The following is a 72,089-nucleotide window of genomic DNA, read 5'->3' on the forward strand; positions in this document are numbered from 1 at the left end:
TAATTTAAATAAAAAACTTTATCCATAGATGCCATTTCTTCTATAAAAAAAAAAAAAAAAAAAAAATTTGTGTCCATATCTTTAATTTTCAAAATGTAAAAAAAGAAAAAAAAGAGAGGTATTTGTGGAGCCCGAAATCTGAGGTCCCAGCCCACTTTGTATTAAGGGCCCAAAGCCCAGGCCGAGGAGCCCTACTGTCAAGGGCTCATAATGAAAGCTCCTTGAAGGCCCACGGATGTGGCCGAGGACGACTTCACGTCCAACATCTCATAAAAACGCATGAAGAAAAGGACAAACTCAGTACAAGAGCAGTACAAGTGAGAAAGCTGCCAACGCCATAACGTGGAGCCCGGCACCTGACAAGCCCATACCCCATACCCCATATCATGCTATCCAGCTTCTCCCAACCACTCTGACGTGAGGATTGATAGGACGAGTAATTGCCCCAAACAAGGAAAGACTGACGCGTGGGAGAAGAACAAGAAGCGAATGCTAGTATAAAAGGGAAAGAGAGCTAAAAAGCGAGGGGGGGAGAAAAATAGAAGGGAAAAGGAGGAATAGTGGTGAGAATGTAATGCTCCTCGGACTAACTCCGAGGAGCCAAATCTCTCAAGCCATATCGATGTAAGGCTCAGTCATACTGTCCAAACCCGCCTTTGTATTAACTCTCGTGAAACTAGGACCAGACCGTTACCTAGTGTTCAAGGGCAGGCCTTTCCAAACCTACTCTCTACAAATCATATTATTCGGGCCATTTACACACGAGCCCAACGTCATCCTTGGGTCGTTAAAAATCGTGTCCCTACAATTGGCACCGTCTGTGGGAAGGCTTGCGCGTTGGCGCAGGTGGCGGTGGAGTCAACTCTCTAGCAAGCAGAGGTTCGCGAAGTTTCCTCCATCTCCAGCGACATGCAGTTGTTGCTCCGACATAAACTTCAGCTAGGGGCTATGCCTCACAGTGCCAATGGCACGGGCAGCCCTAGGGGCTTTCGGCCTCAAGCTAACTCTCCCCGCCCCGGTCTAAGGGCTAACCTTCAAAAAATAAATAAATACAGAGAAAAAACTACTTAAAACTACAAGTTTTGGACAGAACCAAAACTTTGCGTGGTCCTCGGACTCAAGCCTATGGGGAAACCAAGTATTCAAAAGAAAAAAACTACAAGTTTTGGACAGAACCAAGGTCTTGCATGGTTTTGGACAGAACCAAGGCCTTGCATGGTCCTCGGACTCAAGCCTATGGGGAAACCAAGTACTTAAAAGAAAAAACTACAAGTTTTGGACAGAACCAAGGCCTTGCATGGTCCTCGGACTCAAGCCTATGGGGAAACCAAGTACTTAAAAGAAAAAACTACAAGTTTTGGACAGAACCAAGGCCTTGCATGGTCCTCGGACTCAAGCCTATGGGGAAACCAAGTACTTAAAAAAAAAACTACAAGTTTTGGACAGAACCAAGGCCTTGTATGGTCCTTGGACTCAAGCCTATGGGGAAACCAAGTACTTAGAAAAAAAATTACAAGTTTTGGACAGAACCAAGGCCTTGCATGGTCCTCGGACTCAAGCCTATGGGGAAACCAAGTACTCAAAAGAAAAAACTACAAGTTTTGGACAGAACCAAGGCCTTGCATGGTCCTCGGACTCAAGCCTATGGGGAAACGAAGTACTCAAAAGAAAAAAAACTACAAGTTTTGGACAGAACCAAGACCTTGCATGGTCCTCGGACTCAAGCCTATGGGGAAACCAAGTACTCAAAAGAAAAAATTACAAGTTTTGGACAGAACCAAGGCCTTGCATGGTCCTCGGACTCAAGCCTATGGGGAAACCAAGTACTCAAAAGAAAAAACTACAAGTTTTGGACAGAACCAAGGCCTTGCATGGTCCTTGGACTCAAGCCTATGGGGAAACCAAGTACTCAAAAGAAAAAACTACAAGTTTTGGACAGAACCAAGGCCTTGCATGGTCCTCGGACTCAAGCTTATGGGGAAACCAAGTACTTAGAAAAAAAAAATTACAAGTTTTGGACAGAACCAAGGCCTTGCATGGTCCTCGGACTCAAGTCTATGGGGAAACTAAGTACTTAGAAATAAAACTTACAAGTTTTGGACAGAACCAAGGCCTTGCATGGTCCTCGGACTCAAGCCTATGGGGAAACCAAGTACTTAGAAGAAAAATTACGTTACATGGACCTTAGAATCTATCCGAGGAGAACTTCCCATTAACAATTGGGTTAATCCCTAAACTACATGGATTCCCCAGTCCACTCTCGGATCCTCAGTACCAAAGGGATTGATGCAATATAGAGTAATATGTTACCAAAAACACAATCGAAGTCCCTCACTGCTCGGCTATCGTCTCGGATGAATTATTCAGAGTTTATAGTTCTCGGACGATCGCTGCGCCTGTGTTATGGGGCATTAAGCTGTTATCTCGATTGGTAAGGTTCTGTTTCAAAATTTCCTGCTCTACTCATCACTAAAGGAGAATACATACATAGCACGCCCGTTCATAAAGTAATTGCTGCCGAAAGGAAAAGTATTTAGAAAGAAATAAACTCATCTTTTATTAAGACAAAGAAATAGTACAGTGTACAATGAAAAGCTGGACTAAGCTTATACTAAAGCTAACTACATAAGTGAAAAGAAAAGATACAAGAGAATGAAGATAAAGCCGAAGAAGAAGTACAGAGGAGAGGTTGGCTGCTGTTCCAAGATGTTGATTAAGGAAACCATTCCTCAACACTTTTACATGCCCATAACTCAGGCAGCCAAAGAACCCAACGTGGGGCCTGCACCGTTGAAGAAAAGGTGCAGAGAGCACCTGGCTTCGGGCTAGCGCCGTTGAAGAAAAGGTGCCGGGAACCCAACTTGAGGCCCGCACTGTCGAAGAAAGGGTGCAGGCAGCCGGAAGTTGATGGGCCTCCACGGAACCACGCCTGCGATATAGCAGACGACGCTGATGGCGGAAATTCTTTCTTCTGACATACCAAAAATCTGGTATGACCAGAACTTGCTTCGGATTTTAATTGAAAGAGGGAGAAATACCATCTTCCCCTTGTCAAAATGGGGGACTGGCTTGAATCTGTGCCATCCTTGTCCGTACCACATCACCTTGAGTATCATGAGGATTCGGTGCCTTTGAAGCGTGCGAAGACTTCTCATCCCCATCCACGCCTCAAACATCTTGCTTTGAGGCAGAATGACACTAGAAATGGAGATCGTGGATATGGCAGAAGGAGTATGATTCTGAAGGGAACAGGAGGGTTCATATGTAAGGGGAGTGACCCCCTACCCTATTTATACACAGAGCAAACTGGTGGCATTTAATTCATGCAAATTTCCAAGGAATGCTACGAACAAGGCAGACTTGACTCAATTTCCAACCTCATCCGCAGCCGTAGGATGTGAAGATCCTCGTGAAGGCACGCCTCGAGTACCGAAATGTCAAAGGACTTCGCGTGAGTGAAAAATAAAGGAGTGTCCCTTATTTTGACACGCCTCCCATGTAAATGGAAAAACACAAATAATAATAGAGTACAGGATTTGAGCGAGCCAAAATGTGGGCCTGACGTCACCAAAACCCTCCTCCCCAACTAAAAAGTCGGGCAGCAGGATTTTGAGGGGCTATTGTGGGGCCCGAAATCTGAGGTTCCAGCCCACTTTGTATTAAGGGCCCAAAGCCCAGGCCGAGGAGCCCTACTGCCAAGGGCGCATAATGAAAGCTCCTTGAAGGCCCACGGATGTGGCCGAGGACGACTTCACGTCCAACATCTCACAAAAACACCTGAAGAAAAGGACAAACTCAATACAAGAGCAGTACAAGTGAGAAAGCTGCCAACGCCATAACGTGGAGCCCGACACCTGACAAGCCCATATCCCATACCATGCTATCCAGCTTCTCCCAACCACTCTGACGTGAGGATTGATAGGACGAGTAATTGCCCCAAATAAGGAAAGACTGACGCGTGGGAGAAAAACAGGAAGCGAATGCTAGTATAAAAGGGAAAGAGAGCTAAAAAGCGAGGGGGGGGGGGGGAGAAAAATAGAAGGGAAAAGGAGGAAGAGTGGTGAGAATGTAATGCTCCTCGGACTAACTCCGAGGAGCCAAATCTCTCAAGCCATATCGATGTAAGGCTTAGTCATACTGTCCAAACCCGCCTTTGTATTAACTCTCGTGAAACTAGGACCAGACCGTTACCCAGTGTTCAAGGGCAGACCTTTCCAAACCTACTCTCTACAAATCATATTGTTCGGGCCATTTACACACGAGCTCAACGTCATCCTTGGGTCGTTAAAAATCGTGTCCCTATAGTATTCATTTAGGAAAATAGATAGGATTTCTATTAAAGATATCTACTTTTACATTCTTTTTATGGACTTTATTATGTTGAAGATGCTCTTGTTTAATAAATGGCGTATGAAAATAAAGTAATAAGAGTAAAAAATGAATCATTAATTATTTATTTAAAATTATCTGTTTTTAGAAATATATACATTGAAGAAGTTTTAGATTCAAAATTTTTTTTTTTTAAATTTTTTTTGTGAAAGATTCAAAAACCTTTTAGTTTAATATGGTATACGAGTAATAAAAGGCAAAAAGATGTTAGTATTTATTTACATGAATCTATTACATTTAAAAAAAAATTTAGGGGGGCATTAGTCAAAATTTCTACATTACTTTTTTTTTTTTAATATTACTTTTTAAGCATCTTTTTTAATATTACTTAGGAAGGAAGGGAGGATTTTGAAAATCCAAGGGTGCCATGGCCCCCCCTTTCATTTGAATTAGAGTCACTGATGGTTGGTGGAGTTGTTTTCAGATTGACAAGATCACCATTCTTGGTGCATGATTATTTCCTTTTCTACTAGAGATAGTAACGTTCTTGGAAAAGTCATTCTCAAAACATGTTACTAGTTATTCATGAATATACTAAATAAGTGAATGACTACTACTAAATTCTCTAGGTCATAAAAAAGGTGTGTAAAATCTCTAGCTAGAGTAGTCGAGCCTTAAAAAGATGAAGAAGAAGACTAGTTTTTTGAGATAATAGTAAATTAAGACCTAGAGATTTACAAGCAGTAAGAGAACATAAATGTCACGGTGTAGTCAATTCGCTTCCTATGGGCCAAAAAAAAAATTAAAAGAAAATGCTTAACAAATGGTTCTAACACAGACCACAGATTGTATTCTTTCTCCTAGTTTGTAGTCCTCTACTAGTCTACTTTGACCTAGATTTTAAAATGAAAACTAACTTAATTTTAAGGGTCTCTACGGTGAAAAAATCTACCCTGTTTTCGTTGTATATTTCTTCTTGTAGGGTCCACAAACGAGAAGAAATATGCAACGGAAACACATAATAACTTCTCCTCTACGAGGAGGCCCTCATGGCCTCATATAGCCATTAATTATGCATGTATTTCCCTAGGTGTTGCTTCTGTCCTCTGCTTTGAATGGAAAGGAGCATACCTTAGTTTTCTCTTGTTGGGTTTTGCAATTTGACCATTTTGGGTTAGATGATGCATTTATTTTCGCTTTGTAGTGCTGGGCACATACTATCTGGTCCTACAAGATATGGCTGGAGATGTTTGTCTCCTTAAAAGAGGAGAAAAAGTCATGTAGGCCAAGTTGGATGTATTTATATAGGCTCAAAATTTTTACTTGAAGAAGTTTCAGAACTCATTGCTTTTGCTAACTTATGTCTGTGTGAGATAAACTCGCTTTTAGATCATAAAAATCAAGATTTGGGGTTTAATGATGATGGTTTAAGGCTTTAATTATGTAAAATTGATAAAATTTCTTGCAGTTGTTATTCATCGACTTACCCCAAGCAATGGTTAAAATGGAGTAGTTAAAAGATTATATTCGTTATTTTCTAATATTTATACTTTTGTAACAATTGTAAATTTTATAATGGTACGAATGGTTCTAAATTTGAATCTTGTCTCCCACAACTTTAAGTTTGTGAGAAAATTTGTAATTTATCAATAATATACTCTTGGTTGTTCACAGACACCTGCACCCATACAAGGAAAAGTACATCACCCACCCATTCCGCTTGACCCAAACTTTAAAATATAATCCTACATGCATGATCATATTGTTATAATTCATGAACATGTTAATCAACTCATATCATCAAAAATATGCATTTCATAGAGTTGATTATATTAAGAATTAAGTTAAATTTAAGAATATATATGTAATTATGCATGCACAATCTCTTTCAAGTGATCTAATGGATTTCTTTCAAGAATATGGATAAATTTGTTATACTCATCTTCTTGGATCAATACACATCTTTCACGTGATCCTTTAAGGGAATTGTGCTTGTTTGTGGTGCGTAAGAAATTGTAGAGTTTGTAGTGTTTGAATAGAACTGCAGGAATGGTGTCAGAATGATGATTGCGAAGAGAGTTTAGGGGGAGCTAATCGAAGAGCTATATTGCATAGAGTAATCTAATATCTCTATCAAAAAGCTCTCTCAGATTTGAACAACAAATAGATTTTGGTGCAGATATATATCTCTATCTTATATTTGGTTTTTGAATTTGGTTGTGGGGGATATTTTGGACTCTGTTGACTGGATAACATCTATCTCCTTAACAAAATGAAAGAAATCTAAAAACATGAATATGGATAAGTAACGCGATAAAGAGTTGAGAGTAAGGTCTGCTCTTTAGGATGTAACTTTGTACGATATATCACAGATACTGCAACTATAGGAAAAAGCTGTTCTAAGTGCACTCAGTAAAGCCTAATTATGCCATGTACTTAGTATAAACATGAAAATAAAATGTAAAAATGAGAAAGAGAGATGCTCATGGTCACATTATTACACCCCGACAATTGAACAGTGGAGCAGTTTTAATCATAACGACATTTGCTATTCTCATGATTCAAGTCCAAATTCTTAACTTTCAAGCTTTCATCAAAAAGATATTGACATTTAACGGGACCCACTAATTAAGTTTTGACTCATGATAATATTAATAATCTCAAATTTCTTAAAGTGAAAAATTTTCTGCGCGACCTTGTGACAGATATCATTAATGCAAATTTACTTTTGCTCATTAGTTTTTCACACAGAATTTGTGTGTGACATGGATACAAAATCCAAAAGTCTTTTCAAGCTAAGAATTTGGGTTCAAGTCGAAATAGGTCTCCCCCTCCCAAAAAAACCTTTTACCAAGTTTCGTGACTATTCCAATTGAGGCAGGGCTTGAAATTTGAAGCCCCTTATAGTCTAAGGTTTCTAGAGTTTAGGTTTTTCCAAAAGAGAAGCTACTAGTCTCGTATCTAATTAAGATTGTCACCCTCATCTTTTTATTTTGAAAAAAAAACAAAGACACATGGTAGGCACTGATATACAGAGACACAAACACTGACATACAATAAGAGAACAGTTGAGAACATAATCTCACAAAGGCGCCAAAATATAAATATTTGTATATATGAACTTGTCCTAGCAAGCAAAAACACTATAGTACATGCACACATTAAGCAAAAAAGCAGCAAGCAAACTCAAAAGTCACTACTACCTTCATCAAAAAACCTCACTGATTACATGTAAACGCGTGATCATATTTTCCAACTTCCATCAATCTATTCTTATTACATAGCTACTATTATTTTGACCACAAATCACGTAATGCATACAAAAGCATATACACGTAACATTAACAACATGCTACCAATGTTATATGATCTATTTGTATCTTTATCTTCTATTTCTTGTTTTTCCCTTTCAAATGATCCATTTTGTTGGATATCTAATTCATGATTGTGGAGCTAGCATTTTCAAAAATAGCCCCACAAACTTTCTCCTCCATCTGAATTTCCCGGCGAGTCATCTGATGAGTTTATTCTCGGCGGTGATACCAGCATTCCTTCTGCCATGTCGACCAGAAGACTTGGCATATCAAATATTGCCTCCTCATCTAGAAACTCTGTTCCTGATGATGTCCAACCAGCATTCATAGTGTTACTATCGTTCTGCAACTGCCGGAGTTGTAACTGGCTCTCGCTTAGTTCCGCCTTCTTTAAGGCCGCAGCAGCTGTGGCTGCGTTACGAATATCAAGGGGCGATGTAGAGGCTGGAACTGGGTATGTTGCAACTGATCCAGGGAAGTTAAGAACTGCATCACTGCCTTTTAGAGCCAGAGCCGCCACGTCATAGGCGGCAGCCGCCATCTCCGGGATAGGGAACGTGCCGAGCCATATACGTGTGGTCTTACGTGGCTCCCGGATTTCCGAGACCCACTTGCCACCCCGGCACCGGATTCCGCGGTACATTGGGTGTTTTCCAGTAGTTGATGAGGAGGCCATGGTGGTGGTGGGTTTTGGAGAGTTAAGTGGTTGGTTGGAGGATGGGGAGTCACACGTGGGAGATGGGCTATCGCACGTGTGAAAAGGGAAGGAGTGTTGGACTTGGACTAATTGGGGTGGAAGGGAAGAAGGGTCAAGAGGTGGCAGTGCTGCTGGCTGATGGGGTTGGTCTAATTGGTGAATATTAGTTGGAATGTTAGGGTGGTCAGCCATATTATATTTTTATAGGTATATATAGGGGTGTGAAGAATAGGACAATGTCATTGAGGGTGAAGATATTAATCGTGTCTGTGACACACAGAGAGAGAGAGAGAGAGAGAGAGTGTGTGTGTGTGTGAGGTTATAGTTGGGATTTCAGGGAAAGATAAATTATGATGATTGTGTATGAGCTAGTATGATATAACAAGGGTGAAACCGTGGGGATCTCGCGGAGAGAGTGACTCAAAAATGGTGGCATCAAGCGGGTTCTATTACTATTAGTAGTAGGCTAGTAGCTAGGGTTTTGAGACGAAAAAGTTGAAAAATAATAGAAGATAGGTTTTGTTTTTGTGTATGGAGTGCGTAGGATAGTATTTATGTTGATGCATGATAGTGAGTGAGGCACACGCATTCGGCACAGCCTCGCAATTAGCTGTTTTCTACTCTCTCTTAGTGCCATCAGCCTCAACCCCACTCTTTTCCTTTTTATTGTTAATGCTTAATTTATTTTTCATTGCTACTAGTTTTCTTTTTGTGAGGTGGACTGGCCAGGCTAAGTGCTATTGGGAAATTAATATGGACTGATTAAATGGATTTGGAGAAAATTGCAAATTCTGGGAGCTGATAAACCGTGTGATGTTGTGGGAAACCCCAAATTGAACATTATGTTGCTAGAAAAAGACACATTTTAAGGAATTTGTTGTTAATTTGGGTGAGATCCAAAATACTTATTTGGCTAAGTTCCCGTATAGCCATGTATAACTCCAATTAAAATCTTGATTAATTTGTTTTATTTATCCCTTTTTCATTAGCCATTTGATTAGACAACAAAAATTTTAAGAACCAAGAATTATGTACTCAAAAAGGGAAAACAAAATGTGGTTTATGGCAGATGAATCCCCTATTTGATTGCCAAGGGGCAGAAGAAGAAATACGAAATTTTGAAGCCTTACTATTCAAGCTACCCATCAAATAATAATTCCATATCGAGCTAATCAATAAAAGAATCTGATATGACTGATCCTGGTGTACGTGCTTCTTTTTGATTATAGGCTCATCCAAGAAAAAAATAAAATAAAAAAACTTAATTTTAGGAAAAATGATATATTCTGCATAGTACATAATTAGGTTGTGGAACACTCAAATCCACCAAGTAGATACTGATAATATTTTTGTTAGTGCTAAAAGAATAGTGATCAGATAAAACAGTGTTAAATGCTGTAGAGTGTAGACCACATGTTTTGAAGCTCCAACATTTGCACTTTCGTTTGTATCTGAATCTCCCTTGGGGCCCTATTTATGTACATTTAGGGGAAAGGAATTCCAGACAAAGCAAAAAAAGATGTTTCTTCAGATATGGTTGTTGTGGTCAAACCCTGTTTTTGGCTAGAGTGAGTGGCTGACACATGTATATTGCTATGCATGTAGGCTGATTTTAATTTCCTAGGACAGTATTATGACAACAAGGTGCTCTTATGCCACCCATGACCCATACCCACCTGGACCCCTCTCTGGGCTGCACTTGGTTCTTGCTATCTAAATTAAAAGTGTCACTTATATAATTCATAGAATCTGTAATACAATTGTCTTCAACTTTCTCAATATTTGCAGCTTTGTATTTGTTTTTGCAACGTGAAGAAGATGGACAAATGTTTTCGTGAACCTTTAGCCTTTCTTGGACTGGCATACTAAATCATAATTGAGAGAGAGAAAAAAAAAATGGTTCAAGAATAAAGCTCAAGTTTTGTTTTTATGGACTACAGTGTGTTTGGCATCAACTATAGCATTTAGCTTTTATCTTTTGAATGTGTTTGGTATTAGTTATAAGCTTTTAGTTTTTATGTATAATTTTTTAAAATCTCACTTGTTTCTACCTTTTATCATTTTTTTCAAGGTATAAGCATATTTTATCACACTTTTAGTGAAAAGCTAAATAAACTGTTTTTTCAAACACACTTTACAACTTTTTAAAACCCCACTTTTTCCCATTTTTTCTCATTTTTTTTTTTTCATGGTACAAGTATACTTTAACAATTTTCAATAAAAAAGTTTTTAAAAAGCTAAATAAGCTATTTCCAAATGGACACGTACATCTTACATAAGCTTCCTCCAAATTAATTGGTAGATTAAGACTGCTCATTACTTCAATATGCATCTTAATGAAGAGGTGGGGGTCTTTTTTTATTTATTGGAAATTTAGAAGAAATTTTGTGTAGCTATAAATCAATGAATATAATTTTGAAATACATTATGATTTTTTTACCTTTTATATTCATAATGAAACAAAAAAAGAAATGTATCTCCGTGCAAGTTTTGTAACTCAATTGGTTAATATATTTGGAATTTTCAATAGAAATATCTAGGGTTTAAATTTATTTTCCTCCATTGTAACCAAAAAAAAAAAAAAAGAGCTTTCAATTTTGGAAAATGTAGAATAATATACCGAGCTTATTTCATGAAAAAGTAGCATTTCTAATATCATGCAGGCAACCATTCATATTTTGCAGATGCTTTATCTATTTATTTTTATCATCAACTAGCATAAAGTTGCATAAAGTTCTTGTTGTGTTGTTGGGGCGGAGTTGAAAAATGCTAGTGCTACAAAAAACTTTACAACTTTAGTCACAACTCATCACGTGGTGAGTTGTGATATAAGTTGTGAGGTTTTTTGTGGCACATTTAGTGCAATGGGGTCAATTGCCCCAGTGATATTTCAAAAAGATATGGATTTGGTTTAGGAATATGGAAATTTGGACTAAATTTTCTAAATTACCAACTCTTGTTGAAGAAAAACAAAAAACATGTTTTTATCAAAAGTATTTGTAATTTAATATTTTCTTTCTCCTTTATATAAAGAAATCATGTTTCAAATCTTTCTTCTCGTTATTATATAGTGACTATCAATTTAAAAAAAAAAAAGAAAAAAAAATGTAAAAAAGAAAGATTATTGGCTACTGAGAAAATTAAAATTTTTAGATAGAAATTAATATAAAACATTTAATATAAGGAAATGCTTTGAAATGACCAAATATTTATGCTAACTAGTTGGTAACTTATGCAATACAAGAAAATTTTTAACACATTATTATCTTTAATTTCTCACTTTTATTTATTTATTTATTTTTGTCTATATATGAAATTCAATAAATATTATATTTATTAATATGTATTTGTTATAATTGTATTTGTATATGAAATTATATATTCTAGCATTATTAGGTATTATGATTGTGTTTGTATATGAAGATATATGTTCTACCATTTCAGAATATATGATGTGATAAGATTCTAGTGTATATTTCAAATATATAGTATAGAATTTAAATTTAATCATGGGATTCAATTAACTTCGCTAATAAAGTCTCTTGTCATTAATGAATAGATTTGGGGTTTGTAGTCTGTCTACACAAAAAACAAATTGGTTTAGCAATTATCATAAAGTGAACATCATAGCTTGAAATTCTATAAAAACATAACTCTATAAAACTAACAATATTTCTCCTTCTAGCTAGTGTTGGTAGTTACTACTTCATACTCTAACTAGTCCTTTGATTGGAGTTAATCTTTTAGGGTTACTGATAACTTTTTCATTAAATCAAACCTCACTTTAATTTGAGAATGTAATGAATTTCCTTTTAAAAAGTTAGACATCATTTTTACCTAGCTTGGAGTAGTTATAATTCTTTTAAGTGATAACTATACTCGAGATTTATTTAGCTAAAAACCTTGTAACTAAACTGACACCTCGACATGCATAAAGTGCTTGAGGGTTTAGGAGGAAAGGGTTTAAGCTGCGCGATTAATAGCATATTTTAATTATTTCTTGATAAAAATTACTTATCTTTTACTAATTAAAATAGATTTAAAAAGGTCTCCTTTATTTTTTTATTTTGATATTTTTGCTGTATTCGCCTTTAAGGATTATATCCACTTTAATTTTTGTCTAATATCTGGAACTATTTTTTGTTTCCATAAAACATATTAGAACTGTTTTAGTTTTAGTTTTTTATTTTTTATTTTTTATTATTAATGAATAAATAACTTTAATGGACAATACATGATTTTCTTATAATAAACTATAGAAAATAATTTGAAATAATTATCATATTCAAGCTTTTAGACTTTTAGTTTTAAAGATGTTAGGACATATGTGATTCACTTGTTAGGAACATATATCACTATTTTATGTAATTGGCTAATCCTTTGACAAAACGCACTTTACTTGTAATTGGGTAGATCTAGGATGTGTTTAATACTTCAAGAAACTGTGTTTCAAGATCAAGTGTTAAAACCATGCAAGTCTGTTCAAGAAACAAGCTGAAGAAGTATTGTTCATTAAAACTCGACAGCTAGCCATCTATCGAGCTTAAAAGAGCTGTTTAGCCTCGTGACTCGACAGCAGCTCGACAGATAGGGTATTTGTCGATGTTTATGAAAAAAAGAATTTCAATTCTGTTTTGACTCTTATCCGTGATTATGTATTTAGGCTTTATTTTCTCACAACCCTAGACATATAAAAAATATTATTTTAAAGGCCGTCAAAGTGTATACAAGTTGCACAAGTATTGAGCATAGTTTGTTCAAGCAATTTGTGACCGGAGACACAGTTTTGCCCTAGTTCATCATTCTTGTGAAGAAGTTGCTATATTTATACACCGTAGGGTTTTGTGACCAAGTATCTTCTTGATCTTCATCGTTGGGATGAACTGAAAAATTTTGCAGCCAACAATCTTCTCTAATTGGTGATTGAAGTCATGTACTAGGATTCGCGCAATTGGTTAGTCACGTACTGGAAGCCGTGCATCAAAAAGAGGAATTGTCACTACATAACAAGTCCAATTGGGTATTAGGGTAAGAGTTCAACTGTAGGTTGGTATAAGGTACTGAGATTCCTTTACTTATAACCGCTTGTTGTGATAATAGTGAAATTTTAGGAGTGGTGACCTTAAAATCACCCGATGGGGTTTTTGCCATGTTAGTTTTCCCCATTTGTGAACAAATTACTGTGTCAATTTATTTTCTGCTGTATATTTAGTTTAATTGGTGATTTGTTTGTGCTACCACGCATTTGTATGTTAATTAACTTAATTAATTCACTTGGCTAAATTAATTGGTTAATTTATCACAAGGAGTTAATTCGTTTTTGGCCTATCAAAAGAAGTAAAATATATATATATATATATATATATATATATATTTCCAAGAAGACATTCGTGATTTAAATTTCCCCACCACAAGCGTCGAATTAATAATAAATAATAAAAAAAAACCCAATATTTAGGCCATCAAGAATGTACATTGGGATTAAGACCCACAGGGGTTACAAGAGTAACTTGCAAAAAATAAACATTATTTTTTTTCCCTTATATAGTCTAAAATACTTAACAATCAATAATTAATAACTTCTGTCAACAGCGCCCTGTAACTCATTTGATAGGCATTTTTAAAGCTCTCTCTTGTTGTAACTATCTAATTATTAAAAAAAAATCCAGTAAATTCTTTAATCTACTGTTTATATTATTATTATTATTATTTTTTATGTCGGAAGACACACTAAAGTGACGAGTGATATGCTTTTTGTTTTGAGGAATTAAACTACGAAAGTTTAAATTTCATTACTAAAAAAATATGGGATACATCCCCTAGAATATGATGTTGTAAAAACAAATGATGAAATTCATAAGAAATGTATGTGTGCATGCAACATACAACACTATTTTTATGTGAATTATTAAAAAAAAAAAAAACTTATGATACAATCCCACCCGCCCCCCCCCCCCCCCCAACCAAAAAAAAAAAAGAAAAGCCAAGGTGATGAGGCTAGTTAAATATATATCAATATATTAATATTTTTTTAAGGTGATATTTTGATAAGGAGATCAATTTTTGTTTAAACTATGAATTGATTTTATTGAGTGATTGTCTTTGGTGGTGATGTTTGAATTTTTCGTACCAGACGTGACCCAATAATTTTGCTAGTTTGCCCTCCTTATTTTATGTTTTTAAAACTTGTGTAACTATTTAGCAATGGCAAATTTTGGAACACATTAAATTGGACAGCAAATCCTTCACGCTCCTCTCTATTTTTTTTTTTTTTTAATTCTTACTCTATATATTATAGCTAAGCTAAATGATAAGTTTGTATCATTTAAAATTTTGTAGTTAGAACATCAAACAAAAAATTTTGTAGTTAATCTAAAATTTTGGAAGTGATGTGTGCTAAGAAGTTGGACTTATTATTATTATTATTAGTGTGGGGCCCAATAATTCACGGACCAAGCCCATTTGTCCTTAGAGAGTCCAAAGGCCCGAGCCGAGGAGAACTATGGCCCAAGCTCTACAATGCAAAGCACCAAACATTTTTGTGGTGCAGCCGAGGACAACTCAGTCCTCGGCAGATCCAAAACCTCACCAAAAGAAGAAGGATAAAACCGGTATAGGGCCAAGCTTAAAAGAGAATCAAAGAATATTCGGGAAAGCTGCTCTCACTGCCATTCAATGAGCTGCCCCTGACAGAGCCGTACTCTTTAGCTTTATCGAACCATTCCCAACAATTCCAAGATTGGACTGATGGGACAAATGTCAGTTTTTGTAAAAATTGACCCTACATGTGGACGAAGGACAGCGAATGCAAGCTAGTATAAAAGAAGAAAGTAAGTAAATCTGAAGAGGAGCCCCATCCCACCTCCGAAAAAGAAAGACTACATAGGGGAGAACCTCTCAACAACACTGGACCTCACTGAAGAAAGTCCGTCGTTGGGTAACCGGGATAAGGCCTCAATGGTCCTCGGATCAACTCCGAGGAGTCCCATCCCATAGGGTGCGACGCCTTAGGGCTTAAATGTTCAAGCCCAACTCCTTTTTTCTACATGAACTCCTCTAAAAACCATGACCGGGCATCGCCCCTTGACCAGCGGCTAGCTTTTCAAGCCCACTCTCTACAAATCATATTGTGAGGGATCTTTCGTGTGTGAGCCCAAAAATGTTAATGGGCCGCAAAGGAATCGTGTCCCTACAATTAGTATTATTTATTTATTTATACAATTGGACATAGTTTTTAAAGGTTGAGAGATTATGACAGAGGAAGATGGTAGATAGTTTTGACAAAATTTTCATTTAGTGTTTATATTCTATGTTTGTCTTTTTTTAGAAAAGCCAATTTAATTAAAGAGAGATGCTACGTTTAGAACATTTTTATAATAAATCACAGGTGGTTAGTTGTTATTGGTTCAAATTTTTAACTAATGCTAAGATTACTTTTTTGCCTCAACAATAACAACTAGTAACAACTTGCCACTTAGGATTTGTTGTAAAAATGTTGTAAACATATCATTTCTCTTAACTAAAAGATAAGACAATCTTAAAAACTTCTTGATTCAGTTGACTTTTTACAAACTTTGTTACATTTATTGTCAAATAAAGTAATTCAATTATGGAAAGTAGTGTCTTTCTCATCGTTAGATCTTATAAAAATCAATAACTATAAAAAAGGCGTAACTCTTTTGAAGTTACTCATCTTTTATATATATATATATATATATATATAATGAGTTTAAGTTAAACTTATGAATTTAAGTTATACTTGGTGTAACTCTATAAGAATTACACATTTTTTAATTAAAAAGAAATCACCATTATCCATTACATAATTAAATATGGGAAAATCTAGGTGCACATATAAAAATGAACATAAAAGGATTCTCCTGCATGGGCTTGACTTTTTTACTGTCTGAAATTACCCTTACACGCACAACAATAAAAAACTTAACAAACTGTAATTAATGTGGACAAATAAATAATATTTACTAATTTTCAAAATCTTTTATTTTAGGTTAGATAAAATTTTTCCTCGAAAAAAGAAAAAAGAAAAGAAGATTAGATAAACTTCTTCTCTCCTATTACACAAATTCAAATTGAATGTTCATCGTTAGTTGAATTCTTAATTTGGTTCTTATTTATTTATTTTTCTTTTTGAATCTCACACTTATCGAAATTTATTTGCATTTGTATGGCTTTTGTTGCTTTGTGATGGTGGTTTCTTGGGGTTCTTGGTTTAATTCAATTTTGAAACAAATTGAAATTAATTTATATGCCAGTAATTGGATATTTTTATGTGACGTCTCTCTTAATATGTATATTTTTTTTCTTGCTGCATTTATGTGTGTTTTATGTTGTGGTTATTAGGATTTTGTTTTGAACGGATAGTTATTACTTAAGCAAATGTTTTTGCTTTTGCCTGGAGTTGGATTTAATTTTTGATTCTTAAGGTTGTAAAGAAGAGTGACTTTTGATGATGGTCTATGTTTGCGTGTGAATTGTGGTTTGTGGGGATGTAAATGGTTTTTTCTTTTTTGATTCCAAACAAAGGTAGAGTTCATATATGGTTACATAGAGCAGGATTGTACCACCTGTAATACAAAGGTGTGTTTACAGCCTGTTTAGCAAAACACCACACAGCCTTAACTACTACATGAGGGACAACAAGAGTATTACAAAATAAACCATTTTGAGAAAGAAAGTTCAGGTCAGCTATCCTACTGCTATCTAGCCAATTTATGCTTTTTCTCAATTTGAAAACTTGATGGAGATTGACCCTGTTAGTTAAGAACAAAACATGCTGAATGCCTTAGTTTTTAGCTATGATACTAGCTTCCACCATTGCTTCAAGGAGAGCTCCTATTGCTGTGTTGGCTAGACTGCAATTAACCCCTGAAAACACTTCTGCTCCCTGCATATTTACAGCTACAAAAGCGTATGCTTTCCTTTGTGGCTTTGTTCTTCTTGCTTCAACTAATTTGATGATGAGCTGATATTGCCTTGCAGCTGTGAGATGGGTTGACTTGGCTGCTCTAAGCTCTCTGGTAGGATGGTATGGACTTGCATAAGCTTCCCTGTACCTACAAGATAAATTTTTGGCTATTAGAATAACCTCGAAGGGATTTGGGTTCAAGCCTTGGTGAATCACTTTGTTTCTGTGAATCCAAATTAACCACAAAATAGTAAACATTGATTGAAGGATGACCAAGCTTTGATCTTCATTATTTAAGCAAGAGCTAATATATTTTTAATAAAAAGTTTTTAAGAAAAGCTAAATAAGCTGTTTCCAAATGGACACGTACATCTTACATAAGCTTCCTCCAAATTAATTGGTATATTAAGACTGCTCATTACTTCAATATGCATCTTAATGAAGAGGTGGGGGTCTTTTTTTTTCATTGGAAATTTAGAAGAAATTTTGTGTAGCTATAAATCAATGAATGTAATTTTGAAATACATTATGATTTTTTTACCTTTTATATTCAGAATGAAACAAAAAAAGAAATGTATCTCCGTACGAGTTTTGTAACTCAGTTGGTTAATATATTTGGAATTTTCAATAGAAATATTCAGGGTTTAAATTTATTTTCCTCCATTGTAACCAAAAAAAAAAAAAAAAAAGAGTTGTCAATTTTGGAAAATGTAGAATAATATACCAAGCTTATTTCATGAAAAAGTAGCATTTCTAATATTATGCAGGCAACCATCCATATTTTTGCAGATGCTTTATCTATTTATTTTTATTATCAACAAGCATGAAGTTCTTGTTGTGTTGTTGGGGCGGAGTTGAAAAATGCTAGTGCTACAAAAAACTTTACAACTTTAGTCACAACTCATCACGTGGTAAGTTGTGATATAAGTTGTGAAGTTTTTTGTGGCACATTTAGTGCAATGGGGGTCAATTGCCCCCGTGTGATATTTCAAAAAGCTATGGATTTGGTTTAGGAATATGGAAATTTGGACTAAATTTTCTAAATTACCAACTCTTGTTGAAGAAAAACAAAAACATGTTTTTATCAAAAGTATTTGTAATTTAATATTTTCTTTCTCCTTTATATAAAGAAATCATGATTCAAATCTTTCTTCTTGTTATTATATAGTGACTATCCATTTAAAAAAAGAAAAAGAAAAAGAAAAAGAAAGTAAAAAAGAAAGATTATTGGCTACTAAGAATATTAAAATTTGGAGATAGAAATTAATATAAAATATTTAATGTAAGGAAATGCTTTGAAATGACCAAATATTTATGCTAACTAGTCGGTAACTTATGCAATACAAGAAAATTTTTAACACATTATTATCTTTAATTTCTCACTTTAATTTATTTATTTTTGTCTATATATGAAATTCAATGAATATTATATTTATTAATATGTATTTATTATAATTGTATTTGTATATGAAATTATATATTCTAGCATTATTAGGTATTATGATTGTGTTTGTGTTTGTATATGAAGATATATGTTCTACCATTTCAGAATATATGATGTGATAAGATTCTAGTGGATATTTCAAATATATAGTATAGAATTTAAATTTAATCATGGGATTCAATTAACTTCACAAATAAAGTCTCTTGTCGTTAATGAAGAGATTTGGGGTTTGTACTCTGTCTACACAAAAAACAAATTGATTTAGCAATTATCATAAAGCGAACGTCATAGCTTGAAATTTTATAAAAACATAACTCTATAAAACTAACAATATATCTCCTTTCTAGCTAGTGTTGGTAGTTACTACTTCATACTCTAACTAGTCCTTTGATTGGAGTTAATCTTTTAGGGTTACTGATAACTTTCTCATTAAATCAAACCTCACTTTAATTTGAGGAATGTAATGAATTTTCCTTTTAAAAAGTTAGACATCATTTTTACCTAGCTTGGAATAGTTATAATTCTTTTAAGTGATAACTATACTCGAGATTTATTTAGCTAAAAACCTTGTAACTGAATTGACACCTTGACATGCACAAAGTGCTTGAGGGTCTAGGAGGAAAGGGTTTAAGTTGCGCGATTAGTAGCATATTGTAATTATTTCTTAATAAAAATTACTAATCTTTTACTAATTAAAATAGATTTAAAAAGGTCTCCTTTATTATTATTATTGTTTTGATATTTTGGCTCTATTCACCTTTAAGGATTATATCCACTTTAATTTTTGTCTAATATCTGGAACTATTTTTTGTTTCCATAAAACATATTAGAACTGTTTTAGTTTTTTATTTTTATTTTTTTATGAATAAATAACGTTAATGGACAATACATGATTTGCTTATAATAAACTATAGAAAATAATTTGAAATAATTATCATATTCAAGCTTTTAGACTTTTAGTTTTAAAGAAGTAAAAAAAAAAAAAAAATTCCAAGAAGACATTCATGATTTAAATTTCCCCACCACAACCATTGAATTAATAATAAATAATAAAAAAAACCCAATATTTAGGCCATCAAGAATGTACATTGGGATCCACAGAGGTTACAAGAGTAACTTGCAAAAAATAAACATTATTTTTTTCCCTTATATAGTCTAAAGTACTTAACAATCAATAATTAATAATTTCTGTCAACTGACTTTCAACCCTCTCCTCGCTGTAGGAGCTTTCCCTCTCGTTCCATAATGAGTTTTCTCCCTCCCTTAGGTAAAACCTAAGGGAATTAGATTTTCTCTTTTCCTAGATCACTTACCTACCTACCCATCTACTCTGTTTCTCATACACATGGCTGACGATGTTATCAACGAACAAGAAAAAATGAAACTAACTGTGGAAGAGGAGGAAGTAGTTGAGATACTAGACGAGGATAGAGCAGATGAAATTGAGAATTGCTACCTTGGTCTCATTGGCAAACTATTAACTTGCAAATCTTTCAACAAAATGGCGGCTAAGAACACAATTCGAAGAGCATGGGGAATGGATACAAAGCTCCAAATACTCGATGTAGGCCCAAATCTATTTCAATTCAAATTTAACTCTGAATTTGATATGATGCGTGTACTACGTGGGGGGCCACGGACTTTTGACAACCAACTACTCATGCTAAAGAGGTGGACCAAAGGTATGACTGTTGGGAACATAAAGTGGGAACACGCATCCCTCTGGGTATAAATCTGGGGAGCCCCTTTCGACATGGTTTCTCCAATTGTTGCAGCAGAGGTTGGAAGCAGACTGGGGATTGTGGAGGAAGTTGAGAAGCGAAGACAACAGGATGCATAAAATATTTTTATGAGAGTCCAGGTGACACTAACTATTGCAAAACCACTACGTTGTGGGAGCTACATTGCTGGACCTAATGGAGAACGGACATGAATACAGTTTAAGTATGAGAGACTACCTCTCTTTTGCCATTTTTGTTGGTTGTTGGGCCATGATTTGCACCACTGTGTGAGTCATTATGCAGTGAAAAAGAATGGTGGTGTTGGGGAATACCAGTACGGTGACTGGCTCAAGGCAGTGGGGAATCGCTCAAAGCCCAGTCGTAACCACGAGTCAGAATCACACGATGAGCTGGATAATGCCACAGTGAAGGAGCAACACCAAGCAGGGGTGGAGGCAGCCACCATTAATGTGTTACCTAAGAACAGCCCGGTGGAAAGCGTTACAAAAACCGTTGAAAATGGTAGTAATGATAAGGGTAGCCCGAAACGGCAGCAAGTAATAATTGAGAATCTTGGTGATAAAGGCGTAATAATGGAAAACATTATACAGGTTGAGGCAAAGACCGTTGACTGCACTAATTCGAATGTTGAACCTGACTTGTGCCCAACTGGTCTGGACTTGGGAAGTACACAAGTAAGTGGGCCTGATGGGCTAAAGCCTAAGCCTAAAGCAACGTGGGAAAGGCTCAATTGGATGGAGTGTGGGGCTAATGAGTTTGCTAGGGATGTTAGCACACCAACACTTGGAAAAAGAAGAGTAATGTGTACTTTGTTTGCGGAACATGAAGAACACCAATGGAAAACAGGAAGAGTAGAGTCTGGTGAAGCAATCCATGATGAAATATTAGCGGGGGTGGAAAGCCACCCTTGTCGGGAGCAATGAGGATCCTTAGCTGGAATTGCCAAGGGCTTGGGAACCCTTGGACAGGTTGACGCCTACGCAAAATTTTGAAGGAACAAGATCCCATGGTGTGTTTCCTAATGGAGACTAGACTAGACAAAGAAGGTTTTGGAAAACTTTACAAAGACTTACCGTTTCAGAATTGTATAATCCTGAAACAACTGGATGAGGGGGGTGGACTTGCATTGCTGTGGAAATCTGATGTGAGTATTGATCTTGTGAACTTCTCACAAACCATATTCTTGTCACTGTGAAGGAAGTGGACGGATTTGTGTGGCACTTGACGAGGCTTTACGAATGGCCAGATACAGCTCAACGAAACAAATCTTGGGTGTTGCTTAAACATATCATAACGTTGGTGGAGGGACCCTAGGTTTGCATTGGAGATTTTAATGCAATTCTTCATGCATCGGAGAAACTCAGTAAACGTCCAAGTCAGAGGAGTCAGGTGATTGCTTTTGGGGATACACTAGACTCTTGTCAGCTTCAGGATTTGGGTTACCATGGCTACCCGTATACCTGGAACAACAAAAGGCCAGGTGAAGCTAAACTGATCCATCTTTCTTCACATGCCTCGGATCACTTGCCCATTCTTCTTCAAACCCAATCTTATAGGCATCAATGAGTAAGGGGGAATAAAGGTTTCAAATTTGAAGAAACATGGCTGCTGTGGGAAGAGTGTGAAGTAGTGGTTGAGGGAGCATGGAATTTAGGTGGTGTTGATGGGTTCGGGTTGGCTGATATACAACATAGAATTGAAGCTTGTGGAGTGGAATTGAAGACATTGCAGATGTGGCAATTGAGTACTTTGATAACCTCTTCATTGCAGGAACCTGTGACCAGATTGATGAATGTCTAAACACAGTAACATGTAAGGTTACTCCTGATATGCAACAGATCTTGACCAGTGATTTCAGTGCTGATGAAATTAAGGCAGTGTTGTTCTAGATGAGACCAACAAAGGCTCCTGGACCGGATGGTATGAACCTTCTATTTTACCAAAAATTTTGGCATGTCGTGGGTGATAATGTTGTTACTACTGTTTTGGATTTTCTAAATTCTAGTTGCATTACTCCTGGCATTAACCATACCAATATTGTGTTAATTCCTAAAGTAAAAAATCCCATCAAAATGTCTAATTTTAGACCAATTAGTTTATGCAATGTTATCTATAAAATCATATCCAAGGTTTTGGCTAACCGTTTGAAACAGATCCTCCCATATATTATCTCTCCCACACAGAGTGCATTTGTCCTTGGTAGACTCATTACAGATAACGTATTACTTTCCTATGAGACTCTCCATGCTATGAATATTCGGAAAAAAAGGTGCTTTGGCATTGAAGCTCGATATTAGTAAGGCATATGATAGGGTGGAATGACCTTTCCTCAAGGGCATGATGGTGAAATTGGGCTTTCCAGAGAAGTGGATTAAATGGGTGATGGAATGTGTGAGTTCGCCCTCCTATTCCATTATACTTAATGGGAAGCTGTATGGTCATCTGGAACCTTCAAGGGGGATTCGCCAAGGCGACCCTCTTTCACCATATTTGTTTCTTTTGTGTGCAGAGGGGTTTACAGCTCTTTTGAAAAAGCATTTATGGAAAGGCGAATTAGTGGGGTATCTATTTGTAGAAGTGCCCCAAAAATAACAAACTTATTATTTGCAGATGATTCTCTACTATTTTGCCTGGCATCCCAAACCAAAGTTGCAGCCATTACTGAGATCCTCCAAAAGTATGCAGGTGCATCGGGTCAATCTATTAACATACAGAAATCTTCGGTATTTTTTAGCAAAAACACACCGAGTGGCCAAAGACAAGCAATTGCCTCATCTTTGGGGGTGAAAGAGGTGGAGAAGTTTGACACTTACTTGGGCCTACCAACCTTGATTGGACGTACAAAGTACCAAACCTTCTCGTTTCTTAAGGATAGGGTTTGGAAAAAATTGCAAGGGCGGAAGGGGACGATGTTATCTAGAGTGGGCAAGGAAGTGCTAATCAAGGCAGTGGCTCAATCAATCCCCACATACACTATGGGGGTGTTTCTTTTACCTTTGACGCTTTGTGATGATCTCAATGCTTTGTGTGCAAATTTTTGGTGGGGTCAAGTGGGCAATGAGAAGAAAATACATTGGCAGAGTTGGAATTTTTATCAAAGCCAAAGAAAGATGGTGGTATGGGGTTTAGAGATTTGAGAAGCTTTATTCTTGCTATGCTTGCTAAGCAAGGGTGGAGACTAATACAAGATCAAGACTCACTATTATTCCAATGTCTTAAGGCTAGATACTTCCCTCGATGCAATTTCCTTGATGTGGCTGTCTCACTAAACTGCTCCTACACATGGAAAAGTATGTTGGCAGCTATGCCTATCCTAAAATCGGGCTGCTGTTGGAGGGCGGGTGATGGATTAAATACTAGAGGTGCAGAGGACAAATGGATACCAAACCACCCTACTAAAGCATGAGAAGATGGACAAATGGACAAAGGGATGATACCAAGATTATAGTATATAGCATGAGAAGATGGCCTAAGAGGAGGGATTGGAGAAAATCATGAAATTTTTGTAATAATATTGTGAACTCTTGTAACTTTGTTCATGAACAAGACATTATAATATAAACTCCTCAGGCCACTTCGAGGACAGACTTTCTTATCTTACTTGTGTTTAATAGTCTTAAATTAGCAAATTTTATCGTTTTTCTTCTGGAGTAGATCTAATTCTTTCATCCACACTCTATAAATTTATTGTATGGGTTTTTTGGGCTAAAATTCAATCCTATATTGGGTCCAATCCAAATCCAGTCCTTACAATTGGTGCCGTCTGTGGGAAGAGCTTGATCTATTCTAAAGGAGATTCGGCTACAACGTTCACGATGGAGGAAGTAGGTCCACACCAGGCAGCAGTAGGACTACACTAGGTAGATGTTAATCTACATCAAGCAGAATCAAGAGGTTCTCAGCATAGCAAACCGCGTAGGAGCCTTGAACGGAGAGGAGGCTGTGAGGGAAGTGTGCACACAACTCATACCAGTAAAAGCTAATTTCGAGGGAAAAGCCATGTTTCCCATGCAAAGAATGACAGAGACATGCAACGTGAAATCGTCGAGTTGAAGAGGGAATTGCGTCATGCTTGACGAAGATGTTCATTGCCCAGCTTCGAACCGTCCTCTGAAGAGACAAATGGTGCTAGTTATAGGCGGAGATCCAGAACTCCGTCCAGCGAGACCTTTTCCTATGACGAGGAGCACCACCATAGACATAGATACAAAAGCCCGCCTTGCAAAGGCTTGGGGAACGATGCCATGAATAAGGCGCTGAGTCAAGTTTCTGAATCACCCTTCACATGAAACATAGAAGATGCGAGTCTTCCTCGGCGATTTCATCAACCTATGTTCACCATTGATAATGGTCGAACAGATCTGGTAGAACATGTCAGCCATTTCAGTCAAAGGATGGCCATTCACTCCAAAGATGAGGCCTTGATGTGTAAGGTCTTTCCATCTAGCTGGGGCCCAGTGGCGATGAGGTGGTTCAACGGTTTAAAGGCGAACTCTATTAACTCCTTTAAGAAACTCACCCGGGCTTTTAGTGCTCGCTTTATTATTTGTAGCAAGGTTCCTCGGCCTTTGGGATCCTTATTATCTATGTCCATGAGAGAGGGTGAGACTCTGAAGGCTTATTCAGATAGATACTGGGAGATGTTTAACGAAATAGAAGGAGATTACGATGATGTGGCAATTAGCACTTTTAAGGCTTGTCTTCCAGTTGAGCATGATTTGAGGAAATCTCTAACTGGTAAATCTGTTACTAGTGTACGCCAACTGATGGATCGGATTGACAAGTACAGAAGAGTAGAAGAAGACCAACTGCAGGGGAAAGGAAAGGCTAAGGTGATCTCTCAGAAGAGGAGGGATTTTAGGTCGGACCGGTACAATAATAACTTACCTTGGAAAGACTTTGTTGGGCAGTCAGGATCTGCCAACACCCAGGTGGTTAACGCTGTGTTTCGAGAGCCAGTGCAATAGTTACTGGGGAAGATTAAGAATGAGTCATTTTTCAAATGGCCAAACAAGATGGCAGGAGATCCTATGAGATGCAACCAGAACCTTTATTGCCACTATCATCAGGATCATGGACACACAACTGAGGATTGCCCATCTTCAAGACTCCCCCTTGGCATAATAAACGTTATTTTTGCTGCCCGGGGAGGACTGGATCTTGTCCTTCCAGTGTGATGTCGGTATCCTGTTATCCAGTTGAAGAGTCTAGTTCAATGCCTAAGAGAGCCAAGATGGGCAATCTATTAGTGTTAGGTTTTTTAGATGAGGATAAAGTTGGAACCATACTGCCCTATGATGATGCTCTAGTGGTTACGCTGAGAATTGGTGGGTACGATGTGAAAAGGGTAATGATTGACCAAGGTAGCGTTGCTAACATAATGTACCCTAACTTGTATTGGGGGCTAAATTTGAAACCTAAAAACTTAACAGCCTACAGTTCTCCTCTGGTGAGTTTTGAGGGTAAAATGGTCGTCCTAAAAGGTCAGATTAGATTACCTGTGCAGACTGGCACGAATGTGGTGGAAGTGGACTTCATCGTCGTAGATGTTTTCTCTCCCTACACGGCCATTATGGGCAGACCTTGGCTTCATACCCCGGGGGCCGTCTCCTCTACTCTTCACCAGAAGATAAAGTACCTATCCGGAGACCAGGTTTTGGAGATAGTAGGAAATCAGATTGCAGCCAGACAATGCCTGGTAGCGGCTATCTAACATCGGCCTGAGGCGGAGACCTCGGCCACCGCTGATAATGGTTTATAGCAATCATAAACCCTGGCGTTGCCCTTCAATGGACCAGCTGGCGAGGCAAAATGTGAGAATCTAGAGAGGGTAATCATTGGCGATGATTCAGAGAAGTTCTTTCAGGTTGGAGCTAAGCTGCCTTTGTAGGAGAGGGAACAATTGGTTGAATTCCTCAGAGAAAATGTTGATGTGTTCACATGGAGCGCGTATGAAGCCTCGGGTATATTCCCAAGTTTCATCTGTCATCATCTAAATGTTAACTCTTCCATCACCCCGAAGAGACAGCCACCTTAGTGTCCATCAAAAGAGCACGCCGAGGCTGTCAGAAATGAAGTAACCAAGCTCAAGCAGGCAGGGGCTATCAAGGAAGTTTTTTATTCTCAATGGTTAGCCAACACAGTGGTGGTGAAAAAGAAGACTGGGAAATGGCGTGTGTGCGTGGACTTCACGGACCTCAATAAGGCCTTTCCCAAGGACCCTTTCCCTATACCTCGAATAGACCAGTTGGTGGATGCAACGGTAAGTCATCCTCGGATAAGTTTTTTTGATGCCTTCCAAGGATATCACCAAATACTGTTAGCATTGGACGATCAAGAAAAGATAGCTTTTGTCACTCCCATTAGAAACTATCACTACAAAGTGATGCCCTTTGGTTTGAAAAATACAGGGTCTACTTATCAACGGATGATGACTAAAATGTTTGAACCATATTTGGAAAGGAACATTGAAGTCTATATAGATGATATGGTTGTAAAGAGCAAAGTGGTGTCTGAGCATGTGGGAGATCTTGCGAACATTTTTGGAATTCTGAGAAAGCACAAGTTACGTCTGAATGCTTCAAAGTGTTCATTTGGTGTAGGCTCCGGAAAGTTCTTGGGCTACATGGTGACTCACAGGGGAATTGAGGTGAACCCAGATCAGATTAAGGCCATTAACGGCTTGCAAGCACCTCGGAACCCCAAGGAGGCCTAGAAACTGACAGGGATGACTGCTGCTTTGAATCGATTTATCTCCAGGTCAGTTGATAGGTGCAGACCCTTTTTCCTTTTACTGCATAAATGTAAAGGATTTGAATGGACCAAGAAGTGTGCTATAGCATTTCAGCAGCTGAAAGAGTACCTATCTCGGCTACCTATCATTTCCAGTCCTGAGGTGGACGAGATTCTGTTTGCCTACCTGGCGGTAGGCTTTTATGTGGTAAGTTTTGTTTTGATACGAGTAGACAGTGGCATCCAAAGACCAGTCTATTACGTAAGTAAGTCACTTCATGAAACCGAGGTGCGGTATTTATCACTGGAAAAAGCCATCTTGGCAGTAGTGCATGCTACACGAAAAATCCCCCATTATTTCCAGGCGCACACCGTGGTTATTCTAACTTAATTATCGCTCAAATCCATACTTCGTAGCGCGGATTATACAGGGAGGATTGCCTAATGGGGCACGATTCTAGGGGCTTTCGACATCATATATATGCCTCATACCTCTGTGAAAGACCAGGTCCTCGCCGATCTAGTAGTCGAGTTTGCTGAACTTCCAGAAGAAGCAGAGGTGAAGCAACATGGCATGGATGAAAAATCGTTTGGCCTAATCTCCACATAAGACTCCTCATCTTGGAAAGTATATGTGGATGGAGTAGCAAACTAGCGGGGAGCAGGAGTGGGGCTAGTTTTGGTATCCCCTGAAAAGATCACCATTGAAAAGTCCTTGAGGTTGGGATTCTCAGCTACAAACAACGAAGCGGAATATGAAGCTTTGTTGATGGGAATGGCGATGGTCCAGAAAATGGGTGGAAGGGCAGTGGAAATGTTCTCAGATTCAAGACTGGTCGTAGGCCAGGTAAAAGGGGAACTGGAAGCCCGAGATACAAGAATGCAAGAATATTTGGGTCAAGTTAGGCGTATACAAACAAAATTTGAATTCTTTGACTTATCACATATCCCCAGAAATGGAAATACCCATGCAGATTCCTTGGCTACTCTTGCCACTTCCTCGGCACAGAATTTGCCCTGAGTGATAATTGTCGAGGATTTATACATCCCTACCCCAAACGAAAAAAGATTTGCTCTAGATCCATCAAATCAATTTAGGGACAAGCTGAATGGACCCTATACTGCTATTCCTCGAAAGGGATATATTGCTTGAGGAGAAAGCAGATGCTAAGAAAATACGAAGGAAAGTTCCTCAGTTTTGGTTGTCCGAGAACAAAAAGTTGTATAAACGTTCTTTTTCTGGGCCATATCTGCTTTGTGTACATCTCGAGACATCAGAGTCACTCGTAGAGGAACTACATGAAGGAATCTGTGGAAGTCACACGGGGGGAAGATCCCTATCTCACCGGTCCATTACTCAAGGATACTGGTGGCCAGGCATGCAGAAAGAAGCACAAGAATATGTTAGAAAATGTAACCAGTGTCAGAGATTCGCTCCAAACAGTCACCAGCTTGGAGGAGTTCTTAATCCTCTTTCCAGCCCTTGGCCTTTTGCTCAATGGGGTTTGGATATTGTAGGTCTTTTCCCTAAAGCACTAGGAAACAAAAAGTATTTGCTAGTCGGCACAGATTATTTTACCAAGTGGGTCGAAGTTGAACCTTTGACTAATATCAAAGATATATTTATCTGGAAGAATATCGTTACTCGATTTGGGGTTCCCCATACCCTCATCTCGGATAATGGCCTTCAGTTTGATAGCAAAGCCTTTAGGCAATACTGTTCTGATCTGGGGATAAAGAATAGATATTCCACTTCGGTCTATCCTTAAGGAAATGGGCAAGTTGAAGTTGTCAACAAGGTTATAGTGAATGGACTTAAAAAGAGGTTGGACGAGGCAAAGGGAAAATGGGTGGAGGAATTACCACATGTCCTTTGGACGTATCGAACAATGCCTCGACGGTCAACAAGAGAGACCCCTTTCTTAATGACATATGGAGACAAGGCCGTAATTCCTCTGGAAACAGGTTTCCCGACGTTGAGAACTAATGCATTTACCCCGGACGATAATGATGGGTTGTTGGAAAAAAGTCTGGACTTGATCGAAGAGCGAAGGGAGAATGCCATGGTCCAACTGGCTTACTACCAGCATAAGCTCAAGCAAGGTTATGATACCAATGTAAAGCTGAGGTTGTTGGCCGTAGGAGATCTGGTATTGAGGAAAGTTTTGGGAACCACTAAAAATCTAGCCTGGGGAAAGTTAGGGCCTAATTGGGAAGGACCGTATCGGATTACTTCAGTGGCAGTAATAGGTGCATACTATTTGGAGGATCTAGATGAAAAAATTGTACTCTACCCTTAGAATGTAAACAATTAAAGAGGTATTATTATTAATAAAAATAGTCCTATTTAGTTTCCCTTTAATTTATTCCGATCATATATCATGTGTTTCCTCATCTATTGAAGTATTAAACAGAAACTAAGTTTTGTCAGGTTCCTCAGACCACAGACTTAGTGGAAATTAATACCCTATGACATCTATTGAAGTATTAAACAGAAACTAAATTATGTCAGGTTCCTCGGACCACAGACTTAGTGGAAATTAATACCCTATGACATCTATTGAAGTATTAAATAGAAACTAAGTTATGTCAGGTTCCTCGGACCACAAACTTAGTGGAAATTAATACCCCATGACATCTATTGAAGTGTTAAACAGAAACTAAGTTATGTCAGGTTTCTCGGACCACAAACTTAGTGGAAATTAATACCCCATAACATCTATTGAAGTATTAAACAGAAACTAAGTTATGTCAGGTTCCTCGGACCACAAATTTAGTGGAAATTAATACCCTATGACATCTATTGAAGTATTAAACAGAAATTAAGTTATGTCAGGTTCCTCGGACCACAAACTTAGTGGAAATTAATACCCCATAACATTTATTGAAATATTAAATAGAAACTAAGTTATGTCAGGTTCCTTGGACCCTAAACTTAGTAGAAATTAATACCCTATGACATCTATTGAAATATTAAACAGAAACTAAGTTATGTCAGGTTCCTCAGACCACAAACTTAGTGAAAATTAATACCCTATGACATCTATTGAAATATTAAACAAAAACTGAGTTATGTCAGGTTCCTCGGACTACAAACTTAGTGGAAATTAATACCCCTTGCACCAGGTTATGATCAAATTTGTAAGCCAAAGTAAAATCTATGAGCATCACTTGAAGCATTTTGAGGTATCCTAGATTTGCTTGTCATGTAAATGTTTTGATATTTTCTCAGAGTTGGAAACTTATTAGAATTGATAAATTAAGAGCATGTCTTGATAGTGCTATGGATTTAACAATCATGATTTACTCGGATTCTCATTTAAAATATATAAAACTGTGTTTTCCCTCATATCAGCAAACTTCATTCTTCTATGGCATATGGTTATGTATGAACAAAGAACAGACAAAGTGAAAATTGCGTAAATAAAAGATGAAATAATAATAACCCATGTAAATTTGGAAAGGTGAAATCTACATCTCATTAAAACTTTGTCAGCTGCCTCAGGAGGAATAACTTTCTCTTTCTCCTTAGGGACTTCTCCATCAGGTATGGTGGTTGAAGTTAAAGCCTACTCAAAACTTTGAGAAGCTGCCCCATCTGGAGGAACCTCTGCAGCCTTGTCCAAAGAGGTATCTTTAGGAGCTTCAGGCTTTTTGGACTACTCCTACTGACTGGGAGGAAGAGGATCCTGAGTCTGTGCTTCCTCGACGTGTCAGCAACTATAAAGGTTGCCTCCTCTTGATTGGAAGGAAGGTTCAAAGCTCGTATGGCTGGGGGGAAATAAACTTTTTCTGGCCTTCTCAGCTCAGAAGAAGCCTCAACCCCAGCTCGGTTGAGAGCTTCCTCCCAAGTCTGAGCATAGTAGGCACGACATACGGCAGGGACCTCTGCCCGGAGGGTATCCTTGGTCTCGGCTACGCCGGTGTCGTAGCCATGCTGTTCAGCCTCTTCCCTCGCCTTCTCAGCTTCTACTCTTGCTTTCTCCACCTCGGCCTTTGTTTTTTTCGGCCTGATCATTGAGCCTTTGGGCTTCTTCCAGTTGTTTCTTAAGAGTTGCCATTTGCTCCCTGGAAGCGACCAACTGATCAGTGGCCTCGCGCAGGCACTTCCTCTGATCCTCGGCTTGCCTTTACGCACTCTCCAGGGCTGAGTCAGCACCCTTGCGGGCATGCTCCTCATTAGCCAGCTTTTTCTTCAATTCAACATTGCTTTGATCAGCAATGTTGAGTGTTTATACAGCTGCTACCCGCCTTTTTCTTTCATCTTCCAGTTGCTGGTAGCATGAATTGGTTATCTCCTCAAGCCTAAAAGTGGCTTGGACAGCATAAAAGAAAAGAGTCAGTAACATAACAAATAAAAAAAAAAAAAAAATATATATATATATATATATGTAATAATTATAAGTAAAAAAAAAAAAAAATTAGCATCATACCATGCCCAAATATCTCTTACAGTTGAGGAAGACCTCGTTCTTCCTGATATTCCGCAGCTCAGACATATCTTTTGGAAGTAACAAAACCTCCTCCATGGCCGAGGCGACATGGCACCCAATGCCCCCGTTGAAGTCCCTGAGTGATGCATCATCCCTCAAGGGCTCACCTCCGAGCATTGGAGCTGGGAGCCAGGCCTGAGACTCCGAAGGTTGGTTATCTGTCCTCTCCATGCCTCGTTGTGACATGTGGCTAACTTTTTGCTGCTTCGCAGCTCACTGAGCCTCGTCTTCATGAGTTGGACGAGATCTCTCGGTTTCCACCACATCTTTACCTTTCTGCTCTCTCTTCCTCTTCGGATCAGCAGGTTTAGGCCTAGAGGGCAGAGATGGCTGAGGAGGAGGGAGAGGAGATTTGGGAGGAGGAGGAGGAAGTTTAGGTTGAGTGGACTTCCCCGGAGCACCTCTTCCGAGTTGATCTTCTATCAGTTCCATCAAACTCTTCTGGGACTTCCTCTAGATGCCCATTTTGTCTGATATACTCTCAGGAGATAGTGGCTGGTTGAACAATTCAAATTCGTCAAAGGAGTCTATTAGGTCTACAATCCCCTCCGAATCTTTTTCTTTTTCTTCTTTTTCTTCTTCTTCTTCTTCTTCTTCTTCTTCCCCTTCCTCAAGAATGAGCTGGGATAAGGATGCTTCTATTGAAGGAGTGGCCACAAAGAGTAGTTGAGTACGGGGAGTACCTTCAGGAATTGGGACACCCTCTAGAACAACGAACCCTTGGTAAGAAACACTGATACTGTGGAGTCGATGATCGCGGGATTTTATTACGTACTTGGGGGCTTGAAATACAAGTGAAATGAGTGTGTACCCAAGAATTAGATGGGCCACTCGTAGTTGACTGTCAGCTTTGTTTACATATACCTCAGCCTGCAAAATCCTATCCAAACTCTCTTTGTTGACTAAATTGAACTTGGGTTTAGTAGAACGCTTATCTGCAAAACCATTGAACTAAGATAAAGTTTCGTTAGAAACAGGGGTGTTGGGTAACAAAAGAGAAATGCAAATCATGACACATAAATCTACGGCTATACCCCCACTTGGTTCTCCCTCCTTAGTCGGATAGGGTAAGCCATCGTGCCATTCCCCAGAAAAGATTAGGAAATCCTCATTTAAATTTTTGTTTGAAGTGGGGAGACACTGGATTAACCTCACTTCAGGATGCCTCGACTTAAGGTAATATCCCTGCCCCTTCAAATGGTGCAAAATGTATACCCAATTCACATTGTGGTGGGTCAAATTTAGGTTCATTCTCTCGTTTAAAGCTTCTATACTCCCCAAGACCCTAAACATATTTGGGGCGCACTGAGTGGGAGATAGTTTAAAGAACCTGAGGTAATTCCTAGTAATGGTACCCATGGGAATGGTCATCCCTCCCTTTATGAAGGCAATCATAGGAATGAGCACCTCTCCTATTTTCCTAGCACCTACCCACTCCCCTTGGGCAGCGTACCTCATGCCTACTGTTGGTGGGATTCTATACTTAGCCTTAAAACTTTCCATACCCTCCTCGGACTCAACCAAACATTTGAACTTACCCATTTTTCTAAGAGGTTTTGAAGATACATTAACAAGTTTAAAATGAAAACTAAAAGGGTTTAAGAAGACTTACAGGTTTAAAAAAAAGGTCCTCGGACAAATTTCTAGTATTTGTAGACGTATAGGGAGATGAAAGAGAGAGACAGGTTCAGTGTATGAGCTCTAGGACTGTTTGATTATTGAAAGTAAGAAAAAAAATTGATTTGAAAAGCTATTTATAGTGGCGTAGAAGTTATAAGCAGGAAAGTTCCTGCTCGTAAAATGAAAAAAATCCTCCACTGTTTGATTTACATCCTACTGTTGAACATGGGGGACAAGGGCCCCGCCAAAATTTAATGATGGCACACTCTAGACGCCGAAGCGTCAGGAGCGTGCCTTGAGCAGGTAAAAAGGCGTTTAAGAGATCAGGAATACAGAATAGGACCATAAACAAGATGGGCTGAGGACATCAAAATCATCCTTTCCTCCCGAGAAGTCGAAAAGCAAGATTTTGAGGGGCTATTGTGGGGCCAGTTAGTTAGGAGGCACTATTAAGGCTGTACGAATTGGGCTTATGGCCCAATTCGAGGACATTAACTAATCCGAGGATGGCCAAATGAGGTTATAAGGGGAATGATATAAAGAGAAAAGTAAAGATAGTACGAGATAAGTCCAACGAACGTCCAAGGAGAAAGGCCATCTCGGAAATAAGGGTCTGAGGTCAGTAAAAGTACCATATCACCCTAAACTTTCTTCAAAGTTACATCACAACTAGGAGTTGGACGTTGGACAAAGGGTAAGAAAAGCGGGGCAACAAATATCTTCAAAAAGCTGCTACCTCCACATTAAATGCCTCCCAACTAACTCTCTGGCCGCATTAATGTGGAGGTGATACCTGAACAGTGGTCAAGCAGCCTTACAGCTACTAGTTAATGGTTCTGGGAAGTGTTGGATGAGACAAGAAGGAGTTCCCAGAATCTAACCTACACGTGTATGGCAGAGATGATACTAAGATTATAGTATATAGTATGAGAAGATGGCCTAAGAGGAGGGAGCGGAGAAAATCACGAAATTTTTGTAATAATACTGTGAAGTCTTGTAACTTTGTTCCTGAACAAGACATTATAATATAAGCTCCTCAGGCCACTCCGAGGACAGACTTTCTTATCTTACTTGTGTTTAATAGCCTTAAATTAGCAAATTTTATCGTTTTTCTTCAGAAGTAGATCTAGTTCTTTCATCCATGCTCTACAAATTTATTGTATGGGCTTTTTGGGCTAAAATCCAATCATATATTGGGTCCAATCCAAATCCAATCCTTACACTAGTAATTGGATATTTTTATGTGAAGTCTCTCTTAATATGTATATTTTTTTTCTTGCTGCATTTATGTGTGTTTTATGTTGTGGTTATTAGGATTTTGTTCTGAACAGATGGTTATTACTTAAGCAAATGCTTTTGCTTTTGCCTGGAGTTGGATTTAATTTTTGATTCTTAAGGTTGTAAACAAGAGTGACTTTTGATGATGGTCTATGTTTGCATGTGAATTGTGGTTTGTGGGGATGTAAATGGTTTTATCTTATTGTAACGATTGGGTGGAAACTCAAGAAAGTGAAATCTCTTGTATCGATGAAGTTCCACTTTAATTTTTGTACCAAGTATTTCGATGAATTTCAAAATTACAACAAATTTCAATTTTTTGATAAATTGTTTTAATAGATTTTATAGTGTTACAACATATTTCAATTTTTGGATTGAATGCTTTAAGAGACTTCAAGTCTATTTTAGATTTTGTATCAAATATCATTTAAATTTAAAAAAAAAAATCATTAAAAATAGTTCAAGTCCATTAAAGAATAAATTTTAAAGAAAATCTTATAAAGCTTTAAAATGTATATTATATGAGATGGCTCAAGTTACAACTAGAGTAGCTCCACAAGAGTTACACTTTTGTATACACACTAAAATTCTACAAGATTCAATGGGTTTAAAAAAATCAATTGCCATATCATTTAACTTAATTTAAGAGCATTTTTATTCTCTCACCTTTAAATATTAAGATGAATTTGAATTACAAACAAATTCTACTCGGATCAGATTTGGATAGTTTCTATCTTATCATAATCTATACATATGATAAAGATGTGATATATCGTCTTCATCCCCTTTTCCCTGCAAATGTTTCTTATTTCTGCACTTTCCACAACCTCTATCCCTATTCATTTCTAATCATCACTAATTAACTCTTACATATAAGTCAAGAAGCAAATGGTCTAATCCGAACATAATTATTTTTCACTTATTTTATTGAAATTAACATAATTGTTGGCCTAGGGACTGGGTTCGAGCACTTCTTCTATTTGGTGAGTAAACTAGCGCCCAACTAGCTCAATACAATAAATTTGTAGAGAATGGATTTAAGAACTAGGTCCTAGTGAGGATTACAACAACTAGACATGATTATAAATGGATTGAATAGCAAGGGCATGGATTAAAGTATGAAAGTCTGTCCTCGGGCATTTCATCCGAGGGACTTGGTGTTCTTCTTTTCTTTTCAGTACTAGATTACAAAGGTTTCCAAGATCATGCAGATTGCTACAGTCTTCTCCTTTTATTCTTTCCTCCTGATTTTCGATCCCCCATTCTTGGAGGATCTCTCACATTATATATCTTCTTCTAATCGATCTTGGCCCTCCATCTGTTGATCATCCAGGTCATTACTTGAGTGCTCGTCTAATTAGCCACCTTCCCAAACCCTTTGTGAGTTGCGGCGACCAAGACTGCATTGTTCAGGGGTCATTTTCTTATTAATCTGGTCAGAACGTTAGTTGGGTGCTTTTAATGCGGAGGTGACAATGTCTCCTTAAAATGCTCCTACCCCATACCCTCATGGGTGTCCTACTGTACTTGTCCTTTTTCTGGGGGCACTCTGGGAGGCTGCCTTTGACGTTGAGCCGTTCTTTCCTTCTAGGATCTGGAATGTCGAGAACAGGATCGTCCTCGGTAACGTTTCTAGGCTATTTGGGCTTTCTTTGTTCGTCCTCGGCCATTTCTTCCTTCTCGGCGTGGGCCTTGGGCTCAGTATAAAGTGAGCCGGGGTTGTCAAATTCTTTGGCCTCACAGTTGGGAATTCAGATACTACTTCCTCCTTGAAAATTTTATTTCGTTCTTTTTATTAAGTTCCTTTATCCAAAGGAACATGCTTGTCCTTATTTTTCGATTGGAAAAATTGTGAATTAGGTAACAACTAAAAAGTACTCTAAATCTAAATAGATAAACAAGAACTCATAGCAGCCACACTGGCTCACAACAAACACAACAACTCCAAGTAAATCAGAAACAGCTAAACCACTTTAACTTAGGGTAGCCGCAACGATTGAATTGTGTAAACTTTTCCAAAGCATAAAAGTTAAAAAAGAATTATAGCCATAGCCTCCCTAACCAAGAAACCTGGTCTTGTTGTAGTTGTTGGATGCTATTTGCAGCTCTTGGCATGAATATTTTTGTTTGAACATTTTGTAAAACGGGATGAGGAAAGTTATTGAGGTTTTATTTAGGGAGAAAAAAACTAATTGAAGTAAGGAAAGTGTAGAGAGTGGGAGAGAGTAATTGCAAAAATCACTCAGTTTGGGCTTTCGCGCTTCGAATAATGAGGCCGAATATGAAACCTTTATTGCTGGATTACTGACAGTGTAGAAGCTCGGTGCCGAAGAGGTAGAAGTAGTATACTCGGACTCGAGATTTGTTTTCAGTCAGATAGAAGGTAGCTCTGAGGCAAAGGATTATTTCATGTTGCAGTATTTGAAGTTGTTCCAATCCCTCCGGTTGAGCTTTCAAAAAGTTAGTGTAGTTAGAGTACCGAGGAGTCAAAATAGCCACACCGATTTGTTAGCCACATTGGCTTCGTCTTTAGAAGAGTGTATCCCGAATGATTTTTGTGGAGCTATTGGAGCAACCGAGCATAGAGCGGCGGACGGTGGTAGGGGTTGCTTTGGCAGAAATGCTAAGTTGGTTGGATCCTTATGTTGTGTTCTTATCTGATGGGTCTTTACTAACAAATGGGAAAGAAGTAGAGAAGGTGCGGAGAACATCATCCCATTTTTAATTATCTGAAGATAAGAAGTTGTATCGACGTTCGTTTGGAGGGCCATACTTGTTATGTTTGCACCCAAGCAAGACCATCGAGATTTGGGGTTCCCCGCGTGCTAATATCCAACAATGGGCTTCAGTTTGATAGTAAGGTTTTCCAAGAATATTGTGGTGAACTTGGGATAACCAACAGATACTCGTCACCAGCATACCCTCAAAGCAACGAGTAGGTGTAGGCAATAAATAAGGCAATAGTTAATGGCTTGAAGAAGAGGTTTGAGGGAGTGAAATTTAATTGGGTTGAAGAATTGCTGAACGTCTTATGGGCCTACTGAACAACGCCTAGAAGGTCAACGGGTGAGACCCCTTTTTCCATGACATACAGTGCCGAGGCAATCATACCAATAGAAGTTGATTTATCAAGCATGAGGGTGGCTGATTTTACACGAAGCAGTAATGACGAGCATATGGTAGAGGGTTTAGATGCATTGGAAGAGACGCAGGAAATGATGGTTGTTCGGCTTGCAAATGATCAGTAGAAGTTGGCTTAGGGATATAACAGAAAGGTGAGGCCTCGGGGCTTTGTGACAGGAGATCTCATTTTGTAGAAAGCTCTAGGAAGCATGAAAGACCAGAATGCTAGTAAATTGGCTTCAAATTGGGAAAGGCCCTACGGAGTAACAACAATGGCTGGAACGGGAGCTTTCTACTTGGAGGACATGGAAGAAAGGCCTTTACCCCGACTGTGGAATGTCTGCAATCTAAAGAAGTACTTTTAGTAAATCAGAAAGAGATGTTGTAAAATGTGTTGGAAGTTGTAGATGGTTGTAAATGAAGAAAACAAAAAGAGATTAGCTGCATTGTTTGGAGTTTAGTTAGCACATTAACAAATATTTTCTAAGGACAAAATCCTAACCTCGGCCTGACTCCGGTCACTAACTAGGTAGAAACCTTAACAAATTTTTTCTAAAGGCAGAATGCTGGCTTCTGGTTACCGACCAGGTGAAAACCTTAAAAAAAAAATTCTAAGGACATAATCTTAGCCTTGGCCTGATTCCACAGGTGGAAACCTTAACAAATTCTTCTAAGGACAGAATCCTGGCCTTGGCCTGACTTCAGCCACCAACGAGGTGGAAACCTTAATAAATTATTATAAGGACGGAAACCTTGATAAATCTGCTAAGTTCACAAACTTGGTCTTGGCCTAGACCCGGCCGTTGATCACATAGCAACAATAATAAAACCATCCCCTAAGAAGAGGGACTAGTTCTTGGCCAAAATCATTGATAAGAAAAAGAAAGAAAAATTTGTGGCAAACCAATTGCTTGGTCAGGGAATGTGAATGCATTTCCTATGTTGCTAAATGTCAACACTTAAGGAAAATAAATCATTAACATCAAAGTATTTCTAGTGTTGCCGAATGTCAACACTTAAGGAAAATAAATCATTAGTATTAAAGAATTTCTAGTTCTACAAATGTTAACACTTAAGGAAATTAAATTATCAATGTTAACACATTTCCTGCAATCATGTTATAATAAAGTAAGTTAAAGAATTTAACCACGGGGACTTAAAATCATCAACTTTAAACAAACTTAAAGAAGTTCAGTACATAAATACTGACTTAATCAGTTAAGTACATGAAGTGTTGGCCAAAATATGACAAACTATATATATATATATATATATATAAAGAAATACAAATGGTAATGATAACACATATAATGGAAATGGTTCAAAGGAATTAGGTGCTCAAGTTGTCGGGAACAATGGGGCCTGTCATGGGAGCTTCGCTAGTAATTGAAGGATTGGAGCCAAGAGCAGGTTGAGTAATGTTTTGTATCGTTGAAGTTGCGACGGTTCTCGGGTTGTCTTCATTAAGCACCACTATGTGGGAGTCAATTTGCTGAGACAAGTCCCTCATCTTGGGGCTCTCTGTATCCTCCTTCTCTTCATCCCTATCCTTATCTTGCTTTGGAGCCTGAGCCTTGGCCTTGGGGTCCTTAGGTACCAGAATCTGGTCGACACACCTGAATGGGGAAGTGTCGGGGAGACTGATAGCATTCACTGTGGCCATTCAACCTTCATGAACCCGAACGTCCATGCCTGAAAAACCACTAGTCCAGTTGAGTTCTCAGCGTCCCTAAAACCTTTGTTATAGTAGGTTTGCTTTCGAGCCTTCACCATACTCTTTAGGTCAATGAGCTCCTTGTCCCGTGCAGAAACAAGGCTCGTCGTCTCTGTGATCTTAATTTTGGTCTCATCGAGCTTTTCCTAAAGACCTTCTGCTTTTTGAGACAATAACAAGATAGGATGGGGTCAGTATGTCCCGAGTACTAACACTTATATCAGCAAAAAAAGGAGAGTGGAGAAGGAAAAATGTGCAAACAAAAATAATAAAAGTTCTAAGGAATAAACACTCACTGCTATATTGTGCCATTTCTGCTTCAGGATAAGGTTCTCATCCTGGCAGCTTGAGTAGTGCTCTAGGTTAGCGGGCAGCAACAGAGACTTCTTGAGATTGTTGAACACTTGCCCACCAAGACTGCTTCTCCATGTCTGAACGTATGAATTAGAGGGCAAGATCTTGTCCCCTAGGTGAAAGGTATATTCCCATTCGGTAGAGGAATTGGAAGAGGCAGAGGCCACTTAAGAACTGATTATGACTAGCTGACTCATGGGCTATGTCTCTTGGTGGGTCCTACCAGTCTGTTGAGTTGTTACCCAACTAGAGATTGGGGTAAGAAGCTGGATAGCAAGAGGAGTACTAGTCTCGATTGCAGCATCGTCAGCACCCTTTTGTCGCTTCCTTCACTATTGGGAAGTAGGAAGGGTTGTCTATTGAGAGATAGAATGAGGGGCAGCTTGGCTCCTAATGGGCTGGTAGTTGGAAACTAGTAGTCCAAAGCCATGGAACGCTTTTGAACCATTTTTGCGGTCGGGTTTGTGGGAACAGGTTCTTTGGTAACTAGTTCTTCGATAACTGGGTCTTCGACAATAGGGTCTTTAGCTATAGGGTCTTCTAAAACAGGGGATTCTACTAGGATATGCACTGCTCAAACCTGAAAAAGGCAAAGGCCACTTAAGAACCGATTATGACTGGCTAACTCATAGGCTGTGTCTCTTGGGGGGTCCTACTAGTTGGTTGAGTTGTTGCTTGACTAGAGACTGGGTAGGAAGCTAGACAGTAGAAGGAGTACTAGTGTCGGTTGTGGCACTGTCGGTACCCTTTTGTTGCTTCCTTCATTGTTAGGAAGCAGGAGGGGTTGTTTGTTCAGAGATAGAATGAGGGGCAGCTTGGCTCCTAATGGGCCGCGTAGCTGGAAACTAGCAGTCCAAAGCCATGGAACGCTTTTGAACCATCCCTGTGATCAGGTTTATGGGAACAGGTTCTTCGGTAATTGGTTCTTTGATAATTGGTTCTTGGACAACTAGGTCTTTGGCAATAGGGTCTTCAACCATAGGGTCTTCTAATATGGGGGTTTCTATTGGGATATGCACTACTCGACCCTGAAAAACGTTATCTTTTAAAAGGTCGCGTACAGGTTCAAGAGAATCCTGTTTGACTAATCTGGGCCTTAGGTGTCTCGCCTCACCAGTGGTAAGTTTGTTTGACAGAAATCCTAGAAATCGAACGCTGAGGTAAGATAAAAGTGGGCTGCCTACTGTCGAAGCGCTTGAGGAGTCTTGGTTGCTCATGTAAGAAGGTACATAGCCCAAGATCAGATGGGAAGCTCTTAACTGCTTGTCGTAATTGTAACATCCCAGCCCAATTGCACTACTAATTTTATGGGTTTATATACTTGGTATTATCTTAATTAATTTTAGTGCATAAGGCTTTAATGTTTTGATGTTATAAAACATATATGCTCTTTTAATGTTATGGAAAGAAGTTTATAAAGGTAAGGGTTTATATGCAAAATTATTTTATAGTTTGGGTCTTTATAGAATATAAGCTTGTGACCAGGGGGGGGGGGGGGGGGGGGTAAGTAAATTAAAAAAGTGCAAAGGTGAGTCATTAGCTCACTCTTCCCTTAGCAAACATGTGCCCCACCTAAGTTAATTTCTCTTGTCTTCCTTGCTGCTCTAGAATAGTTTCTTGGTTCATCTTTCTTTGCTCCTTTCTTTTCTTCTTTCTTTGTTCTTATTAGCAGCACCTCTCTCTCACTCTGTCACCAACCCTTTCTCTCACCGAAACCATATATCTCACTTTAAAGAAGAAATTAAAAGGCTAACACTAAAGTTTCAGTTTCAAAGTTTGTGGGTAAGTAAATAAAACCTTATCTCATTTTGGATATTTTGATAGTATAATTTTTTTGTTTATTTTCCTTTCTTTACTCTCTAATCTAATTTTTAGAAGATGAAATTGTGGTTTTGTGTTAGCAATTTGAAATATTGAAGATGTTATGGTCAATTGGATGCCTATTCATGTATTCTAATATGTATAGTATAGGTATACAAATACCCACTTGAAATGAAGGCCAATTACAATTAGTTTATAATTTTGTAAGAAAATAGGTGAAAACTGTCACTGTGACAGGTTTGGTGTTTGCAACATGAAAAATCTGTATTAAATCAACTTCTATGAATTATGATGCTAGGAGTAGTTCTTATGAATGCTAAGACACATATGGTTGTAATGGAAGTGATCTCACAGCATTTGGATCAATATAAAAATAATGGTTTAATTTCTAATTTGTATGAAATTCTGTCAAGACAGATTCGAGCATGTTGTCTTGTATGATTTTTAATAAATCATGGTTTTATGCTTTTACTCTGAAATTGATATGGTATTTATTAGACATCCGGAGAAGTGGCTCTGTAAAATTTCATGAAAATTGGATGTGTTTGGATAACCCATTTGTATTTTACAAATGAGACATATGCTGTTGAAATGAGCAGTAAACAGTATATGATATACTTGACTTTGAGGATTTAATTCTAAAGTTAAGGAGAATGTTTTGAGCAATAAATTAGTATGCTTATCTTTTGGAAACCTTTGTGTGATGTGAATTAAGATTTTCTTAAGTTTGAGAGTTTGGTTGTGATTGACGTATAAGTTTATATATTTAGAAAGAGTAGTTAGTAATAAGTTTTGGTCTTCCATTTAGGTGACAAGAACGAGAATGTGGACACTTGAGCTCCTCTTATACAAATCTTTCGCGTCTTCTGTTTTCAAGTAGGGGATGTGTGACATGTGTGTTTGATAAGTATAAGGACTATTTAGAAAATTATTATACATCAAAACCTTTTAATTAGAGATATTACATATAAGCATGATTTAAGTGAAGATTTATGTTCGTGACTTATTGAATCCTATATATATGATAATTTTAGCATGTTGATGCTATTACTTATATCACAAACGTAATATTTAAAGAATGAAATGGATATGCTACTGTTATGAAATATTTATGTAAAAGCGTAGTTATCTGAAAAATATAGTTTTTGGTTATTCCATTGTTATGATCTAAACTCAGCCAGTAGGGGTTATAGTACTGGTATTTCAATGGAGATTTTGATTGGTCATTATAAGTGGTGAGGACTCTGCTATACCTGCCCTCGTTGGGAACTGCCAACTTGTGGAGGATGCCAACCAACTCCCATGGTTGGTGATATGATCACACCGAAAGGGGTAACACTTTTTGATATGATCTTGAGACTTCCTAGTATTGTGAAGAATGCTGAATGTCTAGCACTATGTGCTGGAAGCCCCCCCAAAGTTGTGATAGACTTACAATTGACCTGACCAATATGTATTATAAATGAGCTATTAAGTTATTTGGAAATTATAAGAAAAATATGATGATAAGAAAAGTATGTTGAATGTGTTATAAGTCTAATGAAAAGTTTATGATAAAATAATTTATAGTCTATTTAAAGATAAGGTTACTGAAATATGTTTAAGTTTCTTATTATGCCCTTTTATTATTATATGAAAGGAAAATGATCTATTTTCATCAGAAAGCTCATAAGTTATTTTAAGAATAGTATGAAGACTATTTATCAAAGCTGACATATCCATAAATATATTTGATTTATATGCATTCTTATTAAATGCCCATGGAGCTTAATACCTTGCAAGGTTTCGCAGCTCACCCTATTATATTTCAGTGCACACGTTCTTTCTTGGAAGCAGTGAGAGTATTAGAGGTGGCAAGGAATCTGTGATTCTCGTTTGTTAGAATGTATAGTCTTTTTGTTGTATAGTAGTTTAGCTCTTTTCTTGTATATGAGGAATCAAGATATACTTAATCCTTTTGAGCACTGATGTAATTCAGAACCTTAGTTTGTTCCGAACCCCAGTTTTATGTCTTGGGGTTAGGTTTGTAAATAATAGTTTTTCTAAACATTTAGCTATGTAATATTTACAGGAATACCTTAAGTTTTAGCCAAGTTGTAATCTTGCAAAGTTCGAAATGAAATGAAGTTTCAAAGTTTTACGAATTTTGTATATTATGACTTTTATGCAAGGAAATAAAAAGGAATACAAGAAACGATTTTTGATAAGCACCTTAAGCTTAAGTTGGTTCATTTTAGTATTGAGGTAAACTTGATATCAACATACCGATCATGCTCTAAATTCTGAAGTACATGTTTAGGTCGTGACAGTAATGCACTAATATTTTTGAGTGCAGGATGAAATTAAGCTCTCGAGCTCGTACTACGCTTATATCCGGTTGAAATTTCTTGGAAACTACAGTCAGGAATAAGGGGTGAGTTAATGAGACATTCTAATAATAATAATAATGTATACAAAAAAAGAAAAAGAAAAAAAGGAGCACAAAATGGGCATTTCAAGGAGTTGGAAAAAGAAGATACCGACCTATTTGGCAAGGAGAGGTTGGGCAGCTTAGCTCACCATTTAGCCAGTTCCCGTTCATTCTCACAAATTCCCTCGCCGAGTTCCTATTGGAGTTGGGGAGGCAAGATATCAACTTAACTATTGTGTTTCGGGTTTGAAGGTAATATCCATTCTTCAGGCTCCCTCGAATGGCATATAGGAAGTTATTGTTGTCATTGTGGGTAAGGCTAAGGCTGTATAATCGGTTAAGACACCCCACACAATTGACATCCCTATAAAAATTGGGCAAACATTGGTCGGGGCTAAGTCCATAAAAACTAAGAATCCTAAGCAATAAGGGATCTATAGGGAACCTAATCCCACCCTCAAGTATCGACATTAAAGGGAAAAATACTATGTGAGGTAGTCTTTGATCTTCTATTTCTCCCTCATGACAGTACAATATGTTAACGTCACATGGTACGTTGAACCTAACTTTGAAGGACTCTACGTCTTCACTAGTTTTCAAAAGATATGAAAAACCATTTTTTTAAGCCTAACTGAGTTATTAGGAGAAAGATAGAGGGAAGAAGACTTACTGAGTGACTTCTTGGTGATGAGGATGGTCTTGGAGGGAGATTAAGGGCTCGGGAACAAAAGAGAAGCAAGATTCTGAACTTAGAAAAAACTAAAGAAAATAAAAACGTAAACTGTGTTGGTATTTATAAGAATGAGGGTCATTTATTGTAACTGCCAAAAACCAATCAATGCATACCATCGTGTCTCTTCACGCATGCCTTGGTCATTGAAGCGTTGGACTAGCTTGACCGTCCGATACCCTAGTTGCTGCCATGTGCACATGAGGAGCAAGCTGTCATGTTTGCTGCATTAATTGATTGACTGTTGGTCTTCCCAAAGAATAAACGCCGTTTTTAAAAGAAAATGAGGAATTCACCGACCACCGAACAGGAGAACCCCAATCCTATCTCCACCTTGTAAAAATGGGATCGTAAGGGGCTATTATAGGGGCTCGGGCCCAGGTAACCAAGAACGGCCTATGTGACCAGGGCTCAACACTATAGGGTTAAGACCAATCCATTGATGAATGCATGAAGGACCAACAAGCAGCATTCGGGGGAAACCTATTGTGCTCGGGGCTGGTTGGGCCCAATACTGACTAATAAACTGAGGGGGTATGATGAGGGAGCGGACAAGTTTAGATCAGTAAACGAGCATAGTTAGTGCCTTTGGGAAACCCATTGCCGAACACAATTGGTGTTTGGAACAAGTTTCAAGAGAATTTTCAGAAGATATGATTTTTCTAGGGATTATGAGTGAAAGTGGGATTGCATGGGGACCAGTGAAAAGTAATAATTTGAACCCCACTAGGAGGGTTATATAGGAAAGTATGGGTAGACAAATAAGGGGTATTTTTTGGGGAGGAAAAAAAAGAAAGATGAGAGGGAGTAAACATGAAGGGGAGAGAGAACAAAGAGAGCAGAGAAAGCAAGAAGCAAGGTCTAAGGGGAATAGGGTATTGGGCTGAGAACCATAAGGATGCTTGATTGTTGGGCTGCTAAGGCTATGTTTGAAGCACAATCTGTAGGACTGTGAGGAAACCCACCAACAAATAAATTGGGAACCCAAATCCTCTGACTTACATAGTAAAGTTTGTAAGTTTAGGTTGCCACACCATACAAATAGATGAACGTTCAATTTAAATTTGTGTAGTGGGAGATAATAAGTTTATTTAAAATCAAAGATTTTGAAAATTAGTAAGGGAAAAGTTAACGGATGTTTAGGAGCAATTTTAAGTGAACTATTTTAGGAAAGATTTTATAAGAAAAGAAATAAAGCAATTAATATTTTAACAGTTTATCTATTTCCCATAAAAGTGGTATAAAATTTTTCTTAAAATGGCTTATTAACAATTACCCTAAGGGCACCCCCTTAACATGACTCAATTAGTAAATATGACTTGTTTGTCCCCATTAATTATATTTTGTTATGTGTGTGGACAATTTTGAACAGTTAAATCATCAAGCCTATAAATGAATGAATTGCTGAATGTTGCACCTTGCGAGTTGTGAGACGCAGCACCCCAAAATTCCACAATCCTAATGCTTTTCTCTAAAATCTAAATGGGGCTTCTTTAGAGAAAGAGCAGGAAAGCCAAGACAATTTTTTTTATTGAACTAATTACATTTTCATGAATCAAGATAACGTGAAACAATAACCTAAGTTTTAACCAAGAAATTCCGAATGTTACTCTTACCTCCCAAGTCCTAACACGGCTAAATTAGGAAAAAAAAATAAAAAATTCTTTAAGTCATAATTATTATTCTCCCAAAAGGCTTCTTCTTGTGCTCTATTGTTTCTGTCACAAAAGCTGTTTTTATTTTTATTATTATTATTATTATTTTTTTCAATTTGAGTGAGTCGTGAGATGATGGATTTTAAAATTTTCTTTATCCTATACAATTTTTGTGATAATTGCATGGATTGGGATAAGCCGATAAGGATTGTGATAATTGAATGAGTTGTGATAAGTATGAATAACTTTGTTTTTTTTTTTTTTAAGTAAAAAAAAAAAAATTGGATCGGTTAAAGAATTTGAATTCGAATATATAACAAATAGCAAGCAGACATGGATAAATAAGAGATAGTAGTATCAAATATCAGATATAATTATCTGTTTTGATATTTACGTGATTCTCTCATAGGATAATGTTAATTTGTTAATTTGAGTCTAAGTAGAGATTTAGTAGGAGTAGAGAATCAGAGGCCACCACTATTATAAATTTCACTTCTCAATCGAATAATTATTTGCTCACTCCTCTCCTCTCGTCTCTTCTATTCTACGTATCATTAATTATTTGCTCACTCCTCTCTTCTATTCTATCCTACGTATCATTAAGAAGAAGAAAAAAAATGGCTGGGGGAACTATCCTCACTCCTGGTGGAAAAGATTATCCGGGGAAACTCACTCGCAATGTCTTAATAACATGCATAATTGCTGCTACCGGTGGTTTAATTTTTGGCTATGATCTTGGAATTTCAGGTAACATCCTAGAAGAGCAACCCTGTTTTACTGTTTTTGGTATTTTTATTTTTATAATATATACTATATGGTTGAATTACTAATATAAGTTTTGTTAATGTTATATATAGGTGGAGTCACATCAATGGATTCCTTCTTGAAAGAGTTCTTTCCCTCTGTTTACGCAAAGGAGTCATCCATCAAACCTTCTGATGATCAATACTGCAAGTTTGATAGCCAGACATTGACTTTGTTTACTTCTTCACTATATCTTGCTGCTTTGGTAGCATCACTTTTTGCAGCAACAGTGACCCGAATTTTTGGTAGGCGTACTACTATGCTTTCGGGTGGAGTACTGTTTTGTGTTGGTGCACTTATCAATGGTTTTGCTCAAAGGATCTGGATGCTTATTGTTGGTCGTTTGTTTCTTGGTTTTGGAATTGGATGTGCCAATCAGGTAGGAATAAAATAACCACGATCCTTATCTCTAATAATCATCATACAAACCAGTTTGTTTGGTGTGTAGTTATTTAGATTTGCATCTTTAAGTGCATTGTCATTTTTTTAATATTAAGAACTAAAAGAAATCACTTATATAAAAATCAGATTTGTTAAATCCACATCTGTTTCTTTTTTTCCTTTTTGTGTGTATGTAATCCATGTGAATGATTTATTTATTTATTTACAGTCTGTGCCAATCTATGTCTCTGAGATGGCTCCATACAGATTCCGAGGTGGCCTCAACATGATGTTCCAATTGGCAATTACAATTGGTATGCTCGTTGCCAATCTTCTAAACTATTTCTTTGCTGAGATTAAGGGTGGTTGGGGATGGCGATTGAGCTTAGGGGGTGCCATGATCCCTGCTATAATAATCATTATTGGCTCATTTTTTCTTCCTGAAACACCAAACTCTTTGATTGAACGTGACCATCATAAGGAAGCCAAAGAGCAACTTTTAAAGATCCGTGGCATTCCTAATGTGGATGCGGAATTCAATGATCTAGTTGCTGCTAGTGAAGCCTCAAAATTAATCAAACACCCTTGGGCTACTATTTTGGAACGCAAGTATAGACCTCAACTCACCATGGCCATTTGCATTCCTATGTTCCAACAGCTCACTGGCATGAATGTGATCACATTTTATGCTCCTGTTTTGTTCAAAACAATCGGTTTCGGAAGCAGTGCTTCGCTTATGTCTGCCGTGATCACTGGTACTGTTAATGCTCTTGCAACCCTTGTTTCAATTTTTAGTGTTGATAAGTGGGGAAGGAGGACTCTTTTCATAGAGGGTGGTGCTCAAATGTTCATTTGTCAGGTACACCATACAGCCAATGCTCTCTTTTAATTAGGTCAATTTCTAAGCTTTCATGCATATACAATTGGGTAAAACTTAGATGCAGACATTAAATTGGGAATTGTACTACGTTGATCAATGCAACTATATGTTTGGATTATTTAATTGAGTAAAACATAGGGAATAGTACTACATTAATTGATGCAACTATATGTTTAGATTATTTAATTGAGAACATTCTATATTTACATTTTGTTCTATTTACTTATATCTTGTATATAATATTACATTGATCAATGCAACCATATGTTTGGATTTAATTGAGAATACATTTATTATATTTTGTTATATTTACTTACATGATATGATATTACATTATCAATGCAACCATATGTTTAGATTTAATTGAGAACATGCTATATTTAATTATATGACATGTGCTTTGTATTTATATGATGTGTATGCATAGGTGATTATTACAATTGCAATTGCTGCTAGATTTGGTATAAGTGGGAATCCTGGTGAATTGCCAACATGGTATGCGTATGGATTGGTATTCTTCATCTGTGTATACGTTGCTGGCTTTGCATGGTCATGGGGACCTCTAGGATGGTTGGTACCTAGTGAAATTTTCCCACTTGAAGTTCGTTCAGCTGCTCAGGCTATCAATGTCTCAGTCAATATGATTTTCACCTTTGGCGTTGCACAAGTCTTTACCCTAATGTTGTGCCATTTGAAGTTTGGCCTGTTCATCTTCTTTGCTTTTTGGGTGTTGATAATGAGCTTCTTTATTTTCAAGTACTTGCCAGAGACTAAAGGTGTCCCAATTGAAGAAATGTCTATTGTGTGGCGAAATCACCCTATTTGGGGCAAGTATGTCCCTCCCCAAGAAGAGGCTCGCATTGGAGGAAATGTTTAGCTAGGAATAAAGTTTGCATAATTGTTTAATATTTCTTGTTTTTATTATTGACAATTAGGTTGCTTTAATTATTCTGTAGGTAAATTTGGTTTGGACAATGAATTTCTTTCCATACTGTTCTTGTTTTTTTTTACAGACATTTGTGTTGATAAATTTGTTAGTGGTTTTGTGCATGGATATTTATTATTATTATTATTTGATATTTATTATTGTTATTTACTTATGGTCCATGGCATATGTCAATCATAAGCCCATTGCTTATAAAATATTGGATTGCAGAGGTTCCAATTATTTTCAATCTTAGTGGAATAAATTTTATCTTCTTTGATTCAATAAATTTCTTCTATATTGCCCCTCTGCTTGAGAAAAAGAAGGCCTCTTCAAATTGGGCCTCCTAGAAACTTTTTTAGGTCGACTTATGGGCACATTGAAATCGTCTCTTCTATACAGTCCCTGTGGGCCCTGAGAAACAGAAGGCCACTTCAGATTGGTCCATCTCAAATCTATAGGACTGTTTTGAGGAACTGTCTCAATGTTTGGACCACATTGGAGGCTGATGGTCCGAAAGTAATTTGGGTCTCAAATTAAATCATATTTTTATATATAACAAACATGGTTTTTTATTATTAATAATTAATAACTTAATAGTTATAATATAAACTCTGGTTCTCTTAAGTCTTAATAAAAGAAAGGAGACATTGTCACTAAGGTGCAAGACAGTAGGTGATTAAGAAAAATTGAAACTTTATAGGGTTGCAACCGTGTAGTTAAAGGTTGTAAATTCTTATTGAAAGAGCCTAGTACTCATTCTCCCTTGGATGACCGCTATAATTTCTACTTCGTGCTCTTTAAGGCATTTTGATTGAAGGATTTGTTTGTCATTACTCATTATTGTATCTAGAATGCACTGTTTTCTGCGTTTGTCCGTTTTATCTACCATTCGTTCCTCCACCATCAAGTCTTCACTTTCTTCCACCATTAAATCAAGAGATATGTTTTTTCCCCATAGTTTTTCTACATTATCTGGCATGGTCTTTTGCCAAATAATCTAGATGACACTTGTACTAGATGACAAAAGACATACTCCTCTAGAATTCTGGACACTTAGAGGGAATCAAGGCTCAGAGGAGAAATAATAATTGAATAACAGTTTTGATACAAGTTGAATAAAAGATAAAACATAATTGAATAACAGTATTGATACAAGTTGAATAAAAGATAAAACAACAGTATTTTGGTAAGAACATGGATGTGAAGATAGCAACTTGTAGAGACTCCAATTAAGGGGTTAATAATCCATTATTGTTGCGAAGATAACACCTTATAGAGACTCCAATTAAGGGGTTAAAACACATATAGACATAATTTAATCCAAAAGTTTAAGCTAGTGGGTTGACTAAAAAAGTTATAATAGGCCTTCGACCAAGTCACTTGTGGTTACACTTTGGCTAGTACCCCGTTTGAATGAAAGCCTTTTTCTTAACAATCCAAGTGTCATGCCTTACCATTACTAATAAAGTGCCTTTTACTCAACTATGGGTAGAGGAAACATGGGAGTCTTTCTTGCACAATTATGAGAGTCACTGTTAAGTCGGTGGCTTTATTTGGTCAATATTGCTTGACCATGTGTTGCTTGCTTGCTGTCAACAACAAAGACTAGTAAACCAAGTCCCATGTGGTTTAGGAATTGAACTAGCCAACCCTTACATGTATATATATATATTGAATGTTTTATTGCTTTGTCAATTGTGTTGTAGAGAGAAAGTGTAATGCTACAAGACTAGTGCAGATACAATAGGGTGCTCTATTATTTGTGTGAGAGAGTTAAGGGTGTATTTGGGAGAGTGCCTATGTGCTATTATTGTACTTTCCTTGTTTTATAGTGGAACTTTTTTTGTCGCTGTTGATGGATGTAGGTAATTGCCGAATTACGTAAATTCCTGTATTTATTTTTCTTTCACGTCTTTAATCTTGTGTAAGTGGGTTTATTTTCACATTTCACAACAATCACCAACAATAACTAGTAAAAACTTTACTCAACCATGTTTGAAATTGACATAGGACTTTTCCTCATTCTACTTGGTGGGATCCATTAACTAAGACTTGCTTAGTTGAACCATCAGCTCATATACCACTTGTTAGGAATTGAGGACTCCAATTGAATGGTTAATATGGCATATAAGAACATCATTTGATCCAAAAAGTTTGAATTAGTGAGTTTGGGCATAATTATGTTATATTGATCATTCATTCTTGTTATTTGTATTCATTGTGGAACTTTGCTACTTAACTAACCATACTATTCACATGTGAATATTCAAACAATTATAAACATCAAGTTATAACTGTCTTCTACTCAAGTTTTATCTCACAACTTAAGCTTACACAACCAATTTAGAGAAATATGAGATTATTTTTTTAGGAGTTTTACAAACACAAACTTCACCGCAATGAAATCTTCTAAATAACTTGTTGAAGTAAACCCCTCAAAACACTTTTGAATCGCTAGCTTCAATAGGTTTTAATGGCCATAGTAGGAGGAAGAACTAAGAAGAGCTCATACCCAAACGCTTATATCTCCTTCTATTGTGTCCCTTCTTTACTTATGTATATGTGTGCGGCTGTAAATTACTAAATTCTAGCACCTTAACCTTTAAAAGACTTGGGAGTATGATACAAAAAAAGTAAAAGCCTTATGTACCTGGATCAAATAAGGCCCAACAATTTCCACAAAAAATAAAATAAAATAAAATAAGGCCCAACAATGAGAATATGTCGGCCTACCTGGTTCAATTTTGGACCAATTTTTCAAAACCAAAGACCTTTATCAAACTGGAACCAAATATGTTTCTGAAAAAAAAAAAAAAAAACCTGGAACCAAATAAAAACCGATCCGTGATTTAAGAAAAAAAAAAATTCGTGGATTGAGATTATGGTCAATTCTTGTGGATTGACTTTTATAAATTGACATTATGATTACTAATATTAATAGATAGGATGTCCGAATTTAGAAATATACCCAAAACGTGAGTTCAATGCCCAAATATATGTAATATGTCAAGCCCAAATTATTTGTCTCATTTTTCCTGCTCCACTCTATATTCTAACTAATAAAAACTTGTCATATGTTCACTTGATAAATTAAATACTACCATTAATTAATAATGGTAGTATTAATAAGTCAATAAATGGTAATATTTAATTAATCAGGTGAATATGTGGTAAATTTTTATTGATAGAGTATAAAATGGAGTAAAAAAAGTAGGATATAAGATTTGGACTCGTAAGTTATTTATGTTTGACTTATACCGTCCTTTTATAAGCTTTTCCCCAAACAATCTCTTAATAGGAAAGCCATCCTACCTTCAATGGATCTAAATCTGTCAAAATCAAAGCTTATAAATTTCTTCACAGAGAAAACATTGCCAATATCTTTGCGTACCTCATAAGGAGTTAAGGTTATTAAATTACATGGTTGAAAATCTGCTCCTAATTAAACTGAAACAAAATCTTTCTTCTACAAATTGATCGAAGAATAATCAACAGTTTCTTAGCAATACGTTTTGATCTAATAAAAACTAAAAACGGTCATGCTACGTTTGAGGATTCCTTTTTCTCTCTACAGCAAATTTTTCACTATACATCACTGTTCACTAGACTTTGAGGTTGACATAATTTAGAGTAAACATTACGGCTTCTAGAAAAAAATTATCATTCACATTGGCATAATTGACATCTATATTTTTCAAAGAAATGTCTCCATATTTACCAACAGTTGATACCAATTGCCGACACAAACTCTCTATTACTATTTTTCATTAAAATTAATTTTAATGATGTATTTTCTGATACGCCATAAAGTATGGAGATTAAGTATAATTTATTATTTTAAAAAAATATTTTTATGTAATTTTCAAAATTTTAAGATTTTATTTATTTAATCTATATTTATATTTCTATATATAAAACCGAAGCCTCTGGAATTCCCATCATTTTTCATGTCACCACTATTTTATTTTTCTTTTTATTTTAGGTTTTATATCTTATATATTTATTATTTTTCTTCAACATGTAATTATCTTATTAAGTGTTATAATAGTTTAGTTTAAGTAAAACTCTATTAGATATATGTTTCAAGAGCTTGAAAATTCTATTTCAACTAAAATTCTATAACAAAAATTTCAACAAATATAAACCTCTGCTAAGCTCGAAACATTTCATACTCACTAAATTTTTCACAAAGAAAACACACACAGAAAGACTTTCTAGTCAACTTAGAGTCTTCATATGATACTTTTTTTTTTTTTTTTTTTTGATAGGAAAAGTCTGAATATGATACTGCATCCAAAATTAGTTTTTGGGAGCCTTTAAATTGGATGGAAACCTCTCAAACGATTGTAGAGTTTTAGTTTAGTTCAATTATCTTATCTTAGAATATGATAATTAATTAATGAAGGAAAATATATTGTCTCACTTATAAAAGTGCTTAAACTATATTTTTTTCTTCTTTATCATCAAGCTGTTTTTTATTTATGTAAGTGAGATTCCAAGTTCGAACACAAAATTTTCATTTTACAATATAAAAAAATTGTATTAATTAAGTTAGCTAGAATACACTTTCTTATGCTATCACGAATTTTTGTTTTCGATTAAGTCTGACCGATTCTTCTTTTGAAAAATTAACCATCAAAAAGTAAAAATTGACGCCGACTATGAACTCTATGTCAACATACATGTTGGCATAGTGCATATTCTAGATGCGGTTTTGACTGATCAATCGCTATTTAGTTATACATAGCACATGTTTATCCATTCATTTAAAATGATAATGATTCTTGCACTACTATTCCAATATTTTTCTTTACACGTTCATACTAGAGCTTCTTCATAGGTCTTAATAGTTGAGTTTTTGGAGTCAACAATACAAAGGGATCCATATATCTTGATTTATTAGAGGACTTGGTCTTTCATTTTTTGGCCTTAATCACGGAGATTATGACAATTGCTAAAGGACTAGACTTTTAGTGCTTGCTTGAATAAAGGAACTAAGACTAAGACTATATATTGATGACAATTTTGACACAAAAGCCACAGACCACTTGGTTCGTGTCAAGCTCTCATTGCTAAATTGGCTTTGCAAGGTTAAATTTTAACACAACTACCTACAAAATCCAAGTGTGCTTAATTGTCAGAGGATTTTGATCTTTGATTGATGTGTACTAATAAAAGGGAGCACGTGATTCTCACGCTGTCTGTACGCTTTAGCTGCCGCGATAAGAGAACTACTAGTGTGTCAATAATTAATAATTTCCACACGTGGAATTCTTCATTCACATGAGGAACTTTTTAAAGGAGAAAAGAATATTCCACGTATGAAATTATACTTTGGGGGAAAAAAAGTCTGCCGAAAAAATGACTCGGAGAAGAAAAGGTGGTGTCGGTCCCAAATCATTGATCCTCTTGTTCTTACCCTCTAACACAAACTACAAAAGAAACAGTAATAATCCCTTAACTCCCTTTTTTCGGTGCAACCATATAATGTAACTAGTACTACAAACAAAAGAAGCTAAGCTCTATAGGGGCGGAGGGAGGGGGGGTCGAGGGGGGGTGCTTGCCCCCCCCGGCTTTCTCAAAATTTCTCAAGCAGTAGTGGTGTAAAATGCAGTAAAAGTCCCCACTTGACAGTTGACACAAAAGACAATCTACTTTTTCTTGTTATTTATATTTATTAACTTGTCAACAATTGTCAGACAATTTTACATTCACATGGCAACACTTTTTTTACATAATGGGTCCCATCTAATAGTACTTTTTTTTGCACACTACTTTGCCAACTACGACTGAAAAAAAAAAAAATATATATATATATATATATATATATACTCTGAATTGGACTTTGAAAGAAAAATCTATGTTTATGTGTAATGTGCCTACTTTAGCGCCTCACTAGTTGGTTTCCAGCTTACAATTTTTTCCCTAGTTATTAACATTTTCAATATCAAACTTGAGTTTTTGCTATAAACTCGAATTTTAACGACATAAAAAAAGTAAAAATGTCTATATGAAATTTTAGAAGCATTCATGGCATTGAGTTGCATATAACCGAATAGAACTTCATAAGCATATTGCTATATTCTTAATATTTTTACATTGCTTTATTATTCCAATTTATTTTAAAGATCCAAATTACATGTTTAAATTATGTGTATTTAGTATCGATTAATTTATCTTAGATTAATTCTACCTTCAATATTGTCTTTTAATCTTGGCCCCCCTAACTTGAAATTCTAGCTCCGCCACTGAGCTCTATTTACCTATTAGCCCATAGGCCATATCACAAAGTACTTATAATTAATTTCAAGTAGACAAGGTTGTGGCCTGTGTGTTTTCTTGCCCCAAATATGATGTCACAGAATGTTTGGGGGAGAAAAGAATTATAGATTTACATGATAAATAATCACCTAAAATTTATTGCATTAGAGTTATATAGAAGAAGTTGCAATCTTAGAATTAGGTGTGTTTACCAAACTTCATAAATGGTAAAAATCGCATTAAAACCACCTACAAAATAGCATAACCGCATGGTGTAGTGCAGTTTGCGATTTTATAATAAGAAAATTATATTATACCGCATCCTCTCTATATATTAATATATTTATTTTTTTAATATTAAATATATTATTAATAGTTTAATAACCCTAGTTTTTAACCAAAAAAAAAAAAAAAAAAAGGTTTAATAACCCAAGCAAGTGTTGATTAGGAAAGTCAACTTAAAATAAATAAAAACTAATTCAATAGTTTAAAACTTCGCCCAAAACAAAGGGAAAAATTAGTTTTTGGTTGAGCAAGAAAAACCCAAAATTTGAAAAAATATCCGCTTCAAACCCCATCTTATACATTACTGTAGGGACACGATTTTTAACGACCCAAAGATAACATTGGGTTCGTATGTAATGGGCCCGAACAATATGATTTGTAGAGAGGGGGTTTGAAAGACTTGCCCTTGGTCGCCGGGTAACGGTCTGGTCCTGATTTTGTGAGCTCTTGCAGAGGTAGGTTTGGCCTGTATAGCTAAGCCTTACATCGATGTAGTTTGAAAGGTTTGACTCCTCAGACTAAGTCTGAGGAGCATCGCATTCTCACCATTCTTCCTCCTTTTTTTTAGGATTCCCTTTTCTCTCCGCTCTCTTTCCCTTTTATACTAGTATTTCCTTCCCGTTCTTCATCTACGTGTCAGTTTTTCCTTTTTTTGGGATAATTACTTGTCCTATCAATCCATACGTCAGAGTGGTTGGGGGTGGTTGGGGAAAGTTGAATAGCATGGTCTGGAGTATGGACTTGTCAGGTGCTGGGCTCCACATTACGGTGTTGGCAACTTTCTCCCCTGTACTACTCTTGTACTGAGTTTGTCTTTTATTTCAGGCGTTTCGTGAGGTGTTGAGTGTGAGATCGTTCTCGGCCACATCCTTGGGCCTTCGAGGAGCTTTCATTGCGTGTCCTCGGCGGTAGGGCTCCTCGGCTTGGGTTTTGGGCCCTTAACACAAAGTGGACTGGGTCCTCAGATTTCGGGCCCCACAATAGCCCCTTAAAATCTTGCTGCCCGATTTTTTAGTTGGGGAGGAGGGTTTTGGTGATGTTGGGCCCACTTCATAGCTCACTCAAATTCTGTACTCTACTAATATCTGTGTTTTTCCATTTTCATGTGAGACGTGTCAAATTAAGAGGCATTCCTTTATTCACCCACGCGGAGTCCTTTGACGTTTCAGTATTCAAGGCGCGCCTTCACGAGGATCATCAGATCCTACGGCTGCGAATGATGTGGGAAATTGAGCCAAGTCTGCCTTGTCCGTAGCATTCCTTGGAAAGCCGCACGTATTGAATGCCACCACCTTACCTTTTATATAAGTAGGATAGGAGGTTATTCTCCTTACATACAAACCCTTCGGCTCTCTTCAAAACCATAATCCTTCAGCTATAATCATAGTTTTCATATTCATTGTTATCCATCCTTTGTGCAATATGTTTGAGACACGGGCATGGGTAAGGGAACCACATCTGCCACAGAGGCGCCGGGTCCTTCCGAGACTCAAGGTGACGTGGTCTGGACAGGGGAGGCACAGATTCAAGATAATCTTCCATCTTGACAAGGGGGAAATGGTATTTCTCCCTTTTTCAGTCAAAATCCGAAGCAGGTACTGGTCGCACCAGATTCTTGGTGCATCAGGAGTAAGGTTTTCCGCCATCAGCGCCGTCTGCTTTATCGCAGGCGTGGTTACGTGGAGGCTCATCAACTTCCGGCTTCCTGCACCTTTTCTTCAACGGTGCTGGCCTCAAGTTGGATTCCCTGCGCCTTTTCTTCAGTAGCGCTAGCCCGAAGTTGGGCTCTCTGCACCTTTTCTTCAACGGTGCAAGCCCCAAGTTGGGCTCTTTTGCTGCCTGAGTTATAGGCATGTAAAAGTATTGAGGAATAGCTTCCTTAGACAAAATTTTGGAGCGGCAGCACATCTCTTCTCTGCACCTCTTCATCGGCTTTTTCTTCATTTTTTGTATTTTTTTCTTTCCGCTTATGTATTTAGCTTTAAGTGTAAGCTCATTCAAGCTTTTCATTGTACGTTGTACTGTTTCTTTGTGCTAATAAAAGATGAATTTGTTTCCCTTTAAATATTTTTCTTTTCTGCGGTAATTACTTTGTGAATGAGTATGCTACGTGTATATTTTCCTTTAGTGATAGGACAGGAAACCTTGTGACAAAAAACTACAAATTTGAACCTATCGAAACTATCAAATGTAATAACACCAATCAATAGCAAATTAAACTTATGAGACTGACCGAGATAACGGTTGAGTGTACTGCAACGCGCGTGAGGTAGGTGCCCGAGAATGAGGAACCCAAAATAATCTGTCCGATAAGGTTGCCGAATAATGTGAAACTTTGGCCGTGTTTTCGATAATACCTGGCCTCTGCTCCGAGGACCGAGGTTTGATTGTACTTGGCTGTGCCCAAAATTCGTATTTTTTCTTTTAAGTAGTTAGTTTCCCCATAGGCTTGAGTCCAAGGACCATACAAGGCCTTGGTTCTGTCCAAAACTTGTATTTTTTCTTTTAAGTAGTTGGTTTCCCCATAGGCTTGAGTCCGAGGACCATACAAGGCCTTGGTTTTGTCCAAAACTTGTATTTTTTCTTTTAAGTAGTTGGTTTCCCCATAGGCTTGAGTCCGAGGACCATACAAGGCCTTGGTTCTGTCTAAAACTTGCATTTTTTCTTTTAAGTAGTTGGTTTCCCCATAGGCTTGAGTCCGAGGAACATACAAGGTCTTGGTTTTGTCCAAAACTTGCATTTTTTTTTCTTTTAAGTAGTTGGTTTCCCCATAGGCTTGAGTCCGAGGACCATACAAGGTCTTGGTTCTGTCCAAAACTTGCATTTTTTCTTTTAAGTAGTTGGTTTCCCCATAGGCTTGAGTCCGAGGACCATACAAGGCCTTGGTTCTGTCCAAAACTTGTATTTTTTCTTTTAAGTAGTTGGTTTTCCCATAGGCTTGAGTTCGAGGACCATACAAGGCCTTGGTTCTGTTCAAAACTTGTATTTTTTCTTTTAAGTAGTTGGTTTCCCCATAGGCTTGAGTCCGAGGACCATACAAGGCCTTGGTTCTGTCCAAAACTTGTATTTTTTCTTTTAAGTAGTTGGTTTCCCTATAGGCTTGAGTCCGAGGACCATACAAGGCCTTGGTTCTGTCCAAAACTTGTATTATTTATTTATTTTTTTTTTGTTACTTATTTACTTTTCGGAGGTTAGCCCCTCGACCAAGGTGGGGAGAGTTAGCTTGCTGTTAGAAACCCTTAGAGCTGCCCGCGCCATCGACACTGTGAGGCGTAGCCCCTAGCGGAAATTTATGTCGGAGCAACGACTGCATGTCGCTGGCAATGGATGGACCTTTGCGGACCTTTGCTTGATAGAGGCTTGACTTCACTACCACCTGCGCCAACGCACAAGCCTTCCCATAGACGGCGCCAATTGTAGGGACACGATTTTTAACAACCCAAAGATAACATTGGGTTCGTATGTAATGGGCCCGAACAATATGATTTGTAGAGAGGGGTTTTGAAAGACTTGCCCTTGGTCGCCGGGTAACGGTCTGGTCCTGATTTTGTGAGAGCTCCTGCAGAGGTAGGTTTGGCCTGTATAGCTAAGCCTTACATCGATGTAGTTTGAAATGTTTGACTCCTCGGACTTAGTCCGAGGAGCATCGCATTCTCACCATTCTTCCTCCTTTTTTTTAGGATCCCTTTTTCTCTCCGCTCTCTTTCCCTTTTATACTAGTATTTCCTTCCCGTTCTTCATCTACGTGTCAGTTTTTCCCTTTTTTTGGGATAATTACTCGTCCTATCAATCCATACGTCAGAGTGGTTGGGGGTGGTTGGGGAAAGTTGAATAGCATGGTCTGGAGTATGGGCTTGTCAGGTGCTGGGCTCCACATTACGGTGTTGGCAGCTTTCTCCCCTGTACTGCTCTTGTACTGAGTTTGTCTTTTACTTCAAGCGTTTCGTGAGGTGTTGAGCGTGAGATCGTCCTCGGCCACATCCTTGGGCCTTTAAGGAGCTTTCATTGCGTGTCCTCGGTAGTAGGACTCCTCGGCTTGGGCTTTGGGCCCTTAACACAAAGTGGGCTGGGTCCTCAGATTTCGGGCCCCACAATTACATTTCATATGTAACCACAAAAATAAGGTGTGGTGCGGTTATGATTGCTAAAAATGGTCCAAAACTGCACTGCACTGCAAACATCCCAACTTAAAATCACTCTTTCTTAACAGTATCTTTAAGAACAAGGTCTTTTTTTTTGTCAAAATTTTTTCATAACTCTAATGTGTCATATTGTGAGTGTTTATTTACCACTTTTAAATAAATCTACTATTTTTCTTCCACTATTTATAAACGATCACATTAAGTTGAGACAAAAAAAGTTGTGATCCTAAATTTTTTCTCTCTTAAACATTTTAAAATTAATTAAAAAAAAAATGAAAAAAAAGGGGCAACCAGATTAATGGCTTGATTACCCGAACATTGGTATAATATAGTAGTATCATATTTATTGGGCTTGGGTCTTCATGAAGGAGAATCAATAATCCATAGATATTATCCCAACCTCATGAGTGCACTAGTGGACATTGAAACAGGCGTGCTCCTTAAGTGCATGCAACTAGCTCCATATTACTGTTTAATTGGCGCTTAGTTTCTTGTTCTACATGTTAATTTTCTTCTTAGGACATTAATTCTTGATTGAATTTTTGTCATGTCTGTGCAGTTTGTCATATTGAGAGAAGAAGATGGAGGTAGAGTTGAAGGTGAAGACAAGGGTTTGGACAAAAAGAAGAGTCGTATAGGAAGAATGCCTAACAAGCTAGGGCAAGTGCACGTACACCTTTGCCACCGCCCCATGAATAGGCTTTTGTTTTTAAAGTTTCAGCCGCACCATCATGAAAGCCACAGCCGACCAATACCAAAGACAAACATTAGGGCGTAGCCTCACCCTCTCATATCGATAACATTTTAAATGTAATCCACTCGAATATTTATGCAGTCAATAAAACTGCCTCCCACCAAAAACAAAAACAAAAATAGTCAATTCAAAAGTACAATATGTAAGTCGACCAAGGCAGCAAGAATGCCGTTCTCTTTTGTCTTTTGCTTGTTTAACTAAGATCAATGTTACGGAGTAGGGACAATATTTACCATCTTTATCACAAAATGTGAACGTCCTAGGAAGAGCAGCACTTTTGTCGACAATTACCGTGTTGCACTACCTTAAAATTAACTGATAATGAGAAAAATACACTCAAATTTTTTATAGTATTTAAATATCACACTTTGTGAATGTGCTTTTAAAATGATTATAAGTAGGTGAATTATGTTCTCTAAACAATTTTCATATCAATTCCTATATATGCGATCACAACTTATTGAAATAGCAGATGCCAACTTATTTTTACATTCATCTATGCTTTTTCTTTACTACTCTCGGACATTTTAGAGTCACATCATCAACTGTTCGAAAAAAAGTAGTACAATAAAAAATAAAAATAAAAACTATATTTCTAAACTTATTATTATTTAATTAATTCCCAAAAAAGCTTTGAATTTTATAACATTGCTAACAGAATGAGAATAGAGACCAAAAACGCATGGACCCTGCGCATAAATTAAAAATGAACAAAAAGCGATTCAACAAAAAGTAATGGCCTGGTGGGAAATGTCTTCTATTAATAAGCCTTATTTAATCCTCCCCTTCATTTAATCAGTTACACTTATAAAAAAAAAAAAAAAAGTTTCACTTAATCTTCTTACATGTTCCCGATATAATGAACATCAAAATTTAACATTCCTCTGTCCAACCAATGTAAATTAGGGTCATTTAAGATTGTGTTTAAATGAATAATTTGAAAATTTTTGAAACTTTTATAATTAATGATGGAATTTAGTTTGATACAAATTTTAATCCTATCAATTTCAATTTTAATTATTACATGAATATATTTTTTTTTAAAAAAAGAAGAAATTAGAGTGTTGACAATGACCGTGATGAGTGATTATAATAGATAGTGGTAATGGTGGTAGTAACGACAGTGACAACAACGATAAAAGGCAATAATAATTATGGTGGTAACAGTGGCAACAACAACAGTGGTGACAATGTGAAGAATAATAACAATAGTATGGAAATAACAATGTTAATACTTTGGTAAATATGTCAAATTATAGATTTTTCATTGTTTTTTTTAGAGTAACTATTAAATTATCTTATTGATGAAAAGAAGGGTAATCTTCCTTAGAAATTCTCTTTTATAATTAATGATGGAATTTAGTTTGATACAAATTTTAATCCTATCAATTTCAATTTTAATTATTACATGAATATAAGAAGAAATTAGAGTGTTGACAATGACCGTGATGAGTGATTATAATAGATAGTGGTAATGGTGGTAGTAACGACAGTGACAACAACGATAAAAGACAGTGGCAACAACAACAGTGGTGACAATGTGAAGAATAATAACAATAGTATGGAAATAACAATGTTAATACTTTGGTAAATATGTCAAATTATAGATTTTTCATTGTTTTTTTTAGAGTAACTATTTATCTTATTGATGAAAAGAAGGGTAATCTTCCTTAGAAATTCTCAAAATACAACAAAGTAAAGTTTGATAACAAACTGACGTGGAATAAAAAAATTTAATTGTTCACTAACTCCTTGTGGACCCTGAGCATCAAGTCAAGCTCTCATTATCAAATTTAAAGTGGGCCTAAATTAAAAACCGCCCTGTCCTTTATTCCTAATCCGTTGACACAAAAAACCACCCCAAAAACGCCTTTCATCTCTCCGACAGAGCAATAAATAAATATAAAAATAAAATTTAAGGATAGTAATGCTTGGCATAAATAAATATGTGCCCACAATTTAATTGCCGAATATGAGGTTAAAAAACTTACCATCAAACATAAATATCAACATCAATACGAGAGTTCGGTGAAGCCTATATAGTCACATTAAAAGAAGTTTCAACACCCACAAAAGTTTCAACGCATTCCGTGTTCTTTGTGTGCCTCTTTTTTCTGTCCGTGTCTATCGGTTGTGTATTTGCTGTCTTGCTCTTGCTTGCAGGCCAAACAGTGACAAAAATTCGGTCATAAAAGGACGCTCGAAGGCTTCAGAAGAATCCACTACCAACTTCGAAGTTGAACAAGCATCACAATTCACAACCCCCCCAATTCCTTTCTATTTAAGGCCATTTTAGACAGTACAAACATTCTACTAACTCTCTCACCCCAAGTAAATCCCACTCTTTTATTTTTTCTTTCTTTCACATCCCCAAACACCCTATACCTGCGTGTGTTTAAAAAAAAGTCCAAATCCATGTGCCGGTTACCTTCATCTCCAACTACCAGTGGAAGCAATTCAGACCAACCAATCCTAATTCCCTCAACCGAACTCCAAGTTCCCGACATGCGTACCCCTTTGATCCCCAAAACCCCAACACATGTACCTGAAAATGAACATGAACATCAAAATCAACAAGAGCCCCAGAAGACCCATCTCTCTCTTGCTGTCTCGGAAGCCAACTGCATAGCCAGGATAGCTTTTCCAATGGTATTAACAGGTCTGTTACTCTACTTGCGCTCCATGATCTCCATGCTCTTTCTCGGTCATCTTGGTGAGCTTGCTTTAGCCGGTGGTTCTCTCGCTATTGGTTTTGCTAACATCACTGGTTATTCTGTTCTCTCTGGCCTTGCCATGGGAATGGAACCCATCTGTGGTCAAGCCTTTGGAGCCAAAAGATTCAAACTTCTTGGCCTTACCATGCAAAGAACAGTGATTCTGCTTCTATTTACTTCAATTCCCATTTCTTTTTTATGGTTCAACATGAAGAAAATTTTGACCTTTTGTGGTCAGAAAGATGATATAGCAACCCAAGCTCAATCTTACATTCTCTATTCTCTTCCGGACCTTCTTTCACAATCTCTTTTACACCCTATACGAATATATCTCCGATCACAATCCATAACTCTGCCTCTAACATTCTGTGCAACTCTTTCTATTCTTCTTCACATTCCCATCAACTACTTTCTTGTTTTTGTACTCAATCTTGGAATTAAAGGCGTTGCTTTAAGTGGTGTTTGGACCAACTTCAATCTGGTAGGATCATTAATTGTATATATTATTATCTCTAAGGTGTACGAGAAAACTTGGGCTGGAATTTCAACAGAGTGTTTCAAAGGTTGGAAATCTCTATTGAATTTAGCCATTCCAAGCTGCATTTCAGTTTGCTTAGAATGGTGGTGGTATGAAATTATGATTTTACTATGTGGGTTATTACTCAATCCTGAAGCAACCGTTGCTTCCATGGGAGTTCTGATTCAAACCACGGCTTTGATCTACATTTTCCCATCTTCTTTAAGCTTTGGTGTGTCAACAAGGGTTGGAAATGAACTTGGTGCCAACAATCCAAAGAAGGCAAGACTAGCTGCGATTGTAGGCCTTTCTTTCAGCTTCACGTTGGGATTTTCAGCATTGGTTTTTGCTGTAACGGTTAGGAAGGTATGGGCAAGTATGTTCACACAAGACACCGAGATTATTGCTTTGACATCTATGGTTTTGCCCATTATTGGACTTTGCGAGCTCGGAAACTGTCCACAAACAACTGGTTGTGGTGTTTTGAGAGGAACAGCTCGGCCTAAATTGGGTGCTAACATAAACTTGAGTTGTTTTTACCTTGTGGGAATGCCAGTTGCAGTGTGGTTGAGTTTTTACGCAGGGTTTGATTTCAAAGGACTTTGGCTAGGCCTTTTAGCCGCGCAAGGGTCATGTGTTGTGACCATGTTGTTTGTCTTGTGTCGAACCGATTGGGAACGTCAAGCCCAAAGAGCTAAGGAGCTTACTGAAACTACTACCACCATACACGATGATAACCAAGAAGCTGAGAGATTAAAGGATAAAACACAGGATTCTTGTTTCAGTTCTTTGGATCATAACGTAGAGAGACATAATTCACCGGTTTGATTTTCTCTTAGGAACTCACAAATTTTTGTAGTAGCATTTCTTTCTCCAGTTGTACATGCCAAATTTTGTATTAGTTTATTGTCACGTTGTATTTCCTATATTTAAATATTAATTGCATAAATTTATTTTATACTAACCTATCCAATGTTAAATTGTTAATTTGATGAATTAAACAAATGATTTGATAAATTAATACTAACCAAACTAAAGTTAATTTCATTTAAAAAATCAAATATCTTGATTCAAGCATAAAATTTAACAAAACAAAATGAAAATTTATTATTCTTTTAGACAGATTTTTTTTTTCTTTTAACTGATAGGAGTTTTACTTTATCTTGGATAAAGTGATGTATCCTTGAGTAAAGTTATAATTTGATTTTCAATTTTGATTTTGGTGTTAAAATATAGATAGAGATTGTTTGATGTGTAGGTTGTAGCCATGTGGCAGAATAAGTGGCTAATGTTAAAAATCTACCATGCAGCATATTGGTTTATAAAAATTAAAACCTTAAAACATTTTTTGACAAAGTTTAGTTACAAAATTGGTTGTAACCTTACTCAATAAAATAAACATTACTATATATATATTGAAAATCTAACCGTTAAATTGTATGTTTTTTATGCTCTTATTACACATGTCAAATTTTGTGTCAATTAGACATTACCTACTATATAATCTTTAAGTTTATATTATTATGTATAATTTTAAACTACAAAAACTTGCAATTTAAACAATTTATTGATGATATAGTTATTGATCTTTAATGTTCTAAAAATTTTACAAACGTGAAGAGTATAAGAAGAAAATGTAATCCAATGGTGGATTTGTCAAAATTCACCTCCAATAAAAAGATATTGAGTAAGGTTGTAACTTTAAGTTACAACTAATTTTGTAACTAAACTTTGTCCAACATTTTTTGCCACAAATAATTTACGATTTTCTATTGGTCTAATATTTTGGAAAAATTTTTAGAGTTGAAAAAAATAATGCACAATCCTTTTTTATCTTTTAAACCACTTATTATCCGAAGGCCCAATCCGAGGAGAGCTGTGGCCCAAGCTCTACAGTGCAGAGCACAAAACAATTTTTGGAAGGCAGCCGAGGACAGTTTGGTCCTCGGCAGATCCTGAATCCCACCGAAATGAAGGGATAAAACTGGTATAGGGACGAATTTGTAAGGAGATCCAAAATATCTTGGGGAAGTTATCCTTACTACCCTTCCGGATAAGACCCAACACATGACAGAGCCGTACTCTGCAGCCTTATCAACCATACCCAACAATTCTGGGATTAGACTGATGGGACAAATATCAGTCTTGTAAAGATTGACCCTACACGTGGACGAAGGACAATGAACACGGACGAGTATAAAAGAAGAAAGTAAATAAATCTGAAGGGGAGCCCATCCCACCGAAAGAAAAAAAGATCACATGGGGGAGAACATCTCAACAACACCGGACTTCACTGAAGAAAGTCCGTCGTTGGATAACCGGGGTAAGGCCTCAATGGTCCTCGGATCAACTCCGAGGAGTCCCATCCCATAGGGTGCGACGTCTTAGGGCTTAAATGTTCAGGCCCAACTCCTTTTTCTACCTGAATTCCTCTAAAGCCAGGATCGGACATCGCCCCGTGACTAGCGGCTAGCTTTTCAAGCCCACTCTCTACAAATCATATTGTGAGTGATCTTTCGTACGCGAGCCCAACATCCTTATTGGGCCGCCAGAGAATCGTGTCCTTACAATATAGTTTCTACATAAAAACATTATCATTTATTGACTAATATTAAAATATTTGTTTTCATATACAAATGTATCCTAATAAATGCCCAATATTAAAATATATGTTTCCATAAAAAAACACAATCATAATAAATACTTATTAATAATGTAATAATTATTATAATTATCAAATTTCATATATAGATAAAATAATAAATAAAAAGAAAAGATTACTTTCTATGCAATAAATGAGTTACCAACTAGTAATAAATATAAAACCGAATACATTTGGCTTTTACCTAACTTCATGATATTTTGCCATATAAGCTTTTAAGGACTCACAATTTTATATGTCTGTGTGTACATATATAAATTAATTATTTTAAATTTTATTCTATATTTAAAAACCCAATTTGACTGTTAACATATCATATCTTTTGAAAATAGTAATAGAATAAATAGTTGCATATAAAACACAATAGATTAAATAAATGTCAATTAATAATTAAATACCTAAATAATTAATAATAACAATAATTATATATTTAATAGTTCCATATAAAACACAATAGTAATGAATACTCATTAATATTTATCATAATGATAAAATTTCATATACAAACACAATTATAATAAATGTCAATTAATAACTATAATAACATCAAATTTCATAATTATATACAAAATAAAAAATAGAGAAAATCATATTCTTATTAAAATTTCTTGTGCATTCCATGGATCACTAGCTCGTTTTAATTCTTAAATTATAGTATTTTTATCAAGTTAATTCTTTCATCCATTGTCATTTATAAAATTGCAGTGAATTAAATTTCAATAAATCGTTGCCACATAATATATCGGTGATCACTAAACTTTACATTAGTTTTATAAACTGAATGGAAGGACCAATTTCACAAAAGTACAATGATTTAAAAAGAAAAAAGAAAAAAAAAAGAAGGAAAAATGTAACAATTCACTTTGTGGACGACCTAATTGTTTCCATTTTGAATAATAATATATAGATGCTTTGGCGGGATTTCACTCGTTTCCCAATAAGTCAATAGTAAAATAGATTATCCTTCATAAAAAGAAAAGGCAAAATAGATTATACACATTTTGATTCCAACACGATTCCTAATTTAAAAAAAAAAAAATACTAATAATGAATTAATTAAGTATAAACAGCAACAACAAAAATCGAGAGTGGACCCAGACGCTAAAATGCGAGTTGGATTTGCTCTGCATGTTGTTAAGGAAATGGGCCTCCATTTCGGTTTGCTTGACTCTTACCTATATTAGACCTGTCATCCTTTGTTAGTATTGTTATAATTAATTATTTATATTTCGTTTATAAAAAAATAAAAAATTATTTATATTTCTTTTTTTTTTTTAAGGAAAAATTATATATATTTCAAAAGTACAAGGATGTGATACACTTATTACTCGCTCTTTTTATATAACAATACCTTATTATTCCCAAAAAAAAAAAAAAAAAAAAAAAAATCTCATTATTTAAATTTATAATGATTCATTGTTTATATGAAAAGAGGGAGTATCACATCTCTATATTATGGGGTACTATGCGTCCCAGAAATGTAGCTAACTGGCTCGACTTGTACTTGGGCTCACAACCTATTTATATTGTGAGCTTTGGGTTTCCTACTATAGGTAGTTCCTTGCTCGGAGACCCAAATACACACTCTAGTTTAAGCAAACTCTTTTCTTTTTCCTTTCTGAGTCACTCTTCTTACCATTGTTATTATTCTTCACTCTCTTTTCTCCAGAATTGCCAACCCCCCCCCCTCCCCCTTCTCGCTCCATCCTCCTACTTATAGCCTGAGATGAGTGGAGGGGTTATGATTAATTCTTAATTCTGCTCGTGTGGATGGGGGTTTAATTCCATCATTTCTAAGTGGATGCTCCATTGGAAATGGTGGTAAAGGCATTGGAATTGGTTTCTACCTCCAAAAGGTTGTTCAGTAGCGATATTTCCCAAAGCAATATCAGGCCGCCGAGACCCTATATCCCCAAGTAATTACACTCCCGACCAAGTTACAGTTGATCGGGAGGGGCTCCCCAAGTAATTACACTCCCGACCAAGTTACAGTTAACTATTATTATTTTGATAGCTATTTAAATTATTTATAATTTGGTAAAGTCTAACTTACTTGTTTTAAAATAAATGAATAGAATTTAATTTTTAAGTATTTTATAGAGGAGTTACCTTTACAAACCCCAAACATCCTCATCCATTTCAAACACGTATTGCCCACTTAAAGAAAATTTTTGAAGACAATGAATCTTCAACTCTCTAAAATCAAGTACCTTCTCCTTTGGATCAGATTGGACTATTTCCATTTAAGTATATATTTATGTCATAAGAAAAGATATGATATATAATTAGATTCAACGGATTTGATAACAAATGACATTGACAAGCATATCCCATCTGAAAAGGAAATAAAATGTGAAATTGTCGAAGTTGTAATGTTGTATACATACATGTGAATGGAATCAAACATTTGTAGATTTTAGAAGGTCCTTTTGGATATACATCACTGTCAATGTCTTTAAGATCTTTTTCCATCTCCTCGTGTGTGTTAAAAATATTTAGTATTCTAAAAAAAAAGAAAAAAAGAAAAAGAAAAAAAAGAGTTCAATTAGAAATATTGTACATTCTCTGTTCTCATTATGATCCTCCTGTTGTCCACTACTATCCTAAATGTCTAAGCAACTAAAGCATGGGAGAGCAGTTTAGAAGTGTCATTATGAATACCAGAATTTGGCGTCTCTAAATGGGACCGTCACCAAACTAACATACTAGATACCTGTGGAGTTTTAAAGTCATAAGCCACCGTTAAGCTCAACTTGCAAAATCATATATATTCAATCAAGTCCATATTATTATTTTCTCTCTCTCTCTCTCTCTCTCTTTCTTTTTTTTTTTTTTGTTTTTTGGTGTGTGTTTGTGTTATCGTTTCTATATTTTATGAAGGATTATTTGGGGGGGGGGGAGCATGGGCACGTGGTAAATGAATAGAAAATTCCTATTTGGGATTTACTTTTGTTTTTCTTAACGGTTTTGTAATACATTATTATCATCCTATATATAATTTGATAAGTTTGCCTATAGCTAGCGTTGAAAAGAAAACTTCGAAACAATACACCCCTTTAGATTCCAAAAGAGTTTCTTTTTTGGCTGAATGATTATTCCAAAATTTGACTTGTTGTTTTATTCATTGGGTTTGTTTATTTAAATTTTGGTGCGAACCCTTTATCTGAATTGACCTAATATTGTACATTGCTAAGGTTGTGTAGAATTTTATTTAGTACAATTTTTCAGTTAGCTGAAAACTATGGGTTTGATTTGGAGGCATGCATGTACGCCGGCTAGTGAATGCCGCCGGAAATTGTTTTCTTCTTTTAATTATCTGAATTTTTTGATAAGACAGAAGTCGCTGCCAGCTACCCTCAATTTCCACTTTCTCTACGATTACACTCAAGATAACCATTTATCACTGTACTTCTAGATTTTTTTTTCCTACTCAAATAAAAAAGTTACACATGGTTAATGAAAAATGTACGGTTTTCTTGCATGCATTGATTTCTTAGTTTTAGATAAATGGAAATTGTATGGGATCAAAGATGGCCAAAGAATATCTTGTATGAGTTTTTTTTTTTTTGGGGGGGCGGGGATGTATCCATTTTTTATTTATTTATTAGAGTACGTTTGAATTAGCTCTTTACAGAAAGTTTATTTGTTAAAATTTAATAAAAATGTAATTATAATTAGGAAATGTAGGAATCAAGTAAAAAGTAAAAAGAAAAAAGAAAAAAAAAAGAGTTGAAAAAACCCTAATCCAAACTCACAATGGTTGGTAAACAAAAAACAAAAAGAAGCGAAAAAAGAAAAACCCAAAGGAAATGACAATTAGAATGCTCAAATAATAGTAATACATGTGACAGTAGTTGTAGTGCTGAGAAGGTATGGTACACATGATTAATGATGTCTTCTAAATTGTTTTGGCTTGTTTTGTCCATAGCCATGAATGACAAGACAAAGCTAGCATGGCCCCTTAACACCATTTTTGTCAAATGAATGAATAAACTTATAACTAAGATGCTCATAATTTTCTATGATAAATAAAGACTAAGATGCTCTCATGCTTATCCAACTAACACGATCAAAAATATACTTATCCTGCAATATGATCAAAAGTCATGTGATCTCTGCTCACGCATGCATGTTGCCCTTAATATTGGTCAGACATGAGACAATTTCAGCCGCCCCCATATCACCCGTGGAAGTTGTGGCACCATTATCATGTTCATGGTAACTAAAATATTCTCCAATTTTTATTTTATTTTATTTTTTTTGAGAAACAAATATTCTCCAAATTAAGTCAACTCAGCTCATTTTAACTGTATTAATAAAGAATCGCGAGTGAGTTGCAGTTAATTCAACTAGTAAAATTTCATATCGTCAAATAAAAGATTTAAAGTTCAAACTAATTGGTGTTTTGGTTTGATGATAAAAAACAATCATTATGGAGCAAACACTATATAGATTGAATATTTTTTTAATTAATAAAAATCTTTTCTTTCTATATCAAAAAATTTTAATTTGAGGATGAAGCCATGAAGGTTACGTACGTGGCAATAGTGTCATATACAAAATGAAGAAACCCACGCACCTCTGACTTTCCGTTGCTGCTAGCCTGATGGCTGATACAACCGGTTTTTTGCATTTGTAATTTTAAGTCTTCTTCTTTCTTCGTTTCATATTCATGACTAATTCTAAACTATTCGTAAACTTCATTGATGAGTCAGTTTATTAATACTCAAACGTTACAATATAAAATAGATAGGCTAAACGCTCTAACAACTTTATCCCTTTATTATAAAATGTTTACTTCACACATATATATATACATTTAAATCTAAATTAGAAATTTTATCTTATATATATATATATATATATATATATATAAAACCCTTAATCGGTAAAATGATGTTCTACATTTCAAATCCGTTTTATTTAAAACTGATTGAATGTATTCATGGTTAATATTCTTAAATAGAATAGTGTATAGAGTCTATGATTCATTGCACGTGCTTTGTATATTCAGAATTATTTCGAAACTCCATCTACTGTAATTTACCAAATACTCAAAAGTTAAAGAGATTTTCAGTTTTTTCTTTTCTTTTTTTTGAGAAGAAAAGAGATTTTCAGTTAAAACTCTTATATTTCAAAAACTCTGCTACTAAAGCTCTATAGGTAAATTTACTTTATTACATTAAGTTATCAATTGGCAAAGTTTTTGATGGTTGAATAAGAAATTTAAGGTTCGGTTTCCATCTACATAAAAAATCAATTGGTCTTTTGATCCAATGATAAAGATTTAACATCAGGAGCAGGTTGAAACTCTCTAAAAAAAATCAATACCAGAAGGTCATTAAATATCAATCTGTAAGAATAGTATAATAAAATTTG

General features: G+C 36.4%; 5 protein-coding genes across 5 annotated transcripts; 4 read left to right on the forward strand and 1 right to left on the reverse strand.

Moving 5' to 3' along the window:
• Window positions 1-7,512: 7,512 nt before the first annotated feature.
• LOC115972266 (ethylene-responsive transcription factor ERF027-like) lies at window positions 7,513-8,846 on the reverse strand. The gene has a single exon (XM_031092480.1). It carries the CDS (start codon window positions 8,530-8,532, stop codon window positions 7,792-7,794), a length of 741 nt encoding a protein of 246 aa, XP_030948340.1. The 5' UTR covers window positions 8,533-8,846; the 3' UTR covers window positions 7,513-7,791.
• A 16,000-nt stretch (window positions 8,847-24,846) lies between these two features.
• On the forward strand, window positions 24,847-25,419 carry LOC115970309. The gene has a single exon (XM_031089960.1). It carries the CDS (start codon window positions 24,847-24,849, stop codon window positions 25,417-25,419), a length of 573 nt encoding a protein of 190 aa, XP_030945820.1.
• Window positions 25,420-25,628: 209 nt separating this feature from the next.
• On the forward strand, window positions 25,629-26,165 carry LOC115970310. Its single transcript, XM_031089962.1, has one exon. The coding sequence runs from the start codon at window positions 25,629-25,631 to the stop codon at window positions 26,163-26,165; it is 537 nt and encodes a 178-aa protein (XP_030945822.1).
• Window positions 26,166-46,877: 20,712 nt separating this feature from the next.
• Window positions 46,878-49,489, forward strand: LOC115971981 (sugar carrier protein C-like). The gene is made up of 4 exons (XM_031092111.1): window positions 46,878-47,129; window positions 47,240-47,565; window positions 47,797-48,426; window positions 48,875-49,489. The coding sequence occupies exons 1-4, from the start codon at window positions 47,000-47,002 to the stop codon at window positions 49,322-49,324; spliced, it is 1,536 nt and encodes a 511-aa protein (XP_030947971.1). The 5' UTR covers window positions 46,878-46,999; the 3' UTR covers window positions 49,325-49,489.
• A 13,429-nt stretch (window positions 49,490-62,918) lies between these two features.
• LOC115971805 (protein DETOXIFICATION 49) lies at window positions 62,919-65,006 on the forward strand. The gene has a single exon (XM_031091858.1). It carries the CDS (start codon window positions 63,233-63,235, stop codon window positions 64,874-64,876), a length of 1,644 nt encoding a protein of 547 aa, XP_030947718.1. The 5' UTR covers window positions 62,919-63,232; the 3' UTR covers window positions 64,877-65,006.
• Window positions 65,007-72,089: the final 7,083 nt, after the last annotated feature.

Source organism: Quercus lobata, chromosome 12 (genome assembly GCF_001633185.2).
Source record: "Quercus lobata isolate SW786 chromosome 12, ValleyOak3.0 Primary Assembly, whole genome shotgun sequence".
Taxonomy (NCBI): domain Eukaryota; kingdom Viridiplantae; phylum Streptophyta; class Magnoliopsida; order Fagales; family Fagaceae; genus Quercus; species Quercus lobata.

Bases quoted from the DNA above. Each gene is read 5' to 3' on its own strand.
- LOC115971805 (XM_031091858.1), top strand. From the start codon at position 63,233: ATGTGCCGGTTACCTTCATCTCCAACTACCAGTGGAAGCAATTCAGAC.
- LOC115972266 (XM_031092480.1), bottom strand. From the start codon at position 8,532: ATGGCTGACCACCCTAACATTCCAACTAATATTCACCAATTAGACCAA.
- LOC115971981 (XM_031092111.1), top strand. From the start codon at position 47,000: ATGGCTGGGGGAACTATCCTCACTCCTGGTGGAAAAGATTATCCGGGG. The intron at 47,130-47,239 runs GTAACATCCTAG...TGTTATATATAG, and splicing joins CTATGATCTTGGAATTTCAG to GTGGAGTCACATCAATGGAT. The intron at 48,427-48,874 runs GTACACCATACA...GTGTATGCATAG, and splicing joins CTCAAATGTTCATTTGTCAG to GTGATTATTACAATTGCAAT.
- LOC115970310 (XM_031089962.1), top strand. From the start codon at position 25,629: ATGTCGGTATCCTGTTATCCAGTTGAAGAGTCTAGTTCAATGCCTAAG.
- LOC115970309 (XM_031089960.1), top strand. From the start codon at position 24,847: ATGGCCATTCACTCCAAAGATGAGGCCTTGATGTGTAAGGTCTTTCCA.